General features: G+C 32.4%; 3 protein-coding genes, 1 long non-coding RNA gene and 1 other non-coding gene across 7 annotated transcripts in view; 3 read left to right on the top strand and 2 right to left on the bottom strand.

The window, feature by feature from the left end:
• Nucleotides 1-25,610: 25,610 nt before the first annotated feature.
• Nucleotides 25,611-25,717, top strand: LOC128283367 (small nucleolar RNA R71). The gene has a single exon (XR_008273709.1). It is a non-coding gene; the product is annotated as a small nucleolar RNA R71 (small nucleolar RNA).
• Nucleotides 25,718-29,263: 3,546 nt separating this feature from the next.
• On the top strand, nucleotides 29,264-38,314 carry LOC108489423 (SAL1 phosphatase-like). 2 transcript variants are annotated; one of them, XM_053019952.1, is made up of 8 exons: nucleotides 29,264-29,615; nucleotides 29,733-29,814; nucleotides 33,111-33,181; nucleotides 33,637-33,839; nucleotides 36,888-37,098; nucleotides 37,347-37,445; nucleotides 37,531-37,720; nucleotides 37,986-38,106. In XM_053019952.1, the coding sequence occupies exons 1-7, from the start codon at nucleotides 29,550-29,552 to the stop codon at nucleotides 37,702-37,704; spliced, it is 906 nt and encodes a 301-aa protein (XP_052875912.1). In that variant the 5' UTR covers nucleotides 29,264-29,549; the 3' UTR covers nucleotides 37,705-37,720; nucleotides 37,986-38,106. The 2 variants fall into 2 exon arrangements, with proteins under 2 accessions (XP_052875912.1, XP_017649457.1); XM_017793968.2 differs by having other exon boundaries at nucleotides 29,276-29,615; nucleotides 37,531-37,684; nucleotides 37,986-38,314.
• Nucleotides 38,315-38,818: 504 nt separating this feature from the next.
• LOC108489424 (uncharacterized) lies at nucleotides 38,819-45,326 on the bottom strand. Its single transcript, XM_017793970.2, has 7 exons — nucleotides 44,911-45,326; nucleotides 44,721-44,832; nucleotides 43,862-44,023; nucleotides 42,201-42,247; nucleotides 40,697-40,811; nucleotides 39,268-39,334; nucleotides 38,819-39,187 (listed from the first exon to the last, which is right to left on the bottom strand). The coding sequence occupies exons 1-7, from the start codon at nucleotides 45,112-45,114 to the stop codon at nucleotides 39,133-39,135; spliced, it is 762 nt and encodes a 253-aa protein (XP_017649459.1). The 5' UTR covers nucleotides 45,115-45,326; the 3' UTR covers nucleotides 38,819-39,132.
• A 1,415-nt stretch (nucleotides 45,327-46,741) lies between these two features.
• LOC108487802 (uncharacterized) lies at nucleotides 46,742-49,537 on the bottom strand. Of its 2 annotated transcripts, none has more exons than XR_008271842.1 (6): nucleotides 49,403-49,537; nucleotides 49,271-49,284; nucleotides 48,921-49,025; nucleotides 47,924-48,147; nucleotides 47,558-47,590; nucleotides 46,742-47,014 (listed from the first exon to the last, which is right to left on the bottom strand). It is a non-coding gene; the product is annotated as an uncharacterized LOC108487802 (long non-coding RNA). The 2 variants fall into 2 exon arrangements; XR_008271843.1 differs by having other exon boundaries at nucleotides 49,271-49,323; nucleotides 49,403-49,532.
• Nucleotides 49,538-68,323: 18,786 nt separating this feature from the next.
• Nucleotides 68,324-72,089, top strand: part of LOC108488768 (probable methyltransferase PMT24) — a 5,844-nt gene continuing 2,078 nt past the window's right edge. Inside the window, exons 1-7 of the mRNA XM_053019830.1 lie at nucleotides 68,324-68,399; nucleotides 68,545-68,617; nucleotides 68,986-70,677; nucleotides 70,766-70,915; nucleotides 71,292-71,562; nucleotides 71,689-71,799; nucleotides 71,880-72,057. Of these exons, the coding sequence (XP_052875790.1) occupies nucleotides 69,034-70,677; nucleotides 70,766-70,915; nucleotides 71,292-71,562; nucleotides 71,689-71,799; nucleotides 71,880-72,057 (2,354 nt within the window). The 5' untranslated portion in view covers nucleotides 68,324-68,399; nucleotides 68,545-68,617; nucleotides 68,986-69,033. The remainder of the gene's footprint in view (nucleotides 68,400-68,544; nucleotides 68,618-68,985; nucleotides 70,678-70,765; nucleotides 70,916-71,291; nucleotides 71,563-71,688; nucleotides 71,800-71,879; nucleotides 72,058-72,089) is intronic.

Genomic DNA, 72,089 nt, shown 5'->3' with positions numbered 1-72,089 from the left:
TATTTGTAGTCTTACAATGGAACACTTGAGTATTCCAAGGATTGAACTAAGAGAGTTCGGGGACAAAGTGATCCCTAAGCAATAAGCATGTAAATAGGAAGTCTAGTAAACTACTCGCTAAATACTATATTGCATCAATTTATAATCACGGGTAATAACACTAAATTAACTAACTAGCACTAAGAAGGACCAAATTGCAAAGCATACAAAATAACGCAATTAACAATTCAAGGCATACTAGCAGTTGGTTGACTTCCATGTTGTTGATTAGTCTTTGGATTAGGAATCAAAAAGCCTTAAACTACTAATTGGTTCAATTTTACCTATCGGTTGCCATTTTACCAAATTAGACGATTTAGTTTGATTTATCTCTCAACCTCACCAAACTAAATTGGTGCTCAATAGGATCTCTTATCGGTCTCACCTATCTAAATATTCACCTAGAGGCATCAATTCTAAGTTTTGAAGTCTATTCAATTTAGTTCAATTTTTACATTTTAGTCTCTGTAAAAAAACTAACCAAACAACATTCCCATCAACCAACCACCATAGATTTAGTTGCCAAACATCATTTTCATACAAACAACAACCCAATGCATATTAAAATCATTCATTAAAATAAACACAAGAATGAGGATAAGAGAAAGCTTATTGATTTCTTTGATGGTTGCTTAGGGAATATGATAACAACAATAGAGGTGAAAATACCAATAAAGTTCATATTTTTATGCTTTGTAGAGTAAATAAAACTGAGATGTATTGAAGGCTTTCAAATAAAATCAAATGCAAAATGAGTTTGAAGACTAGATTGCTAAGAAAATAAAAAAAGCTATAGTAAAAACTAGTTAAGCTAACAACCTAACTAACTTAAGTTCAAAAAAGTAAATACCTTAAACCTAAAAATGGAGAAGAAGATAATTACTTAACTAAAAAGATGATAGAAAGTAAAATAAAGTTGGCTCTTTTAAGTGTTCAGCCAAAAGGAGTTTTTAATAGTTGAATATAATCCCAAAATTTGGACAAAAGTGCCCATAGAAGCTGTGTTTTGATTGGAGGTGGTGTTGGATAAAAGACAACCCTGAAGCAATTGTACCCTCATTAGACAATAGTGTTGCGACACCCTAAACAGTGGTGCACTCTTGGTTGTGGGGGGTCTAGATGTCGTGACATCCTAATTTGGGTCTCAACATCGGCAAAACTACTAAAAAATGTTTATTCATGGCAAAATCTAAAATTCAACCAACGCATAGAAAAGACACTTAATTTACTTGAGAATAAACTCCTTTAGTGTATTGGATAGCCTAATTTGACTTATCAAATTACAGCAGATTAAGACACTATACAATAACACTAGGCAGAACTATCTTACTTTCAAGTGTGAAACTAGGAAGTTAGTGAAAATGATCTTAGTGAAAATGATCAGTTCAGATATGAGAGAAGATTATGTTAGGACCATTATCCTTCAGGAACACCCTCATACAAAGATATATGATATGTTCCTCAAACTGAATGTGCCAATAGAAGGACCCAATGTTGCAATTGGGGATAAGGTGAGAGTAACTGTTGTGGGAGGAAATGACGTGTCTAGTAGGATGTCTTGACGTGCCGCACTGAGAAAACTTATTGTGATTTTATCTGATGATTTTGAAAAATCTAAGTCCAAATTAGTTGAAATATCATTGATCTTGTTGAGTTCCTTGATGGTGCTTTTTGTTTCAATGTCCATTTCCCAATTCTTCTTGCTACAATGCTAAAAAAATATATATTATTAATGAAATAATTTACATTATTACCTATTTTATTTGAGTGTTCCATTAATATCTTTGTTTGAATATGTATTAAAAGTTTCTTCTTTCCTCTGTTTTATCAAACTACTCTTCTGCTAGAGCGACAAATAAAGTACAAATAATAGATTCAATAATATGGATTATGACATTTAACTGAGTAAATTTTCCAAAAATGTCTTTTTTTGAAAAAAAAAATACTAGATTAGGCTATTTTTAAAAAAATTACGGGACTAGGCCGAAATAACGCTGGAAGTGTTTTCAACAGATTTGTTGTTTGAGATTGTTCAAATTATAATTTGAGGAGGTTGGTCATTAGACAACTAATTATTATCTTTAAATTATTTTTTGGGATAATTCAGGTAAATAATTCATGTTATTTTTTTATAAATTTTTATTTTCTTTCATTTTTATCATGAAAATTTTATACATTCGTATCGTATTTGTGTTGTTTTTATTTTATAATCATGTATTGATTTATATTTAAAATATTATTTAAACTTGCAATTTTTATTTTTTACAAATAAGAAAAAATAAAAATATTTTTTTTGTAATGTAAAATCATTTAAGTAATTTTCTTGATTGATTTAGTCTCAACTCAACATTAAATTTTACATTATTCTTTTATTTTATTTTTATAGGAAGAGAGGTAGAGTTATTTTTTGAATCTAAAATTATGTGTTAATAGACGACTAAATAATAATACAAATTCTTTGTCACCGAATTATTTGTTGACTAACATACTTTTTACTTTTAGAAATATAAAGAAATGTAAAAATAAACTTTTCGGGTTAATATAATAATATATATAACTATTGACAAAATAATATCTATATTTAACATATTCAAAAATAAAAACTAAAATATGGGTCACTATATTATCTCTATTACTATTTTTCACTTTAATATATATATATATATAAAATATTATGTGTTACTATATGTGTAAGTTTGTATTTCTTTTTATATTGGACTATTTTTACAATGATAATATTTGTATAAGAATTTATAATGTTATATTTTGTTTGAGCTTAATATTGTACAAAGTTTTGTCTTTAAACTTTAAAAATTAAGTGTATTCTTTAATATTATGTTGTTAGTTAAAAGAGTAAGTAATCTCATATTATCTAGGAACAAATTACAAATGTAGTATGAGTCTATATAAACCCATATCTCATATCGCTTAAGAAAATAAGGAAAATGAGAACTTGATGTTTATATAAATACTTGTTTTTAAGTGTTATTCTCACAAGAAGTGGGACCAAAAAAAAAATATTGGTGTGAAAGTATTTTTCTGTTAATACATTGAAAAGGCTTCCAGCTAGAAGCGTTTTTCTGCAAATCTACTAAAAACACTTCCTATTAGAAGCGTTTTCATTATTTCAATTTAATCTTGTAACTTTTAAAAAGTACAATATAATTTAGTAATTTTATTTGAAAACAATATTTTTAAGAAATTTACACCATTTAACCAATGACTCATTTACAAATACCAAATAATATCATTTAAACTACAATGATGATCTATTCTTCATTCAGAGGTGCATGGTTTTCTTTTTCAAGCTATCTTAAGACACTTCTGGCAAACTCAAGCTATCATATATGCTTAACAAAATGACTTTTAAAAATAAAAAATAAAGCCTTTGCAAAAGTTACCTCTGACCTACTTATTTTGTATGATTGATTACTTTGTTCTTTTCTAAATGAATATCGATATATCCTTTTTCTCCTTCACCTATATAAATATAGGTCTTTAATTTCTAATAAATTTTTAAATTTTGCATAACATCATAAAATAACAAAATAATTCCAATATATGACAACCAATAATTCAAACCACAGAAATTGGAGAACAACTCTCTTTTTTTTTTTTTGCATTATTTAATGTCCAATAATATAACCAGCAATAAATATGTACATCATGAGCATGAACTATTCCTTCATTAGAATGTTTCATATTGTTTACCAGACTCTCAATGCAAACTTCAGATTTTTTAAAATTTTGCTTAAAGGGTGAAGAAACTATACATCTTGACCTCTCATTCTCCTCCTTGGAACCAAATCTTAGAAACACTTTGAGGGCTTCCACAATATTCATTTTCATTTTAACATCAGTTTGGTATTATTTCTAAAAAATAATTTTAGAAGAAAAAGTATTTTAAAATAAAAATATATACCTTTAAACTTTTCAAAAGTACTATAAGTAAAAAAATGCTTCTTAAAATAATTTTTTACCGAAAATAAAAATAAAAAATTTAGTTATTATTCAAAAGTGTTTTTTACTCAAAACACAGTTTCAAATGACTTGTAAAATTTTTTTTTTTACTCAATAATGTTATCATGCCATAAACTATAAATGTTCGGTTTCTTCCACGAAAAACAACATAAAACTTCTCCATATTCTTTTGTTAGTTCATTCTTCGAAAACCCCTAAGCCTTGATAAACTTCAGCTTAAACAAGTAGAAGTTTAAGGAAATAAGATCTAGCAATAATGAAGCAACCGACTCTCGGAAACAAAACTTTGAAAAAAAATTCTCAAGTAAAACAAAAAGATGAAGATGAGGGATCTAAAAAGAAGCTTTGAAATCTTTTTGCCAATAAAAATAGAGAGATGGAGATGATGGATCTACAAAGAACCTTTAAAAAAAACTTCCAAGCAAAACACATAAGTGTAGATGAGGGATCTGCAAATAATATTTGAATTTTTTTCCAATAAAAATAGAGGAAGATAAGGGGACGAGGGGCTAACTGATGGGACTTGGGAAGGAAAATTTTTGTCCTCCTCAGTTTGGCATTGGGAAGGAAGTGAAGCCGTACAAATCGACTTTTACACATTAAAAGAGAAGAAACATTTACTATCGCAATTTTGTTTCACATTAAACTAGAAATAATTATTACATTTTTTATGAGAGAGCTTATTTTAATTTTAAATTTCAATCCACATTACAAGTATATGTTAGAAAAAATATAAAATCAAATATTTATATATATATATATAAAATAAGAATAATTGTATGAAATTATTTATTATCATAAAATATTAGTCTAAATTAAAATGACCTAATTTGATTAAGATTAATTAATAAATTTATTAGAAATTCAGGTTAATGTGTAAAAGTTATTTATTAGAATTATAATTCTAAAATTACAAATACATAAACTTTCTTGATATCTCATCTTTAAAAAAGAGAATCATCATTCTCTAAAATATTTTTTGTTAATTTGGAAGATCAAAACTAAAAGATCTCAAGATATCAATGGATTCAGATATATTTTTGCATCTTTTTTTTGTTCTTGATGATTTCATATGACAAATCTTTATTTATTAAATTTCATCTTAGAGTTTTACGGTTCTAACAAGTGTCATACAGTCTTCTCATATTAAATCATCGGGAATTGATTAAATTTTCTTTTTTTAGAATTGATATATGAAACTATGGGTTAGATTTTTTTTTTCTGAGTGACGTTTGATAATTATATATATATATATATATATATATATATATGTATGTGTGTGTTAATATTTGAGATTCACGATAATATGTTTGAGTTTCGATTATTTATAAAATGTATTAACTTCTTAATAACGAATGGTGTTTTTCTATTGTTATATATGTATGGTGAAATATTAGAATTAATGTGTTAAAAGTACTGCTTTTGGTTGTTATTATTGATTTTATGATAATCTCAAATTTTGTTTAGACATTGATAATGGTTACTTTAATGAAATATATTGGAAAAGAAATTGAGAAACTAGATTGATTTTGCAAAAAAATTTATAGAATTATGTTGTTTTTCATCTCTCTCTTGAAAACACGTTTTATAAGGCGCATTTTCATTAAAGGCAATGAAAACGCGAGTGCATTTTCCTTTCAACGATAATTTCCCTACGACTACTAGGTCTCCAGCAACCATAAAAATTCTTATATAAACCCCTCCAAATTTCAATCTTTTCAACCAAATACTCCATAGCCATTCTTCCTTCCTAAATTCTCAATCCTCAATCTTCAATCCTCAATTTCTAATTTTAGATTTTCAATCTTCAAATTTAAAATTTAAATTTTCAATCTTCAAATTTAAAATTTAAATTTTCAATTTTCAATTTTCAATTTTCAATTTCAATTTTGAATTTTCAATCCTCAATTTTTAACTTTTTTCTAAAATTTTATTCTCTTCGATTTTATTCTTTTCATTATAATTATTAAACTGCAAATCAACTTATTCGTTTGAATGACAAGTATATCATTGGGGTTCAATTACAAATGGTAAGAAAATTTATCAAATTATTTAATTTTAAATAGTTAATTATTATGTTGTTTAGATTATTATTTTTTTATATTTATATACTCAACCCGAAGATCAAATTTTGGGAGACGTGCATAAACAATTTAAGCGAAGGTGCATCGGAGGTTATTTATGGACACTTGTGAGATACAGTATGCACTACTCGCATGCTTGGGGGGACAAAATTGGATCCTTCACTTATCAATGCTTTGGTCGAGAGATGGAGACTGGAGACGCACACGTTCCATCTTTTTTGCGGTGAGTGTACAATTACACTCGAGGACGTCAGTTTACAACTCGATCTATCGATTGATGGGGATATGACGTTACGCGATCAATTATTAGTGTCGATTGGAGTGCAACATGCGAGCAACTATTGAGGAAGGTGTCGAACAAGTTTAGTGGTAGTCGAATCAAGATGAGATGGTTGGAGCACAACATCCAAACTATTGAGGCTTCAACGAGTGACGTTAAAAAGGAACAATTCGCGTGCGCATTCATCATAAAGTTGATTAGGGGTCTACTAATGCCAGATAAATCTCACAATCTAGAACATTTAATATGGCTACTACTACTAGCCGACTTGAAAGAATCGTGATGACTTAGTTGGGGACAAACGGTTCTGGCGACATTGTACCAAGAAATGTGTCGAGTGATGATACCGGATAAACCTAAAATCGACAGTTGCATGCTCCTTCTCCAATCATGGGCATGGTATCGACTACCATTTTTATGCCCCCGAGTGGAACTCCCTTACGAATTTTCACTTGTCATATAGTAAAATTTATTTGACAATATCATTATCGTTTTTATTTTTCATTTTTGTATTTTTGAAATAACATGTTATTTGAATAGGTGAAACAACCCCACAATACACAACGGTATACCAGTCGAGCTTGAGGATATCCGACTATCTCTAGATCAAGAAACCGAATAGGAGGTTAGTTTATGAATTTCAAAGTTATACAATATGTATTCTAGCACTTGAAATTAAATATTAGGTACTTTCTAAAAATTATAAATTCGTAATGTAGTTTGTATGGATGCCATATGCAGATCTGAGGATTTAAGAGTGCATCTCGACTGAATTTTTAGCCAATCGCAGCATTTGGCACATCAAAGTGTCATTGGTCATTTTTCTAATTGTAACAATCCGATACAATGGTGTCGAAAAGTACGATTTTAGGTTTCATTTTAATAAATCAAGTCTGTAGATAATTAATAAAAATATTTACGGAGTTATGCTATAAATGAATTGAATCGAGGATAAGTAATTTATTTGATTTGAGTATTTAATCTAGTCCAATGATTAAATTGTAAATTTAGATCGCTATAAATTTTAATTCAAAAATAGTTAAAGGGACTAAAATTGCTAATAGCCCAAAAATTTTGGATGACAATAAAAATGCCAAATTTGTGGCTAAAAAAATGTTGATTTTATATGTTATTATTTATTATAAAAAATTTTAAAAAAAATAAAGTTACATTAGTTTAAGTGGAAGGAGAGAGAAGATGTATTCCCCATCTTTCCACGCGAGAAGAAAAAAAAAAGGAGAAAAAGAACATAATAGATTGGGCTAGGGTTTCAAACTTTAATCCACAAATTGGTAAGTGTAATTTATTACTTTTCTTATCAATTTTATGTTTTTGAGATCGGGAATCATAATTTAATTAATTTGCATATCAATTTATAAAACCATTAAAGTTTTAAAAGTTACCATTAATTATTTTTCTATGTTTTTTTATGTTAAATTGATAGATTTTTAGTGTATACATGAAAATGACTAGATTTTTGAAGTCAGATGTTAGATTTTTCACTTGAGAAAATAAAGTGAATATCAAGTAGAATAGTTATGAGATTTTGTTAGAAATCGATAATAGAGGGTCTAAAATAGAAGGAAATGAAGTCAGATTATAAATCGACGCTTAGAATGGAAAGTTATGCTTGTTTTGATTTTAAGAAATTAAATTGAATGAAATGTAAAGTTTGTTTAATATAATAATTGACTATGAATTGGGTGAATTATTGATGGCGTTATTTGTTTATGTTAATTCGTAGCTATTGACAATCCGGTTTCTTCAAAAGCAAAGGAAAAAGCTAAAGTCACCGACGAGTAGTTTGAAATTCCCTATAAGTACCATCATAACTCAATTTATTATTTATTTTCCCTTTTAATTTCATTGTTAGGTAAGTTGACAAAACGACGAAGTTACACATGAGTGGCTGGCTAGAAATACAACATTGAGATTGATTATTGTGATAGAGAGTTAAATCATACAAAAAAATTTGAAACAATATAATTTATTAAAGTTATGCATTTGGCTTGAACATGAGACAAATCATGTCATGTTTAATATGAAATGACATTTAATGGGAGAGTTGTTGCTAAGATCAATAGAAGAAATTGAACTGAGAATGAAATTAGACTATGGGTTGTTGTATTAATTGTTGGGCAAAGTTGAGAATAATTAATGAGTTAAAGAATCAAGTAAAATAATAGTAATAATAATTCCTTCGATTATAGTCGATGAGTGCTAGGCGCATTTTCCTTCTAACGTCCTAACTGTGGCTTTCACAATTACTACTTCAACTGAACGGATAAGCACAGGGCGTGAATTGTTTGCATCGGATGTACCGATATAAAATTACTTCGACTATAGGTCGATGAGCGTAGGGCACACGTGCTGGGCATGATTATTGCTTTTGGATTAATCGATAAGTGTTGGGCACAATTTGTTTAGTTTGGGACGTATCGATGAGGCACTGGGTACTAAATTATAGTATTAATAGGATCCGTAAATTAGTTTGGATCCGAGCTATGTATTAGTGAACATCAATATTGAATAAGAAGAATGGTTAGAATCAAATTGGTAATGTAATGCAATATGACAAATTGAGACAAAATCGAATAAGGTTGCACAGGTTGTTAGCAAAAAAAAATGTTAATAAATTCGTTAAATAGATTGGTTAGTTATAATATCACTTTTGGTTGTTTGGGATACATATGTATATTAATGTTTCGTATACACTTTGATATGAAACATACTTGAATTGATCTAAGGAAGAAATAAATCAACTAAGTCCAATTATTTAAATTTCATGCTATATTGAGTAAGTTATAGTAATACCATTTGAAATTAATACTCATCGAATGGTCTTGTTGTCATATGCAGGTTAGGTGTATTTTGAGATTTTGTACTCAAAGTTGTTAGCATCCAACCGAAAAATCGTGGACTCAACCAAGTTCGTATATTTTGTTTTGTTTCAAGTTGCCATGTACTTGGTTTTTAGTAAAGTCATTTGGCTATAGATATATTTTTGTGACAAAAAAATATTAACTTTTGGTTGCTATAATAATATTATAAGTTAATTAAATGGTTTTAATGTGATATACTTAGGTTGCAGTATGTTTCGGAATATGAAAGTGTTGGGAATTGATTTGGGAGATGATTTGAATATGAATATATTGTGAAATCTAAATTTTTGCAGAGGATTTTATGTAAAATAAGCAGAAATGCTGCCAAATTTTTTTTAAAAACAAATTTACCACTACCCTTTATTTCAATAAAGTGAAATAGTAATTTAGGTTGTTTCGGCATTTAAATGTGGCATTTTATATTCGGATCCTCTAACTGAGTTGGATATAAGTTGTCACATTTAGTGGTATCAGAGTTATAGGTTTAGTCGATTCTCGGATTAAATCGAGTTAAGAATTGAGTCTAAAAGTACATGCCAAAGTTAAGTCAATTCAGAGTCGAGATTTGGATGTTGATTATAATTTTTAAATTTTTTTCTTGTTTTATAGCTAAAGATGTTTGTAGAAGCCAGAAATGAAGCTGATCATGATGTAAATAGCGGTGGTTCTTCCACTGAGAATGAAAGTAGAATTGGGTCAAAAACACCTATTATGGACTCAGCTGGTGCTCAACAGCTTAGAGATGCTAAACCAAGACCTGAGGGTCATACTGATGAAACTTGCTCCGTGTTATAGTAGAAGCTCTTCAACGAGTATCTAGAGCTACTCCTACAGCTTTTCTAGTGCCAGTAACTCGACGAACACCGATAAATGAATTGTGAAAATATGGTGCCACAGAATTAATAGGTTTAAAAGGGATCGATCCATCATCAGCTGAAGCTTGGTTGGAATCAACAAATCGAGTATTGCAACAGCTCAAGTGTACTCCATGAGAATGTGTCACATGCGTTGTCCCTCTCTTAAAAGAAGAGGCATATCTATGGTGGCAGACAGTTAACCATGTATCAGCGAATCAGATTGAATGGAAATTTTTTCAGTCTGAATTTCAAAAGAAATACGTTGGCGAATTATATTTGGAAGACTGGAAACATAAGTTCTTAACATTGAAGCAGGGTGAGATGTATGTGATGGATTACGAGCGTGAGTTTCTTTGACTCAGTAAATATGCCTCAGAGCTTATGCCAACAGAAGAAGAGAGTTGTAAACGATTCCTTCGAGGATTGCGCTTAGAGTTCAGTTGGTTTCTCATAGAATTAAGGAGTTTGTTAACTTAACTGAACGAGCTAAAATGGTAGAAAGCCTTGGGTCTTGATAAGCAATCTAAATTCTCTCGAGCTATTGGAAAACGAGTGAGGACTTCTAGTTCGTATCAGACATCTAAGAGAGCTAAAGAAACTCGTGAGTCTGGGAGAACAACCTCAAGATTTTCTAAACTTAACAGAGCTTGAGATCTTCGACCGTCGGTATCAGTGGGTAGTGTGAGAAGTCCTGCAAGAGATTCTGATATTTCAACATGTGTTCATTGTGGGAAAAAGCACCAATGTGAATGTTGGAAGTTGACAAAAGCTTTTCGCTGTGGATCTTTGAAACATTTTGTTCGGGATTGTCTGAAGAACGAAAATACTTCTCCAGTTATAGCTCAAATGTTCACTCCTTCTGCTAAGGGCGGGGGAAATCCCGGGAGAGGGTTTGTTTCACGAAGGATTCAGAGGAAAGATACAGGCTCTGCTACTCAACAATTAGAGGCCAGAGCTTCAGCATGAGCCTATGTTGTGCAAACCCATGAAGAGGGTGATGATACAGATGTCATAGCAGGTATATTTCTTTTATGTTCAGTACCTGTATATACCCTAATTGATTCTAGTTTATCTCACTCCTATATAAATGCTAGTTTTGTGAAAAGGAACAATTTAAAGTCGAAAATGTCAAGTATTATAATGGTGGTAACGAGTCCTTTAGGACAAACCATATTAGTTGATCAAGTTTGTAAGCGATGTCCATTGAAAATCCAAAACATATTCTTCCCTATTGATTTATTAATCATGCCATTTGGTGATTTCGATATGATTCTGGGTATGGACTGGTTGACAGAATATAGTGTAATTCTGGATTATCATTGGAAGAAATTTTTAATCCAAGGTACAGATGGAGAGATAATAGAAGTAAATGGTATTAGATCGAACGGTTCGACTCGCATCCTTTCTTCAGTTCAAGCTAATAAGCTCATAAATCAAGGTTATGAAGTTTTCCTAACCTATGTCATTAATTAAAATTTGGAGTAAGGGGAGATAAGCAAAATTCGAACAGTATGCGAGTTTTTTGATGTGTTTTCAAAGATGATTTGAATATGAACATATTGTGAAATCTAAATTTTTGCAGGGGGTTTTATGTAAAATAAGCAAAAATTGTGCCAAATATTTTTAAAAAATAAATTTACCACTACACTACCATTTCAATAAAGTTAAATAGTAATTTAGATTGTTTCAGCATTTCAATGTGGCATTTTATATTTAGATCCTCTAACTGGGTTGGGTTAAAGTTGTTACAGTAATAGTCGAGATGCACGAAGCCGACCGAGTCATGCGGCAGTTCGATGTAGGCAATGTATTTTGTCGCCACCTCAGGAGCTCGAAGACGTGTACAAGATCAACTTGTGGTGGAGACTCAAGAAAGATTCGCCAACATTTCACAAAAAGCATATCAAGATGTGGGAGCGTAAGTACGATTTCTTGCCAACGCGTTAACCATTTCTCACACCGGATTTGGCGACGTCTCCAGATTACATGGATTGGTTCAGGCATAATGACAAGCCATATCTCCTATTGGCTTCAGAGAGGAATAGACAACATCGTCGTAGGAGGCCAAGACAATGGCCCATCAATCCTAGGTCGGGAGATAGAGACGCAGTGGGATCGACATTTGCTCCATCTGCACCGGAGGACTCGATTGTCGTGTAACCTCCCATTTAATGTGGTTCATTTATTTTTGCTTCTAACCCAGTTTTTTTGTCACAAGCATCACAGCATGTATACTCAGTCCCCACATCATCACCTTCAGTTCCGGTTTATTTTACATAACCACCACAACACACACAATCGTTCTCTGTATCAGCACTTTCAACACCAGTTTATTTTACATAAGCACCATAGCACGCCCATCATTCCATGCATCAACACCTTCTTCAGGGACACATTATGCATGACCGCCACCCATCGTGCCATATTACATATTGATCCCACCAAAAACACCAACGCATTCGGTATCGCCTTCAATTCCCACCTTCTATCCGTAATTGGGCTATGCGACACCATATAGTGGCTCGTCGATTGTGTCGCAAACACCCTCAACATTCTTGTTCTAACGGGTGGGTCATCCTCACAATTGCCGACTCAACTTGGGGGATTTAATATGGGAGATTAGGACACGATTGTAGTCAACCATAAAGCAAGGAAATGAAGTCAATGATCAATCTTGATGTGCACGTGAATATGAAGCCAAAGTCGACGGGAAGCCACCAAACCAACTAATGTGACAGAACCCTAGACGTGCCTAACGCCCAACCGGTTGTGTCACACATTCAGGACACCGATGATTATGTTATTTTGTAATCTTGTAATTTTTTAATTTTTTGTATATTTTGTTTTACATCCCAAATGTACACTTATTTATAATATACAAAACAAATTTATTAAATTGGTTTGATTTGTACACAGTCAAGTTGTGTGTTTAAAATTAACAATTATTTATGTTACTTTTTCATTTAAGTTTTTCTTCTTCCATTTGTTAAGTACAATATTTTTAGAAAGAAAAGAATTACTCTGAAGGTTCAGAAAAAGATTAAAATTTTGGCTTGCGAATTGTATTATATCTTACTTCAATAGTTAATATTAACTTACACTTTACAAAAAAAAAATTAATGAATAATCGAATAAGTTAGTGTACTCACTACATAAGTCAGTGTTTTAATTAGCTCTTCTACACTTTAATAATTAATATTAAATTTGGCGCGCGAGTTCTACATATGTGATTTCTACATTTTTCTCGTTTAATTTTTTATTCGAGAATCTCAGGTTGCAGGGCTCAGAAGCAACCAAGCTGTGGTGATTGAAATGGCCAAAAGAGAAAATGCTCTCTGTAGTTAGCATTTTCATCTAGCATGCTAGTGAAAACGCTCTCTGCAAGACGCATTTTCAAGCTACATGTCTGACATGCCAATGGAAAACACCCACTGTAGGAAGCGTTTGCAGTGCCATGTTAAATGAAAATGCCTTCTACAGAGAGTGTTTTCTCTCTGCCTATTGCAGCCACTGCCACTTGGTTCTTCTAAGCCCTACAACCTGGGATTCTCGAGATAAATTTATTTTTCCCTTTATACCCCGCTCTATCCCTTATATAAACGTTCATTCTTCATCCCCTACTCACCACATCTCAATCTTCTTTAAATTATTTTTTTTCTTTTTCTTAAGTGTTGAAATTTTGAGTTTAAATATTTATTTCTCTCTCACTTTTAGAGAGATATAGTCATAGTTTTAAGTTGTGTTTTGGTTCACTGTAATGTCATGGTGCTCAGTAACCTACAAATTTCACCTACCGTATGAGTATAGAGCCATCACCTGAGAAGTCGAGATTGCTTTACAACTCGAGATCCAAGTTGGTGATGATTATACCGTCTCGAGTTGAAGTATAACTAAGGCTTCAAGTTTACAAAGGTTATGTTGTTAAGGGATGAAGCATAAATGGGGCCTTAATTTACGGTGTTAATGCGGGCACGACAACGAGTCTTCTCATCAGAGAAGCATGCTTTATAAAACTCAAACATATGTGTAAGGAAGGAAAACACAATGATCCTTCCAGTATGATCAAGTAATTCATGCTGTCCACCACCACTGAAGACGGTGACCTTATTAACTTATTACACCCCAATGTTGTCACAAGTTATAATAACGGGGCCACCGCCTTCAGTGGTGGTGGATAAGACGCATTACTTGATTATACTAAAACGCCACTGTGTTTTTCTTCCTCGTATTTATGTTTGAGTTTTATAAAGCATCCTTTTTTGATGAGAAACTCGTTGTCGGGCTCAAATAACCAGTGTCAACTACGGCCCCATTTATGCTCCATCCCTTGATAGCATAACCTTTGTAAACTTGAAGCCCTGGTTACATTTCAACCCTAGACCGTATAACCATCGTCAACCATGACTTTGAGTTGCAATGCGATCCAACTTCCCAAGTGATGACTCCATACTCACATGGCAGATGAAATTTGTAGGTTACCCAACTTCACGGCACCACCGTAAATTCAAACATTCCTTAAAACTATAATCATGTCTATCTCAAATACAGACAAAAATAAATCTACAATTTTTAATTTGCAACCGCAATAAAAAAAAATTTACCAAAGTGAAAACGCACCCAATAGGACACCTTTTTCTTCTCTTTCCTGAAAACACGCCCTGTGGCAGTGAAAACGTGCACTTTAAAACGCGCTTTCAGGAGAGAAAAACACAACGTAGATCGATAAACTTTATTTTAAAATCAACCTCATTTCTCAAAAAAAGTTCAGCATATTTCATTAAATTAACCCATTGATGATGCATAAAATATTTTTAAAAATTTCTAATAGAAAAATAAATTTCAACCTAAGGTTTTGATTAGGATTTCATTATGAAAGCCACGGCCAAGGACTAAAATTAAAGTTTTGGATTTTGTTCAGCTCATACAATTTCAATGAATATATATATATATATATATATATATATATATATATATATATTAATTTTATTATATTTAAAATTGAGTATAGGATACAGAGACAGCACAATTGAAATTCAAGTCTCATAATTCTTCTTTTATTTGGCTTGGTCTCCCGTTCGACAGTGAAACCAAAAGCATTGTGCTTTGGATTATTTTTTCAATCTTTTTATTTGGTTTGGTTTATATGATTTTGAATTTGGTATTTGGTTAAATTAAGTGAAGTATGTGATCGTTAAGTTTTTTTTAATGGTATGGTTTATAGATTTATGTTATTAGTATACGTGAATTGATTTGATATGGACATTTGTTAAAGTTGTTATCTTTCTTATATAAATATATATCTATATATATATATATATTCAATTTGTTGGCCTACTTTGATGTAAACTCATGCCAACCGTGATACATGTTTAAAAATTTTGTTTTAAGTTTAGTTTTATAAAATTTGATTTTAAATTTTAATTGTAAGATTTTGATGGTTTTTGTTTAAGTATTAAAAAAGTCAAAGATTAATATTTTCGGTTTCTAATTGCATCATGTAGATAATCTTATTTTGAGTTATTTCAGAATTATAGTGCAATTAAAATTTTAGTTTTGACCTTTCACCGTTATAGAAATTTTAATTTTGAATACCGGTATGTTTATATATTTTTTAAAATAACTTAACTAAAACAATAAGTTGCCAAAGTGACATTTGTTGTAAAATTTATTTTATTTTAAAATATAAAAGGTTGTGTACATTTAACTTTAAGTTATGTTAATCAGTCCAAAGGAAAGTTAATATTTAACAAAATTACATGTGTAATTGTGGTGCTAAACATGTGACAATTATTCAATTTTACATATAAGTAATAAATCAGCCCAAAGGAAAATTTATTGTTCGCCATGTTTTTATTTCATTGTTTGATTACTACACCAAGATATCACTCACAATATCTTGAGATGGTATTTACATTTATTCAGATTATTTTGGTTTAAATTTGAAATCTTATGTGAGCTTATTTTGAATTAATATAACTACTATTATACTTGCCGACATCACTGCATTCACTAGAACATTCAGGGGCATTATATCAAGTAAGATTACTGCGGCTAAGAAATTTATGGTCGGCATTGAAAAGAGGTTTTTCAAGAACGAAAATGCTAAAACTAATAAGTTCTTGACAAATCTAACTTCAAAATGGTATACAAAGAAAAATAGAGAAGTTGCAGATACGACACTACAAAAGAAACAACAAAAGGAATCAACTGAGGGTTGTTGTTTCTCTTGTAGTGTGACAGGTGCACTTCTTAATTTTGTTTGTTCTAAGGTTAATTTGACTTCAGTATCTAGGTACACTTGGTGGATAGATTTTGGTGCAACAACTCACATTAGTATGTCTATGCAAGGTTGTCGGAACTAATGAAAGCCTAATGATGGTGAAAGATATATCTATATTGTCACATCTCGAAATTGGGTCTAAAAGTTTCAAAAGTAATTTAGAGATTTTGGCTTGGAATGAGTTCAAAAATTTTGAAGTATGTTAGATCGGAATTATCTTTTACTATAGCTTTTCTCAAAATCAAATCAATTTTTCAAACTAAGGTAGGAAAGATCTTCAATTTTGAAAAGAGGACAATTTTTTAAAAAGGGTTTAAATTAGGAGTGGTTTTAAAGCAATTACACCAAAGTTTTAAAAATCCCTATTTTCCCCTCCATCTACATTAAATTCACGATAGTTTCTTCCCTCACCCTTTTTATTATCGTCCCTTGATTTTCCCAAGTACCCTTCACTTATTTTATTTTTCAAACATCAATTCATTTGATTTCTATCATCTCCCAAGCATTGAACGTCCCTAAAATTCCATAAAAAGCTTCAAAAACACCATTGATTTCACCATTGGTCAACTTGTGAGTTTTCTGGATTTTCAATTAAATGTTCGTTTCTCCTTAAACTAAGGTAACGTTTCATTTTCTTATTAGTTTTTAATGATATCTCACCTTATAAATTGAGTTTTTATCTATTGAATCAAAAGTTTTGAATAAATGCCAAACTTTGGGTCGTTAATGGTGAAATTCGAGATTTTGTATAAAGTCGATGTGTCAAAGTATTTTTCAACTTGTTTTGATGAGATTAGAAGGTTTCTAAACTTTCTCTAAAGTTTCGTTAAATAATTCTAAGGTTTAATTGAGTTTTCGAGAAAATTATCATTGTATGTCAAAATTTCGGAACCATGAATCTATGTAATTTTGTGTAGTTTGAGGATTGAGAATTATTTTAGATGTATAAATAGATGATTAGAATTGATTATAGGCAATGGAAACGAGTAAAGATTAAGATATTTGAGTTTCAAGTTTGGTAGTCGAAAATTTTAGTTTCGAGAGGAACTAGCCTTAGGGCTTGTTTAGTAGTGCTTAAAAAAAACCACTTTCAGCTTGAAAATCACTTTTAAAAGAAAAGCTATGTTGAACAAACTGCTTTTGGATGAAATTTTTGGCTTGTCAAAAATACTTTTGAAAATGAGAAGCTAAAATTTTTAGATTTTCCTCTACCAAAAACACTTTTGGTGCTTAATTACTTTTTCACCCCTCCAACAACATAGTACTTTCTCTTCTTTTTTCTTTCTTGGTGCTTTATTACAAATGTGTTAAAATCATTAATTAAAAATAAAAATTACTTTTTAAAAGAATACATATGTGTTAATATCTAATTACAAATATTCAATGGTTATATTTAAATATTTAGAATATAGTTTATATATTCTAATTAAATTTTATCAATAATTCATATTTATTGCTTAAAAATTTAAAATTTATATTTCATATATTAAAATATTAACAACAAGTTATAATAATTTTTTTACATTTTACTAAAATATAATAATATTAAATAATTTGAACATTATTTAAATGCATATTTGTTACTTGATAATACCATGTCTAAAATGGGCATTTATTTCTCAAAAGTACTTTTGACAACAATGTTAAACACTCAAATCTTAAACCAAATTTTTTAAAAGTACTTCTTAAAAGCACTTTTGCACAAGACTTTTTAAAAGCATTTTTCAAAAGCATTGCTAAACTAGTCCTTAAACTTGTGGTTTTTTTTTTTTTTTGTTTGAGGTGTGTTATGGCTGCTAACTGATTGTGCATATTGTTTGGTTAATATGTGTGAAGCTTCGGAGTCGTTATGACCTTATTCGAGTAAGGCAAAAGCAAAGGAAAAGCTAGTTTAAGCTTTCGACAACTAGGCGAAAGCGCGAACAATGTATGTTTGGAATCACTACTCGTAGACACGATTCATAGTGTTTATCAGGAGCTTAGGAATAGCCTAAACCCCTATCCTAAGTTCCGAGTGTAAGCTTTCTTATACCCCTCATTTAATTCGCAAACTATGTGATTGTGTGATGTAGATTAAGTATTAAGTTGTGACAATGTGACATGTGATATGTGTTTGTAATGGCAATTGTGAATGTGTTAAATGTGGATATGTTAAACATGAAGAATGACAATTATGATGTTGTGTTAGCAATATAAATGTGCAGTGAAAGTGTGCAAAAAATGGTAGGTACATATGTGTTGAATTGTGGAATGTGATGCTGATGAGATAGGTAAAGTAAGTGAATATTGGTATGTGGTATGTGATAATCTAATTTTTAATACATTCATATGTGAACGGATATGTGATGGCTTAATGAGCACAGTTGTAGTGCTTAAAGTGCAATTAAATGTGAACTCGATAAGTGTGCATTTTGTATAAGATTGTGATGTGAATTGATGAATATGGACAGAGATCGTGTGCATTAAAACAGTAATTAAATATGTGTATTTATGGATATTTTGGCCTTGTGATCTCTTGAAACCGTTGGATATAGTTGGCATGCCACAGGATTTTGAGTATTCACCCTTGTGTTTTGTGATTTAGGCATTGAGGCCCTGGGATAGATTGGAGGGATAAGGGAATATCGATCTAAGCTCAATTTATTGGGATATGTTGGTGTGCTGAAGAGTACTTAGCTTTATCCTACATTTATGGGATATGTTAGACTCTTTGAGTCATTCGTGTGATGGAGATCTGTGTATCCAATGTGTGGTGATAGAGTCCACTTTTATGTTTCATAGCCTCAAGTTCCAAATTATCGTTAATTGTGATTTTATAAATTATGATATTACTATATGTGATGTGTGTATGAATATGTGAATAATAAGCTAAATGAGCTGATATTACATGAATATGTTAGTATGTTCTCATAGTAAATTGTGTATGTACTTGTGTTTTGGTCTTTTTTGTTTAACGTGTGAATGCACGTCTATTTGGTGGTTATTCCGACCATTCACTAACCTTGTTTAAGCTCACCCACTCTTTTTAAAACTTTGCAGACAGTTAACATTATAGTTTGAGAGGTGCAAAAATTTCCAAGGGAGTGATCCAAGTAGATTTAGCGTTTGAGTAGGTGATTTATAACTATTATTTTGAACTATGGGAATAAGGCAATGTGGTAGAGTTGTCGCATGAATATTGCCATGATGTTTTGGATGATTACTTGGATTTGTTACTTATAGAAATTTTTTTAGACGTTGATATTAGTTCATCGGTTTGTTTAGCTTAAATTATTGATGATGCAAGGAACTGCAAAATTCGAATATTTTTTATGCTAAACTTTGACTTTTAAATGCAAGATGAGTTGGTATATGAATGGTTGTGTCAAAAGCCTTGTTTTAGTGTTATTTTTGCTGTTTTGTGCAAATGTATCTATAATCAGTTATTTAGTATCAATACCTCATGATATTTCAAATGTACAGGAAGTTAGTAACTCAATTTGGTATCGATACCATTTCTTGAGTATCGGTGCTCGGGGTAATAATACTAATACTTTTTATTGGTATCGATAGTTTGTTGGTTTTAATTTTTTGCAGGAAAATAGAATGCTAAATTGGTACCAATTTTCTAAATGGTATCAATACCATCGAATGAGTATCGATACATATGTGATCTTTTGGAGATTTATGTTAAGTGGTCTTTGAGCATGCTTCTAACACGTGACATGATTGTTTAATGTTTGTTTAGTTAATTTTAACATTGTCTAAGATAAATTAGACTTAAACCTCATATAGTTATTTGATTATGATCGTAATTGCATGACAATGAGACATATTATGCTATGTGGATGATGAGACGATGGTGTAGCATCCTATTACTTGGGCTAGGCAACCGGGCTAGGTATAGGGTGTTACATATATAAATGATAGTGATTCGATAGAAGTTGAAGCAATAGAAACTGTTAGATTATTATTATTATTATTATTATTATTATTATTATTATTATTATTATTATTATTATTATTATTATTATTATTAAGCAATAGATACTGTTAGATTATTATTATTATTATTATTATTATTATTATTATTATTATTATTATTATTATTATTATTATTATTATTATTATTATTAAGGACTTAATTTTATTTGGATTTAAATGAGACTTTTGTTGTACCGTTTTTTAGGTGGAACTTGATTTCCATTTCAGCATTGGACAAATTCGATTTTTCTTGTTCATTTGGAAATGGAAAATTTAATCTTTTTCATAATTCAAAATTGGTTGGTTCCAGTTCTTTATTAGGTTATGATAATATATATTTACTTGATACTATTGCTTTATTTAATGAATCCTTGCATACTATCGTAATATGTAACAAACGCAAATTAACCATCAATAATTTAACTTCGTTGTGGCACAAGAGATTAGGTTATATCTCTAAAAAGAGAATTGAGACCTTGTGTCCAATAGTCCCTTTGATTTTTCGAATATTTTGAAATATTGAAGGGTTACAAATTTTATAATCTCACTACTAAGGTTATTTTTAATATGGATAATACCCATTCTTTGAAGATGATGAGTTTGTAGATGAGAGAAAGAATTAATGAAGTTGTCTTTGAAGAAGAATATGTTGATATTCATCAACAGATTTTTTCAATTATTATTGATAAAGATCAGGAACAATCTATTATACATGATATTGTTCAAATAACAACTTTGGATCAAGACAATATCGTTAAATCTCTCGATCAAGTAACAAACTTTACAACCTCAAGAACTAATGCCATTAAGAAAGTCCAATAGAGAAGGGGTTATAATGACTTTATTGGCATATATTGACCTTGAGCTACATTAGATGGATGTCAAGATTACATTTCTTAGGTAACATTGATGAAATAATTTATATGGTGCAACTAAAAAACTTTGTGTTCAGTGATGCAAAGTCAATGGTTTACAAATTAAAGAAGCCCATCTATGGGCTTAAGCATGCCTCTTGTTAGTGGTATTACAATATTTACCAAGTGATTATCTTATTCGCTTTCGAGATGGCTTTGGTTACTAATTGTATATATTTCAATTTTATTGGGATTAAGTATAGTTTCAATCAATGCCCCAAGAATGATTTTGAGATTATGGAAATGTAGATGATTCCTTACATTTTAGTAGTGGAAAGTCTAAAGTATTTTCAGATTTGTACGTGTTCAAATATTGCGTACATTGTTGGGATGTTGTCCAAATATGAAAATATAGGTGTCTCCCCTCATCTAACTGATTACCTTGATCAAAATATCACAGAGTTTAACATCCTCACTAAAGATTCACTCAACTCACTCAAGGTGTTTAAGGACATCAATTAAAGCACTCATTAGTCAATATGAGAAGTTATTATCATAGGCTTACTTGAAAATCAAATCTCCACCACTATATATTGAGATGATACCTCAATCAAAAAGGTCTTTAGAGGGTTGTAACGTGGCTTTGATTAGGAGGTGTAGTCACAAGCTGAAAGAAAAGGTTAGCATTGAGATTGAATTGAAAAATTACCTAGCTAGAAAAATGACTAGTCATTAGTTGAATACAAGTGAGCTTCTTCTGAAAATATGGAATTAACACTCAAGCTCAAAAAATGGCGAATTACTACTAATATGTATGTAAGTATTGTTGTTGTTATTGTTGTTGTTGTTGTTTTTTTTTTAAGAACAAGTCAAATACATAGAAGAACAAAACATAGCTAAGCAATTAGTTCAAATCAAATCTCGACAAAAATAGGGATCAAATTAGGGGATTTCAACAATAATGGGTTATGGGTTAATATTGAGGGTAAATCAATTAATGGTTTGTTAGGCTCAAAAGGGTTCACTAAGGGTTAATTATGAAGGTAGACTTTTGTGGAGTGAGTGAGTTAAACCTAAGTGCCTTTATCATCTTGACATATCAAATCAAATGGTGAGGTCTTGACATGCATAATCAAGCAAGTTCTAGAATAACAATTCAATACTGACGCACTCAAAGCAACAATAAAAGTGAGCATGAAAGAAATAATAGATGCTCTAAAGGCTCAAAATCTCACAAAAATTATGCTTTTTATGTTTAAACCTGTGAATTTCAACTCAAGATAATACCTAAACTTGGGAAAAACAACCTAAAAGTTTTTAATTCTTCAAAAATCAACTTATCATGTTTGATTCCTTAATGTCTTAAAGTTTAAACACTCAATGCATAAATGCCTATATTTTAATTCAAGACATATCAATAAAAATCATAAATTAATTAAAATTCATTTTAATAGTGATATGAGTGATTCGTGAAAGAATAAAACACAATTCAGGGATTTCTAATGATGATATAAAAGACCCCTCCAAGCTTAAGATGTACATTGCCCTCAATGTACAAAGATAGATATATTGAAAAAGATAGATTTATAATCATAAGATAAGGAGAGAAGTGAAACTTCCTGAATGATGAATGAATTCCTTGAACCGGAGTTTTGAAGAATAATCGGCATGAGAGTGGAGGAGGATACTCCGGTGGTGGTAGAGGTTCATTAGTCCATAAGTCCTGCGCCATTGGAGTTTTTAGTTCCTGTTTGATGATGAGCTTTGAAGCTCTTTATGACTGTGATAAAATCAGGAACTCTTTGGGAAATATAATGAAGCATAATTACTCGTAATGAAATAGTCGAAAATAAAAATTGTAAAAACTCAAGATAAAATAGTATTAACAGGAAATAAAAAGTAATTTCAAAATATAAAGATAAAGCTAAGATAGATAATAGGTGTTTATAGAGAAATTAGGGCACACGACCGTGGGGCACGCCCATGTGCCTTCGTTTCAGCCCTTGCGTTTCGTGGTTTTCGAAATTGGGTGCATCGGTGTACTCAGCCATGTTGCACGACCGTGTCAATCTCGTTCGCTTCTCTCACACCCGTGTATACAGGCACACGTCCGTGTTAAATTGACAGGTTTGCCCATGGTTTCAAAACACGGGCGTGTCGCATGCCCGTGTTATTTTGCCAGTTTCGCCCACGGCCATGTCATACGGTCGTGGCAACTTATCGTATCCCGTGTTAGGAAAAAATCTTGCCCTGTTTTCACACGGCCTAATGCACGCCCGTGTGCCTGGCCGTATGGTCTTTAGAAAGTCTGCGTTCCATGATTCGATTAGTATGTTAGGTGTTAAAAACTAAAATTTTAAAGAAATTAACACTGTTAATGCTCGGGTTGCCGCTCGAGAAGCGCTTATTTATAGTCTAAGCTCGACTTACCTCACTTTTGCATAGTCTAGGTGGAACGAGGAGTTTACACTCCTCATCCCTGCTATAAATTTTATCAACATAAGGTTTAAGAAGAGTATTGTTTACCTTAAATGTGCCGAATTTGGGATGTTTACCTCGACTGTACCATATGGAAAAATACTTAGTACCGTAAGAGGAATTTCTTCATTAGTTTCAGAAGTCTAGTAGTACTTTGTCTCCAACCTTAAGTTGATTTGTTGAGGTATTGAGCTCGTCCTAGCTCAGTTTTGGCCTATCAGGTGTTCTCGATTTTTGTGTCCGCCATTCATCTAGCTCCTCAATTTGTAGCCTCTGTTCTTCATAGATAGGTCCCTTGTTGTTGTTTGAACACGACTCATATACGTTCTTTGTAACTATTTCCTGCACAGAAGGTTTCACCACGTGATCAGTACTAGTAGAATGATTTATACAACCACCTTAATTTTTTATGTGTTACTCGAATTACGAGCTTGAAGGGTGATTGTTTCGTCTCCCACACGAAGTGTGAGTTCACCTGTACCAACATCAATAATGGTTCTAATAGTCGCTAAAAAGGGTCGTCCTAAAATTAAATGTACGTTACTATCCTCTTCCATGTCTAGAACAACAAAGTCTACTGGATATATAAATTTATCGATCTTAACAAGAACATCTTCAATGATACCCTTAGGAAATCTAATGGTTTTATCAGCCAATTGAATGTTCATCCTAGTTTGTTTGGGTTTCCCAAGACCTAGCTGTTTAAACATTTTATAAGGCATAACATTAATGCTTGCCCCTAAGTCAGCCAATGCATGATGAACATCTAAACTACCAATTAAACAAGGAATCGTAAAACTCCCTGGATCTTTCAATTTGTTGGGTAACTTATTCTGTAATATGGCTGAGCAAACTGCATTCAATTCCACATGCGGCACCTCATCGAACTTTCGTTTATTTGTTAAAAGCTCCTTTAAGAATTTGATTGCATTTGGCATCTACGAAAGGACTTCAATAAACGGTAAGTTTATATGTAGTTTCTTTAAAAGTTTAAGAAATTTACCAAATTGTTTATCTAATCGGTCTTTTCTTATCGCATTGGGGTATGGCACACGAGGTTTATATTCTGTACTCACCAGCTTTGGGTCATTTTGGCCTACCTCATTCTTACATTTACTTACCATCGTTTCTGGCCTTGGTTTTGCAACAAACCCTTCCTCATCTTGAATGGCAATTGTGTTGAGTTGCTTCCTTGGGTTAGATTCAGTGTTGCTTGGCAGGCTACCTTGTGGTCGTTCAGAAATTAACTTAGCAAGCTGTCTAATCTGAGTTTCGAGCCCTTGGATTGATGCTTGTTGATTTTTTTAGTGTTGTCTCAGTATTCTGAAAACGAGTTTCTGACACAGAGATGAATTTGGTTAGCATCTTCTCAAGGTTCGGCTTTTTTTCTTGCTGGTAAAGTGGTTATCAAAAACCCGGAGGATGTTGTGGCCTTTGATTTCCTTGACCGCCCCACGAGAAATTGGGATGGTTTCTCCAACCTGCATTATAAGTGTTACTGTATGGGTTATTTTGGGGTCAAGAGTTATTATTACCCATATATTGAACTTGTTCCTCCTTGATACTAGGGTTGAAAGGTTGATATTCTGTGCATGCTCCTCTTCCATTCGAATCACACCTCATCACTGGATGTACTTGAGTAGAACCACACAAACCGTCAATCTTTTTATTTAAGAGTTCTAATTGGTTAGATAGCATAGTAACTACGTCGAGGTTGAAAACATCGGCTGCTTTCGTCGGCTTTGTTCTCATAACTTGCCATTGATAGTTATTCAATAACATCTCCTCAATAAATTCGTAATTCGCCTCAGGTGTCTTATTATTGATAGTTCCTCCAGCGGCTGCATCAATCATTTTCCGAGTCAAAGGATTCAGGCCATTATGAAATGTTTGAACCTATAGCCAAAGCGGTAACCCATGGTGAGGGCACCTTCTGAAAAGGTCTTTGTGTCTCTCCCATGCATCGTAGAGTGTTTCTAAATCCATCTGCACAAAAGAAGATATATCATTACGTAATTTGGTTGTTTTAGCTGGCGAAAAATATTTTAATAAAAAATTTTCGGTCATTTGTTCCCAAGTAGTGATTGACCCTCGTGGTAACGAGTTCAACCATTGTTTAGCCTTATTCCTTAACGAAAAGGGAAATAATCGAAGGCGAATGGCGTCATCAGAAATGCCATTAATTTTAAATGTATCGTAAAATTCTAGGAAATTTTCCAAGTGAGCGTTGGGATCCTCGTCCTGCAAACCATCAAACTGAACAAACTGTTATATCATTTGAATTGTGTTAGGTTTTAATTCATAATTATTTGCAGCAATAGCAGGTCTAACTATATTTGACTCAGTTCCTGTTAAATTAGTTTTAGCATAATCATACATAGTGCGTGGAGCAGGATTCTGATTTACTGGATCAGCAGCAATCGCAAGAGGTAGCGGATTTTCTTGGTTTTCAACCATCTCCTCGGTTGTGGTTGAAGTATCATCCTCTTGCTCGTCCTTTGTGTATCTTACGCTTCGCCTTATTTCTCTCTGGTTTCTGCGAACTGTGCGGTCGATCTCACCGTCAAAAAGGAGTGGTCCTGACAGTTTTCTTCTAGTCATAAACTAGAAAAACCTATCAGAAGAAAATAAATGAAGAATTAGAAAAGAAAATAAAAACTTAAATTGCAATAAAAGTAAAATGGCTAAAGTAATAAAAATCGAGTGTTCCTAATATCCTAGTTCCCCGGCAACGATGTCAAAAACTTGATTGTGTGATATTCGTAACAGGTTTTAAAGATTTATAAATGAATCATTCTTGAGACTAACTTATTATCACGATTAAGGCAAGTGTACCTATCGAACAGTAGTATAGCTCAACAAGATCGGATTGTCAAACCCAAAGGAACTATGAGTACTAGTATTTACTTCCTTTTTATTATCTAGCCTAAAAATTAAGAGGTTCGGTTATCTAAACTAATTACTAACTAAGAATTCATAGAAAGAAAACTCGGGAAAATACTTTTGGGAAAATTCGATTGATTGAGACAATACCTAAGGAAAAATCCGCCTAGACTTCACTTGTTATTTGACTCTGAATCAGACGATTTATTCATTTGACTTGATCCGTAGAAATCCCTAAGTTATATTATTATCTCTCTCGAGACTAATAACGTCTAACCCTAGGTTGAATAATTGAAATCTCTTTCTAATTAACACCCTAGAATTGCATTAACTCGATCTATGGATTCCCTTATTACGTTCACCCTAATCCGAAAAAATCTTGTCACCCTATCTCTAGGCGCGCAATCAACTCCGCTTAATTATGACAATTTTACTCTTAAACAGGGTCTATTCCTCCTCTAAATAAGAGCGTTAACTTGAATCAATATCCTGGAATATTAAAACAAGAATTAAGAACACATAATTAAGAACAAGTCAAATATTTATCATACAATTCAGATAATAATAACAAAGCTTGCCTTAGGTTTCATTCCCCTTAGGTATTTAGGGGGTTTAGTTCATATTTATGAAAGAAAACATCTCAAAAGCATAAAGATAACAAAACATAAGAAAATCCAAAACTTCTGAAGGAACTTGAAGGGAGATCTCCAGTCTTGATGATGAATCCGACTCTTAAGATGGATCAATCAGCTTTCCTTGAGTAATTCCTTGATTCCTACTCTACGTCCCCCTCCTAAGTGCCTCCTCCAGTGTTTAAATATGCTTTTGAACGCCTAAGAGCCCTAAAAATTGGCCTTTCCTAATAGGACTAAACTTGGGCTCAGCAGGGACACGCCCGTGTGCGATTATTCCAGCCCATGGTCAAAGCTGTTAAATAGGCACGGGCGTGTGGTCTACCCATGTAAGTCGTGCTTCGATCCTGCCAAATTGACACGGCCGTGTGACACACCCGTGTGAGGAAGTCTAGGCCGTATTGTTTTCCTATATTGGTCCATTTTCTCTATTTTCGACCCGTTTCTCGCTTTTTTTACTCTCCTATGCTCACTTAAGTATAAAACATGAAATTAAAAGGATTAGGAGCATCGAATTCACCAAATTTAAGGAGAAATCATCCGTAAATGCAGTAAGCATAGGATAAAAATATGTATAAATTACAGTTCATCAAAATATTTGAGCAAATCAAGTATGGATCATTGGAAAGCGACGAAATGATTCATACATTATCTTCATAAAACAAAACATTACATGGCAACAAAAAGGTTCATACATTATCTTCAAAAAACAAAACATTACTTGCTCAGATATCGGAAGTCTAATAAGTTAGAGACCGCCAGGTATACAGACTTCAATTTTAGTGGAATATTTTGTCACTAAGTTACAAATTGTGACAATAAATTGCGGTCATTTGTTCCAATAACAACAAGAGCACATCAAAGTCAAAGCACATAGACTTTAAATTCATGGTTTTTAAAGTAAGAGTTCAGAGTGAGTCATGTGTCTATAAATAATATTGGGACAAACTACATTATTGTAGATTCATTTACTGAGGGACTACCACCCAAGGCTTTTATGAGCACATTGCTCATATAGGTGTAATGTCTTTTTAGGATATTTAGTTTTAGTGGGAATTTTAAAAATTTTTTGTTATACACATTTTTAGTTATTTCAATTTATGCATATTAAGGTTATTTTCTATAGAAATAAGGTTTATCTGGTTTATTTACACTCTGATTTTGGTAAGACTTGATCTCACTAAGATTAAGGTGGACTAGTTAGAAATAGAAATGTTTAGGTCACAATACATAAAATTTCCATGCTACACATTTATATTTGATCTATATCATTTTTTATTAATATATGCGATCAAGGATGTATTCAATTATGATATATGTAACGAAAGTTGTCTTGATTATTTGTTAACATAATTAATAGATAAGATTGTCTGGAATACCTTTTGGATATGATACTAAAGTTTTAGCTCATAAGGTTATATAATAACGTGTGGTTATAGAGTAATTAGTATATATATGTGGTCCAAGTGGGAGATTGTTGAAAAAATATGGACATCACATATATAATAAGAATAATTACATGTTTTTATTTACTATCATAAAATGTTAGCTCAATTTAAAAGTGATCTAATTTGGTTAAGGTTTATTGGGCTTCAATTATTAAATAAATTATGTACCAAATATGTGTAGATACTCTAAAAAACTAATTTCTAATTGATGATGAGTTGATTAGAAATTTAGGTTAATATGCAAAAGTTATACATTAGTGTTATAGTCCCCAAATTACACACGTAACTTTTTTATATTCCATCTTTAAAAAAGAGAGAGTTGTCATTCTTTAAAAAACTTGTGTGTTAATTTAGATTATCAAAATCAAGAGATTTCGAGATATCAATGGATTTAAGTACATTTGCGCATCTAATTTTCTTATTCTTAATGATTTGATATTATAAAGCTTGATTTATTGAATTTTGTACCAAAATTTTGCTGTTATAACACATTAATCATATCTACATATAACATTTTTAACAATTTTTGCAAAGGCATGGTATGTTCTTAAAAGCTGAAATTTACAAAATAAAACTCATAAATTATTGACTAATGATTAAACTTAATTAAACAAAGAATTAGGTGATGATTGAGGAAGCACCATATATTAGCTGCCAATGAATTTTCAGTATTTCACAAGTAATGTCTTTGGTCGGATATATATTAATCATTACTCAAAACGAGAAAGTGAAACTGAAAGTTGCTGGAAATTTCATCACTCAATCGGCTGGTAGCGCGAAGTTTCGTACTTTAAAATTTATCTTTTAATTGGTTGAGATTTATTAGTCGCAACCCTCTCTCTTCTTCATCTCAAGTACTTGCCCCTTCCTCCTTCTGTGGCTTTTGCAATGGCTTATGATAAAGAGCTGGCTGCCGCCATCAAAGCTGCCTCTCTCGCTGCTCGTCTCTGTCGGGTAATTTCCCTTCTCACCAAAAACCAAAAACAAAAACCCCCATTTTCTCTGCATTTTCTGTTCTGGATTTTCAATATTTTTCTACGGAAACTGAATTAGGGTTTATGTGGGTTTCAGAAAGTTCAAAAGGCGTTGCTTCAATCAGATGTTCGATCAAAACATGGTAGGAATAAAAGTCCCGTAACAGTAGCTGATTATGGTACGTTTCCTTTACTTTCTTTGCGCCTCTCGTTGACTTGCTCTTTTCTTTTGCCTTAATCTTGTTGTTTCTTATTCAAATATACATTCTGGATTCAGAACGTGTTTCAATTTTTAAGCATATGATTAATGCCCACAAGTTGAAATATGAACCAATTCTGTGGCTTAATTCACAATTTTGCTTTCAAATATACTCATTTTCTTACATCTATTATTTTTCTATTTTAGTATTTAAAGTTTTTTTTTCAATATGCTACCTAAACCATACCTCGGTTTTTTTTAAAGCTTTATGTTAAATTTGGTTTTTCGTGATACCTAAATTTTTTATTTTATCCTAGATTAATATTTAAATTATCATTTTATTATTCTATTCAACTTTTTTTAGTTGACAAATTATGCCCATCAAAATGTGTCACATGACATATTCAACCAATGAAAATGTATCACATGACAATTAAGTTTATTTAAAATAAAAATATTTACTCACCATTAACGGAAATTGACAAAATTCAAATATATATATATATATATATATAAAGTTTTGAGATTTTGAAATTTAGATATATTTTTTTCGTAGTTTAAATCAGTTTCGATTAGAGTTTTGTTGGTTGAAGATGAGTCTAGATTCTTTTAATTTATGAATTGGTTATTATAATAGCCTAGTGTTGTCTCTTTTCTACCAAAAAATACTTTCATATAATATTTTTATTTTTTAAAAATTTATTTTTATATATTTTAGAATTTTATAAAAAAATATTTTTAAATTTTTTGAATTATTTAGACATTATATATATTTGTCTTTTAAACAATATTATATATAATATTAAAAATAAAAAGAAGGTTGAGTGGCATGTTACGTAATCACTCAACAGTTGGTCAATATCGATCAACAATGGTTAACGATTGATCAATATAAGTCAACTTTGACCAATAGTTAGTCAATGTCTAATCAATGATAGATCAATATTTTTATTTTAAATAAACCTAATTACCACGTGGTATATTCTGAGTAGTTGGATATGCCATGTGACACATTTTGATTAGTGCCACGTGACAATAAATTTTTAAATAACTTTATTAAAAAACTTAAAAAAGGTTTAATTCACAATTTGACCTTAAAGTATATTCATTTTCAATAAAAAATTTATTGAATATATATTTTCTTTTGTTAAAGAAATGTATTTTTTATCAAATATATATAAATTTTAAAATTATAAAATAGAAATAAATATATTAAAATTCAGAAAAAAATGTATACATATTATAAAAAATAGAAAGAAATTATAAAATTATTGTTTCCATCTAACTTATTCTTAATTTACTCTCTCAACATAACCTCATCGTGAATTACACATAACCTATTTGGGTCCCAAATATTTGATAAAAGAATATACATATTTGATAATAATAATAATAATAATAATAATAATAAGTTTAGCTTCTAAAGTGAAAAAATGGTATACTTAATGGTCGAAATTTTGAATTAAATCATATTTTTAATAAAAGAACACCATGTGACGTTATTTGATTGGTCACCAATTTTTTTTAATGGATAAAAAACATACCGGGAGCATATTTTAAATATCAAATTGGGTCAAAAAAAGATCAAATATCAAAGCAAGAAAACTAGTATATTTCAAGAATCAAATAATGAATTAAGCCTTTTATACACAACGGAAGTTATATTATTATAATAGTGTTTTTATTTTTCTATATAAAATCAATAAAACTCAATCATATAATACAATGAATTTCAAATATTTAACTAACTATACTTAGACAAAATTTAAGATTTAGTCATTATACTTAAAATGTTAAAAACTAAGTCTTATTTTTTATTTAAAATCTCAATTCAATCGTAAAGATATTTTTGTCAAAATTGTTCAAATTGAAATTTTAATTACATGACAAATGGTTAACAAAAATAAACATGTTAAATTGATTAATCTTGACAAAATTATCAATAACGATAATAATTATATTAAAATTTTATATTGAAAAATAACTTTTAAAATATCTGAACCAAATCTCAAATTTTATACTACAACTATCCACACATATTAAAATTAATTTTATTATTTCAACCAAAACTTCAATTATCTTTCATATTAATTTTTATAAATATATTTATTACATAATTCTAATTTTCACTACTTTAGTTATCAACTAATTATTTAGATAAGCTGTGGATAAAATTTTGTAAAATAAAACTTGACAACTTTTTTTAAGTGATAGGTTTTATAATTAAATTCAGTGGATTTAGTTGCACTAATATAAGTATGATTGGTTGAAAACCTTGTCAATTATTTTTATCGTTTTAAGCATAATATTTGCAGTCTAATTGTCCACTGCCTTTCCTAATTTGTTTTACTAGTATATTTAGAGTTTCCAAGCTGAAAAAAGTAGAACTTTTCATTGTTGAAAGAATATTGTGGCTCTGCTATATGTATTGTTCAACTTGGAAAAAATATTTTTTTCCAACTTTTATTCAGTTTGTTAAAGTTAATTCAAATAATTAATTTAGTTTTTCAAGTTCAAGTCGAGTTAACTTATAAAGTTAAATTTTACAATTTGAATAACTCAAATAATTCGATTAACTCAAATAATAAATTGGTATAAATATATCTTTAGTCTTTGTCAATTTTGAAAATGAATAAATTAATCTTTTCAACAAAAATCACAAAAGAATTCAAAATATTGATAAAAATTACAAAATTTCATAAAATGTTTTAAAAATTATTTTAAAATATAAAATTTAAAGAATATATAAAAGTTAAAAATTAAAAAATAATTAAAAAATAATTTTGAGGACCTAACCACTTAATTACTTATTCAAGTTTATAATACTAAACTATCTTATTTTTATTTTATTTTGCTTAGAAAGAGCTTTCAAATATATAGTGTTTCAAATTTATATTCTCTAACGTGAAATTAATTATATTGCAACCAAAATTTTAATTTGACATATTTAAAATTTTAATTTAACTGGAATAATTTCACTTGATTCGATTCAACTCGACTCAAAATTCATTTCACTCTACTCAATTTGAAAAAATTTGAAATCAAGTTAGAATCGTAAAATAAGACTCATCAACTCGATCTTTTCAATTCAATCAAAGACAAACCCTTAATTATATTAATTGAGCACATCTCGAGTGTAATTACTAGTTACATTATATTATTGACCTCAGCATAGTAGTCCTTAAGTTTTGTATATTATTGACCTTAGCATCTTCCAACCTTCATGATTGGCAAATCTTACTGAGATATGTTTTTAAATTTTAAAACTTTCATCAGGCTCACAAGCACTGGTTAGTTTTGTGCTGCAGCAGGAATTTCCCGGTGAATTCTCATTAGTTGCCGAGGAGGTAAAAATCTCTTCTTTTTCTGAAAAATGGTTGCAAGTAGGAATGATAATTGGAGGTTATCCTATCTGTCTCTACTTAAAAGTTGTTTATGGACTGGTATACACAAAAGTCTGATAATTTTCGAACCTTCATGAATGTTTGGAAACAACAGAATATATATTTTCATAACTTTGGAGAATGTTCTATCTTTTTACGTATTTTGAAAAGGGAAAGTATTAAGGTGGGATGGATTTATACATTCATGGAGGAGGTGACTGGTTTTCAAAAATACTACACCTTTATAATGGAATAGGCAAGTAGTAGAGGGAAGCATGCCAACTATAGAGTGATGGTGAATTGGTAACATTTCTGCTACTTTCCCATTCCTATCTTTAGTCGTAGGAAGATTCCTAAACCATCCTTTTTTTTTCTTTTTTTTTTACTTTCTTCTAAATGATGTTTTGGATTTTGTTTAGGATTCGAATGATCTTCGCAAGGATGGTGGTGGGGAAATAGTAGAAAGAATTACCAAACTTGTGAATGAATCTCTGACTAGTGACGGATCATACGGTGTTAGTTTATCCTCAGAAGATATTCTTAAAGCCATTGACTGTGGCAAATCTGAAGGTGGCTCCCAAGGTCGACACTGGGTTTTGGATCCTATAGATGGCACTAAAGGGTGAGCTCCAAAACTTAATGTCAATCTTTTTAGTATTGGATTGGTTAGTTCATTAGCTCATCAATTCAACTAGTTCGATTAAATGGTCATTAAAAATTTTTAAAAAAATTAAAAAAGTAAAAGATTCAGTTCAACTGTTGACCCAATCGATTTTTTAGCTAATTCAATCCGTCCGTATCGATTTCTGATCTAACCGATTAGACCGATCAATTTAGTCTGGTTCAAACATCATTACTTAATACTATCTTACATGAGTGATTTTTTTCAAGTCATACATAGGGGTGAGTGACCTAAGAATTCCCTCTATTAGAAGGACTTGATCAAGTTAGCCCCTCTACTATTAAATAGATCAATTTAGTTTATGTACTATTAAAAAGAATCAAATAAGGCCAACTTGGAACAATGTTAACATTTATTGTTTAGAAAAATATTATTTATTGTTTAACAAAGCTAATATTTTTAAAGTTTTTATGGTTTTGCAAATAAAATATTTTGTTTGAAATCGAACTCTAATTGAAAAAAATTTAAGAATTTTTAAAATAAATGTTAATTATGTTAAAATTTGAACTTATTTGATTCTTTTAATAGTATAGGGATTAAATTGATCAATTTAATAATAGGACTAATTTGATGTCATCCCTATAGTACAGAGACCTCCCATTATACTTTAACCCATAAAGAAGCTAATGTTTAATATAAAAGGCAAAATAATAAATTTAGCTTTTAACATTTATATCATTTGTTAATTTGGCCCTCATTTTTTTTTGAGCTAAAATTAATTCTCAACCTTTTAAAAAGAGTCGAATTTGACTATCAACCTTTTAAAAGCAATCAATTTATTGCTTTTTAAACAAAAATACTGACTAAAATATTAAAATTTTAAACTTGACAATTCACATAGCAATCTATATGTACTTGTTTTATTTTTATTTTATGATATTTTAATTTTTATTTCTTAAAATATTTCTTTAATTTTAAATTATTTGTTGACGTGACATATAAGTAAAAATAGTATCATATCGGCATGAAATACATGTGGAATGTCATGCATATTAACATCATTAACAAATTAATGTTTTAGTCCATATTTCCATTAAAAAAGCAATCTAAATTTTTTTCAAATGTTAATAATGAAATTTAGCTAAAAAGAAAAGACTAATAACCAAATTGAAAAATATGTATATAAACATTGAGCGTTAAATTTATTATTATATTAATATAATAATCATTTATGTTTATCGTGTTGTTCGACTTACCTAAAAAATTACTGTTATAAATATCCTGAAAAACATGTGAAAATTTAGAAAAATAAATAAATATGTTCAATTTTTAAGAGAAAAATTAAATATATTCATATTACATGCGTTCTTTTCTTTTGAATTCCTATTACGCCACAGTCAAGTTTAGGGGTGAGCGTTCGATCGAATCGGATCGAATCGAATTTATTTATTCGAGTTAAATTTTAAAAAATAATTTTGGGTCCTTGTAATCACTGTCACCCATCATAATAAAATTTATCCACATTAATCAAAATTTTATTAACTTTCATCACCTCATAATTTATTTATTAATTTTTATATACTGGGTTAGCTTATTTGCTTGTTTAGTTTTTTCAGTTATCTTTAGATTCTTGTTATTATGTATTTTGAAATTAAAAATATATTAAATGTAAAAATATGATTTTTAATAAAAGTTATTTTAAAGATAAAATGTGAATACCAATATAAAATTTTAACATGAATATTTAATGGCATAATTAATAATTTAATTTTAATATAAATATTCAATATGACTAAACAATTTAATAATATAAATAATATAAAATGTGAAATTTAATTTAATAATATAAATAGTAGATATAAATAAAATTATTACTATTTATGTTTAGTAATTTTTTGAATAATTTTGATTTTTAATTTGAGAGTAAAAGGTGAGAAGTAAAATTTAGGGGAAAATAAAAGTTTTGGGGATAAAAGTTTGAGGAAAGTAAATAGGGGAGTAAAATTTTGAAGGAAAATATTAAAAAAAAATTGGGGGGGATGGATTTGGGGAAGATGGGAGGTGGGATTGGAAGGAAGTAAAAGTTTGAGGGGGAAAGTGGGAGGGAGTAAAAATTATGGGGGAAAATAAAAAATTTTGAGAAAATGTAAATAGGAGAGTAAAATTTTGGTGGGAAATGGATTTTGGGTAGATTGGGGGGTTGAGATAGAAGTGGAGTAAAAGTTTTGGGGGGAAAGTAGGAAGGAGTAAAAATTTTGAGGGAAAAATAAAAAGGTTTGGGAGTTTGGGGTAAAAATGTAAAATACTATAGTTTAATATTCGAATTATTCAAGCTATTCGAATTCGAAAACTCAACTCGATTCGAACTCGAAATTCAAAAAAAATTCGAGTTGACTCGAATAACTCGATTAACTCGAATAACTCGATTCGTGTAACTCGAAATTCAAATTTTTTTTCGATTTTTTCGAGTCGAATCGAGTTTTACTCACCCCTAATAAAGTCCAAATAAAAAGGTTGGTTTTGTTGGCGAAGGGTCAGCCAACAACGAATTTAACCGATCAAGAAGCTGCCTTGGGTTGGCCAACCACACTATCCCTCGCCTCCTCCCTTTCCGTCCTTTCTCCTCGACCCCTTTCCTTTTTTTTTTTCTTTGAAGGTATTTTTTATTATTATTTAAAATTCTTTTGGTTTCCAAATTATCATTTTTCTTAATTTCAAAATGAAAACTTTTAAGGAAAAATTAACAAAAATATGTAACTTATGAAAATTTGCAGTTTTAGTTAAAAAAACTAAAATTTAAACAAAATTCCCAATTTTAAAGTTAAGATTATTTTAGCAAAAATAAAAAATAAAATGTCTGTGTCATTATTTTATTGGCTAATTTATGCCACTAACCATTTTAACTAACAGTGTTAGTCCATAGCATTGAAGTTTGAGTATTTGATTGTGAACTTTTATTATTTAGGTAAATTATACGTTATCCTTTTCTGAAATAGCTGATCTCTGGCACTTTGATGAATTAGTATTGCTTTTGAAATTTGAGAGTAGATTTGTAAGGGGAGATCAATATGCAGTGGCGTTGGCTTTGCTAGACAGAGGAAATGTTGTTTTGGGAGTGCTGGCTTGTCCAAATCTTCCATTAACTTCCATCAGTTTTGCTCATCCACATTCTCCAAATAATGAAGTTGGTTGTCTCTTCTTTGCTGAAGTTGGTCGAGGAACTTATATGCAACCGCTTGACGGTTCTTCCACGGTCAAGGTTGTAAATTATTTATTATAATTCGGAATTAAATTGTGACTTTTAAATAGATCTTTTATCTAATCACATTTAAAGAATACTCTCATAATCAACTTCTACTGACAAAACAAAATGATGGCAGAGAGAGCCGAAACTACAGAATAGTGACAACAAAGTCTACATAGAGTTGGAGTAGCTATTTAGATCCCTGATTATAATTTGGTTGCTGAGTAAAATAGTTGCAACTTATATATATTTATGGGATTCAGGTGCAGGTAAGTGCTGTTGAAAATCCAGAAGAAGCATCATTCTTCGAGTCATATGAAGCAGCACATTCCATGCATGATCTATCCAGTTTAATTGCCCAAGTACTCTCCTCTCTCTCTCTCTCTCTCTCTCTCTCTCTCTCTTTTTAATGTAGTGAATATAATGAAAGTACTGAGATTCAAACAGAAACTTGGGGTCAAAGCAGCACCAATTAGAATGGATAGCCAGGTAAAGTACGGCGCTCTTTCCAGAGGAGATGGAGCCATATATCTGCGTTTTCCTCGCAATGGGTATCGAGAGAAAATATGGGATCATGCTGCTGGCTCTATTGTTGTAACCGGTAACACCAATCTCTCTTAAACCTGAAGGTTTTTAGGTTAGTGACTACTTACATTGGTTTAATCTTACCCCTATTGGATTGGGCCCTACCCTTAATACTAGGGATTTGATGTGAATATTGCATATTCAAATTCGAATATTTTAATCATTATAAGTAGCCAATTCAAAGTGAATGTTGGTATCATTTACAGACGAAGTGAATGATGATACCATTTGCAGAAATAGTTAAGTGAAATCAGATGTTGCAGAAATTGCAAATATCTTATTTGACAAATTATGATGAAATCTGTTGGCGTCTGCAGAAGCTGGGGGAGTGGTGACAGATGCTGCAGGGAAGCAATTGGATTTTTCCAAGGGAAAGTATCTTGATCTAGATACTGGCATAATTGTTTCCAATCAGAAGTTGATGCCATTACTCTTCGATGCAGTTAGAGCCTCCCTGGCCCAGAAATCTAAGCCTCAGCCTTAGAATTGCTCTCTTAACTCTAAGTCTCTTATTGTTTCCCACATAATCCTTGTGCATTATCCTTATCTCCTATTTTCTCCCCAATGCATGTAGGTAAAGTACAAGTACATTTAAAACTCCAAATTTAGTTTTAAAAGGTAGCATCCAATAGATTTGAATTTGGAAGCTTGTCATTTGCATTATTTTTTGGCATTGCATTTTAAGCTGCATTTGATTGCAGCTAAGATCAAAATTAGGCATGATTGGAGATGTCCAAGAATCTGTCCTAAAAAATGTAAATGCAAATCAAAACCATGGGAAATAATCGCCATAGTTGGTCCCAAAATCTTTCCTATTTAAGATCCCAATCGGGAAATGGAGGTGATCCCAATCGGGAAATGGAAGTGCTTCAATTTTCGTCATCTCAAAGCCCCGCTAATAAAGCTGAGCTAAAGAGAATCTCATGCTATGTTACTCAAAAAGAAGACCTTTCATCTCTTTACAATTAAGGCTTTCTCAAAGCAAGGTTTTCCAAAAATTATTCTGTGAAATAAACAGACTGCTAACATGGAAAGGTGAGGTTTTCAAAAATAAGAGGACTGACCCTGCTTTGTAGCCCAAAATCACACCTGAAAGAAAAAAGGGTTCTTGACTGCTTTTGCTACTTACAAACTTCCTATGTGAGAAATCTTTATGGGTCAAACATGCATGTCTTCCAGTACAATCAATAGAAGGTTAGAAATATACTAATATGTACAATCCTGAGCGTGAAATGAGGCCAAGTATCTAGAAGTTTTTCAAGAGCACTATATTTAAAGGTAACATAACTGAGATACAGCAAGAGGAGCCTAGCAATGCGCTAAACATCCTAAAATACTAAAAGCTTCATTCTTTTGTATAAATGTGAAAAATTTACCTTCGTATAGTAAATGAAAATGCCAACGTTAGTGAAATTGTAAGATTTGCTGTATGATATGCCAAACTTGACAAGAGTGCCTTATCTTCTAGCTATCCTTTTCGTTTTCACTATCCTGCAAAATGATGCCCCTCGCTTTTGCCCTGTCAACACCAAATTTTAAGTCATTGCTATCAACTGATTCAGCAGAATTAAGTATCTTAATAAGAATGATGATAAATACCTGCGATGTGTAGGTACAGGACGTTTAGTAACTTTTGTTGGGCCAGGACTCTGAGCTGCCTGTTTGCCTGGTGTCCAGTTTGAAAAGAGAGAAAAAAGAAGGAAGGGGGCAAAAACGCTTACTTAAAAAACCAATTCCATGACAGCTCAAATTAGGGGTATAGAAAAACAGAAATAGAAAATTAAGAAAGCCAAACTATTAGTGCAGACACTGAGAAAGGACAAAAACAGATTTGCAAAGTAGAAAAGATCACTAACTGAAAGAAAGTGAGAGATGCTCACCCTCCCCTCCTCCCTTTGAACAATCAAGAAACTACAATTCCAGTTTCTCTTTCTTTCAATAAAGAAAGTACTGTCCAGATTCAGTTGGAATATAATCTCAACATTTTCAAAAACAAACTAAATCAATGGATTGAACCTTAGCTTAGTTGACACCATTACTATTGCAATAGCCAGTAGGACGTGAATTCTATCGCACTTAAGGGTGTGTTCTCCATTGCAGTGGGAAAACACTTTTAGCTTAAAAGTGCTATTCCATTGTAGAAGCAACAAAGAACACTTGGTTTTTGGAGTCCAAAGGGCTAGCCTAAGAAGCACTTTTGGGAGAAAAAGTGCTTTTGAGATAAAAGCATTCTTAAACAAGACGCTTTTGAGAGAAAAAATGCTTTTCTAAAACCAAAAATTGGCCAAACACAAAAGTAGAAAATTTGAGCTTTTGTTAAAAACGCTTTTTGTCCCAGAAGTGCTTCTTAAAAGCATTGCTAAAGTAGCCCAAAGTGTGGTCAAAAGTGCTTTTCCACTCAAACGCAAAACCTGGGATTTAGGTGTTTTTAGTTTTTGACTTTTGCTTTTGGAAATGAAAATTATCAAAATAATCTTTACTTATATTAACTATTTAAAAGGTATATAAAAATTAGATTATTTTATACATCATTATATTAAATTATTTAAATCTTATTTATAGTTAATTTTTTAATTTTATATATCATTGATTTTACAAATAATTTATATTAATTACTTAAAAGATATTTAAAATTTATATTTCATGTATCATTATATTAAATTATTTAAATATCATATAACTTAAATAATTTATTACTTTCTGCTATTATGTTTGGAAAAGGCATTTTAACCTTTAACCGCAATTTTCGATAGAAATGAAGAACACTAAAAATTAACTATTTTTTTTCACAACATTTTGAAAAGCACTTTTGAAAAGCATTTTTCAACCGTAACAGAAATGGAAACTAACGTTCGCACTTTTCTTCCAATTTACAAGTTGAGTAGAAATAGGCATTGTATAAAAAATTAAAAAAGAAGAAAATCTAAATCATATGGTAATGAATTCACTGCTAAATTGAAGATATAAGTTAACATACAAACCCTGAAAAATCACAAAAGCATCTCGCAAAAGTAAATACAAAATTTACCTGGAGGATTTTGGCCATTTGTCAAATCTACTTTTTCTAATGAATTTATCGCTTTTTGTAACTTTTGCCTCTTTGAATTTAGCTCCAATTGGCTGTGAAAGATTTCATTCTTTTCCTGGTAAATAGAAAGGCTATTTACAATAATATCATTCTTTATAGCTACTACACATGAATTTTAAAAGTATTAATAAAAACACAGATATATACCAACTAAAAGACACAACCGCTACCAGAGGGATAAGCATTCGTATATCTATATGTTAGCCCTAGTTTTTCAAATGTTTTGATATAACAAAGTCAAATTATAAATTCTCCTCGGCCAACTTTGCAATCAATTAATATAAGCTCTTGTAAATTTATTTTCAAGTGTTTGTAAACTCATCAAATGATTTAAGTTATAAAATGCCTTAGAAAAATATTGTTTCAAGTCAAATTCTACAACTTTGGGACACTTCTACCAATAGAAGTGCATAGAAGTATCAGTAGAAATTACATAAAAGTATCAGTAGAACCAAGTCAGAGACCACCCCAAGATTTCTCCCAGACTTCTACCGATACAACTCCAGTTGTATTGATACTTGGGTTGAGTTCTACTGGTAGAAGTAAGTCGGAGCCTTTCAAGCCAAGCATCAGACTTTAACCAATACTTAGGGGGATTTCTACCAATACAACCAAGTCAATGAGCAATTTTTGGTCTACCCTGCACCTTCTACCGACACAACTATTGGTACAAGTCTGAACCCTAAAAACCCTCAGGCTTCTACCGATACAAGTGGACTTCTACCTATACTCATGGCTCCAATGATCATAATTTTTAAAACTTCTGCCGCACAAGTCCACTTGTACCGATTCAAGTGGTCTGCAGTCTGCAATTAATGCACGAATTAATTGCAGCAACGACTCTAATTTGCTCCCACCATCTCCAAACGTCCCAATGGTTGTTAGAAGACATAAATACAAGTCAATAGCTCAATATTGAAGATAAGAAACAAGCTTGTAAAGTCAATTGCACAAAATTCCAATCTTTTTATTGATATTCTCCTTATTCGTCATACACACACTTGAGCAACCATTTTTTTTATTCTTTTTCAAGTGTTATATTGTTATTGAGTGAGCTTTATCATTGTAATATCTTCCTTTGAGAGGAGTCTTTAATCCCTATTCTTATTCCTCATCTTTGTAAGAGTTTGCTTAAAATTTTTGGATAGAAAATATTAAGGGAAGTGGCTCTATCTTGCCTAGTGGGAAGATGGTGTTTTGCAAAGGTTAAACATTATCTTTGCAATATAGTGAATTTAGGAAATCCTTAGTTGTGGTAAGCTAAGGTAGTGGAGGTAGGCAATTGGAGCCGAACCAAAATTATTGTCTCTCCTTTGTTTATCATATTTTTTTAAAGTTTTTAAAATACCAATTCAACCCCCCCCCCCCAAGTTGGTGATTATTGAGCCTTAAAACTATCATTGCTTAGGGATAGCAAAACCAAAATAGATTATATCAAGAATACCTTTTCAACTGATATCAATTTTGTCAACTGCAAACAGCGCTCTTGTTCTAAGAGAAATCAAGCAGGAAACAATAATTAATGAAGGTACAAAAATTTGTAACTAATCGAAAACAATAATATTTCTAATACATTTTCTAGTAATATTATTTACATAAGAAAATTTAAATAATAAACATAAAACTTGCTATAGATGTGAGAGAGTCAAAGGGTTAAAGAAAAATAAATTATAAAATAGATATTTGCAAATATTAAGAACTCCTATGGAATATGGAAGCCCTTAGGGAAGAGACATTTTTTGTTGAACATGAGATCAAAAAAAAGAAATCTCACTTTAATGAGGTATACATAATGGAGACTCCTAACTTTCAATATATTATGTAACAATTGTTAGACGCTTTTGAACTTTATGTGCAAGACAATTCCTGAAATTAATAGAAAACTTAGTCAAACAAGATAAATGTCTCAAACAAATACCACAACCCAAAATAAAACCCTGAGGCCTCTAACGAGATTGAGTTTCTACTTCCAAGCAAAGGTCAAAGGCATGATGTCCACATAATCAATGAGTGGGTAATTTAGTAAGTAATAAATATGCGTAATTAATAAATAATTTTCTTATTTACACTTAATTTTTATACATGAAAATCAGGGGAAGCCTGTAATATCCAGGAAAAATGAATTTTGCGTGGATATTAAGAGCATAAAACAGAACAAATAAGTCAGTTGCCTTCATGGCTAGTTAGTTTCTCTTTTGAAGAGATTTAAATCCCAGAAACTTCACTTTTGTTCAACTTGACAATAAACACTTAGTTGGCTTTTACAACCAAGACATGGATGTAAGTATTTCATCTAAAACAGATGCACTGTAAAGAAATATGCGGTTGCAAGTATGGAATCTGCACCTAGAGAGAAGCAATTTCAATACCAAAAATAAAAACCCTCCATTGAGAAGATACTGTATAGATAAGGTTTTCTCGTATGGAGTTAAAAGTGCCTTAATGGTCCTCTTGGGAACTTATTTAAGCAGCATATCCTACCTGGTTTTCATGATAAGGATTTTGAGGGAAAAAGATAAAATTTTCAACCACAAAGCATCTTCTTAAATTCTATAGTGGGGCAAATCTCTCCCTACAAATCTACAAAATCAGCCTGACAATTAATTCCCAAACTAATAACCCCTTAAAAACCAGACATTTCAAGAAGCATACAGATTAGATTTGGATATCAATTTGTGGCACCAAATCTGAAACTCCTCAGCAATAATATTTTGAGAAATGACAGGAGCCAAAGTCCAACATAAGAAAATAGAGAACTGTCTGTTCCAAAAATGATTTCACCGCCTAGACAAAACTTTTGGATTAACTAACAATAGAAGTATACAAATTATTAAACATTATATGTTCCTTTTTTCCCCCAACTAAACATAAGAGTCAGTTATCAAGATCACTGCAAGAATTTTTTTTTTTTTAAATTTTCCCTTCCTTCCAATGGTATTGACAAACTAGGAACATTGTAGAACTGGATGTGCCTCAAAATTACAAAGAATTAGTATAGGATAACTATGAATCAAGATAGAAAAATCAAGAAACTGCTATAAAGTTGCTTTCAAAAAAGAAGAGAAAATGACAAGTGATTCCAGGGATGAGCAAAGAGAATAGGACCTTCCATAAATAGATATTGCAAGCCTTTAAATGCTTTAAAAAGTTCCTGTGAAAGATTAGCCACAGCATCTGAAGCAGCAGCACCAGTAATTTTTGTGAGGGAAAAGGAAATGCGAGGCATTCCTTTTGATTTCTGAGCAACTAACTTTGCAGATTTAGTATCTGAACCATAGAAAGAACAAATATCAATAAAATTGAATTCGTTTGCTATTTTTTTTTCTTAAATCCAAAAGGTTTAAGATTGAAATGAATTCATATAATTCATTCCCCAAGTCTAAATTTCTTCATCCTTCCTTCCAAGCAAGTCAAAGGAGCCAACTTGGCTCATCTGGAGTTTCAGTTTATGAAAATTATTTAGAACCAGTTTACAAGGGCAAGTCTGGTGGGAATACTTTCCCAACACCATCCAAAGGGAATTTAAAGAGATAATCATCAAATTTACCATTATAGTATTGCTAGATCTTTGATTTCAACCTGTACAATTTTGTTGAATTTTGGAACCATAATTATTTTGGTTGATCGTTGGGCAAAATTTAACATCACAGTGGATATGAGATCACCGACCATTACCTTAGGTACTTCTCATGAAATTGAAAATAACAATTGGAAGCACAAAATATAACTAAGGAAAAGATGTATCAATATGCTTGGCATTGTATATTTCCTTTTTACTGTGAAATTTCATGCCATAAATTCTATTTATCTAAAATCTAAATAAATTGGAAAATTCCACAATAAAATTAGCTAATTTGGGCAACTAGAAACTCAAATTTTGCTGCTAAAACAAAAGCTAAAGATCTAGATTGCAGCCTCATAGAGGGTAAAACCGAACAAATAAAAAAAGAATATTATTGATTACCATTTGAGTCAGGAAGTGCTTCCAAGAGAAGCTTTACATCTTCAGACTTAATGGAGGCTACCAGATAGTGAATGAATTCAGACCAAGAACCGCCTATCCCAACACTGTCCCTCTGCACATTAAACCATTATTTGCACAAAAATAAATAAATAAAAAATCCAGCAAAGCAAATCAAGAAGACGAAGAAGACCATGTCCTCAAGCTGCGAAACGGAGCATACGGACTCCCAAGTGGTGTGGCGGAAATCAGAGACGCAAATCCTTAGATGAGATGAATCAGGAGAATGAACGTAGAAAACGAAGGCGCTTGATTGGCCCAAACCCGAATAAGTACCCGTCCATTCGACCTTTGGTTCGCCGAATATTGGCTCAAATTCTTCCAACACCGCTGGCATGTTGGCAACGATGAATGACTAGAGAGGGAAGAAGGGTTCGGTTTAGGGAATTCTCAAAAAGGTTTAATTTTATTTGTTTATCAAAGAAAATTGTAGTAAAACGGACTCAATGCTCATTAAGGACGGTCACCCAAACCAGCTCAAAGTTTACATTAAGTTTGCAGTTTACAATCTTGACATCCGGTCAAATGCAAGAAAACGATTTAATTTTCTTTTAGGGTAAATTACCCAATTACTCTCATTCTTATTTTGGTCACTTTTAAAGGGCACTGGAAGACTAATTATGTATTTTCACTTTAGTTACTCTAAAATTAGGGTAAATTATTCTCGTCAATATTTTAGAGTAAATTATTCTCGTCAATCACACTAAATAGGGTAGTTCTTATTTTGGTCACTTCAGATTCTTTTTCATACAAATGCACTGTTAGTCTTTCGATACCATTTAACGGTAGAGTGACAATTTGATCAATTTCTTTTTTGGTAGCTAAATTTAAAAAAATTTGGGGTGACCAAAATGAGAGTGACCCCTTTTTTAGAGTGATTAACGGTGTGGTTTACCCTTTCTTTTAAAATTTATCAAATAATGAATATAGATGGAGTGGTAATAAACTTGTATTTTAATATTATTAAATATTTGTTTCATCTTTGAATTCATAATTTTTAATTTTTATTTAAATATGATACAAAATTATGAAAGATAAAAGTGTTATCATAATAATATTATTATAATTTTAAAAGGGATATTTTTTAATTTTATAACTAAATTGGTGACTTAGTTTAAGGTGACACCAACTCAGTAAAATACTCAAACAATAGTATTAGATATGCCCCACATTTAAAAGTTAGTTTCTTTACTTTTATTCTAAGAATTTAGTTCTTCTATTTTCAGATTTAAAAGTTTTAATCTAATTATTAATATCGTTAAATTTTTTGTTAAATCTACTAGTGTGACATATTGAAATAGAAAATACATACTTGGTAATTATGTAACAAAAAAAATATTGTAATTGACTTGAATTTAATAGAAGAATTTTAATAATATTAACAATTAAACTTACATTTTAAATCTAAAAAAAGTAGAATGAACAAAATCCTTGCCAATAAAATATTTTTAGGAAAATAATTTCGGAAAATGATTTGCTTTTGAAAATGATTTACTTTTCTTGTGTCGAATGAATTTGTGTAAAATATTTTTGTTATTTGATGATTTCCTAAAATATTTCATAAAAACTGTTTTAAATTAAACAAATATATATTTAAGAATTTATTATCTTTTCATTGTTTAATTGAATTTATTATATATATATATATATATTAATAAATTTATATTTTAAATTATTTTTACATATATTACAATGATTTATTAAATGTATATAATAAGACTGTTTTTTTGTTTCACTTGAAGACACAAATACGATATAACACATTCATTTGATATAAATATGTTTGGATCATACAGGATTTGTATAGATTATCAATCAATTAATTACAACTTGTTTAGCATCCATCCATAAAATGTTTAGAAATTTCTTTTCTTGATTACATATAATAAGCTTAAACTTCTTTAAAATGGATGTGAACTCAAAAAGACAAAATTGAAGATTATGGAGGACACAAAGCACACCGATTATAAAAACCAACCAAATAGCTTTAACCATTGATTTTCTAACACACTTGGACAATGTTTTGTTACCCAATGACGTAAGGTTCAAAAAGTGTTATCCAAGGATTTGGATCATACTACATTACATCAGAAGCTCGTTCAAACTCTTCTCTTAGAACTTTAATGCTGAACTTGTCCACCACTCGACCAAGGTCATGAGATACCACAAACGGATCCTCTATGCAGATTAAATGACGATCATTGCCAATTTTTCTTGTCCAGTCTTTTTCTCCCTTACTGCACAAATGGAGTCATCAAATTAAAAACGTTTTTGTTTTGTAGAATTCATTTATTTTATCCCCACCTACAACTATTTAGTCCTCGGTTTATGCAAAACCAAATATAGCATCTATTGACCATTTGCAAATTACAAGCCATTCTAAAAGAGTGCACTCATGTTTCTCCCTGCTCAGAACTTACAACAGTAAATGGGATCTGTTAATATTTTAATTCACTCACCACAAGATGCAACTAATACCCAAAGAAAGTATTTAAAACGAAACCAGATACATGAATTTTAACTTGTACTTATAAGTTCAGAAACCATGAAAACATTTTATATTTTCACCTCAAACTTTATTAGCATTCCTGAAAGATAATAGTTTGCATCTCACCTGATCAAGCTTCCTGTGCGTACAGATATTACTGAATTTGCATAATCATGAATATATGCTAATAGTTAAAGAATGCCCACACCAACAATGTTGTAGCAAAGATAGGGCAAAATCCAAATACTAATTAAAAACAAAAATTGATATGGGAAGCAAAAAGCATACACACCTGCAAGCATGGAAGGATAGCAGGTCTACGTTGCTGTAAGAAATGAATGCACATCAAAACATACCAACAAAGAAAATACTAGTTAAAAATAATAATTAATAAAAATAAATAAATAACTAACAAGAACATGTGACTTTATAGCTGCAAGTTAAATTAAGCAATACCTGAAATGTGTCCTACCTATCTCTAGATACATGAATCCTACCTAAATTGGTATCATCACAGCTTATAAGCTTATACTTTTATCTATGTTTTTATTCATTTCAAAGCAAACCAAATAGACTAACCACAAACACCATTGAAATATGCTGCTCAGGAATGATGTTGCTAGCTATGGGAATAGCATTATAGTTGCAAACAACTCACGCGTAGCTAGATAGAGTCCTTTGGTAAGTTGCATTCACTCATCTGGTCTTGGCCCAGTGTTTCACAGTAAAAGCCAACTGCTATAATCTTACATCGATCTTTGCATAATCTCGTAGAAGCGTTGTATTTACTACAGCAAAAACATTGTTTACGCATATGTCACAGGAAATTCCAGTCACTGGATCCATAAGCTTTACTATGGGGACCCTAGCACGAGTCAGTGCCTGTACATGAGGCCAACAACAAGTTATACTCAATTTTATTATAAAGTTTAACCATGAACAGTCTAAGTTTCAATTGCAATATTCTCTATACATATTATGAGTCTGAACTTCAAGTGCAAATTCTCTATACAGATTATGAAAGCATATCAGCTGGAAGTGACAACAAAAAGTAAGAAAGTTCAATGGAAACAGAAGGAGGGGGGCTCAGAACCTGCAACTTCTCAAACTAATATAAATCAGATGATGAACCTTAAGGGTTGTAAAATAGAGACTACTTAAGGGGAATGTACTAATCAAATTTCGGCAGAAGATTTTCGCATCTTAAATTATTATCCACAAAGGCAAACAAAAAAGAATGCATTAATTGCCACTTGTAATCAACCTATCAAGATTACAAACCTGCAGAGTGCACAAATTGTAATCATGGCTCATCAATATTGGCCTATTTAAAAGTAAAAAATAAAAAACCAAATTCCTAGGAAGCAGCTATGAATAAATAGAACAAATCAGTTGAAACAAAGCGAATTCAGAAAATTGCCATCCAAAATAAAACAAAACTGAAAATCTAAGCAAACATTATATATCAATTTGAAAGGAAAAAAATTATCGCTACAGCACATATGTAGTTTATTACAATGAATTAGAACCCAATTAAACCTTCTCTCTACCCCCATTATTGATCAGCCAACTGACAACGAAAAGAATAATAGTAATCATCAATTGAATGCCGAAATAAGAGAACTTCCCAACCAAATAAAAAGAAAAGAAAATACCTGCGTAAGTGATTTGCTGTTAGAAAATTGATGGAGGTGGGAGAAGAAGAAAGTCGTGGTGAGGCTTTCACAATTGGAATAATCCTTCCAGTTGTTGCATAATTACTGTCCAAATCAAATACCCAGAATCAATACTTTATCACTCTGTCCTTAACATTAACAAAATATAAACAGATAAAAGAGTACCCAAGAAGAGAGAAAGAGGTGAAAGCAGCCATAGATTTTTGGGCTGATTCATTTTCTGCTTCTCCCAATTTAATGATGGATATTATTTTCCGGAAATCATCTAATAAAATTCTAGGAAATTGCCAAAATTATCGGTTAAAATGAACATAAAGAAGATGTCATACCTTAAGCCAAGACCCTGCGAAGAGGAAGATTTGAGCGAAATGAAACAGCAGCCCTGAGAAGAGAAATATGCGACGGACACAGCAATTGAAATAAAAGATGAAAAACAGAAGAAGTAGAAGGAGGAAACTTACCTGGATGAAGAAGAAGGAAGATGAGAAGAACTGCTAAGAGAGATTGGTGAGAGTTGGAAAATGTCTTATAGAAAAAAAAATCGGTAAGCCATTTTCCGTAAAAGCATTGATATTTTACCTGTGTTTTTGAAAACATTTTACATAAGTAAAATGTTTTCAGTCAAACAAACAGCGTAAAACTAGTAAAATATTTTCAGAAAATTGTTTTCCTGATAAATAAACAGATCCTAAGAGGACTCAATTTTAAATATATGAAAATATGTGTCAAAGTGACCTTCAATCTTTTTTTTTCCCCTCATTTCGACATCTAAACTAGTTTTCCATTGTAGATTTTAGTCCAAAAAGTGAACAATGTTAAAAAAACAAGTGGTACCCCAACTAATGAAAACGTAGCATGTGTTTGCCCTTTATTTTATTTTATATGACAATGGTGTGGTCATTGATTGTTAACATGGTCATTAATCAATAATTGATTGTTGCTTGATCTAACCTTCACCGATGTCAGTTGATATTGACTAATCAATTTTAATTTGATTTTTAATATTTTCTTAAAAATTTTTCAATTTCAAATATATATTACTTTTAAGTTTTTGAAAAAAACTATTTTTTATAAATTTTCTATAATATATATTTGTTACAAACAAAAACATATTTTTAAGTGTTATTTTTGAAATTTTTAAAATTCTAAATGATTTTAAAATTTTTAATATAAATTTTAATTTTTCCTTTTTGAATTATTTATATTTTATATAATTTTATATTTTTCTTTTTTATATCATTTATATATTATAAAAATTTTAATTTTTGAATTTAATAATTTTTATAATTTATTTATATTTTAAAATTTTCAAAATTTCAAATTCTTTATATTTTATATTACATTTTATATTTATTTTATGTAATTTATATATTATACAATTTTTATATATTTTTGAATTTTTAAATATGTTAGTTTTAATTTTCAATGTTTTAATGTAACAAATAATCCTTTAATCAAATTTGGTAAGATATGTTTTAAGAAATTATTTTCAAGTTATTTTAATATTTAGTAATAAGTCAAATACTTCAAAATTCATTTCAAATAAAAACTCTAACTAGTTTCAATCTGGGTGCAGTACCTAGGCCAAAAGGAATAAATACTCATAAAGGGTATTAGACCTTAGTAGTAAGCTTTTTGCCATGGGGATCGGATACCGGACTCCCAACTCAAGAGGTACCGAACCATTTTCATTTTTGGTCTGATATTCACTTGCTCAACGATCACATTTTTAAGGAAGGAACCAGATCCCAAAGACCAAGCTACTGGTACTTATGCTGTTGAAAAAATCTGATTCAGGAAATGGTTTTTATAGTTACAGCAAAAGATTAAAAAATTTTAATATCGAGTAGGTTTGTAATATTTATAACAATAAACTTTAATTGAATACTACATGTGCTTTGTATGAGATGGAATCGAGTTAGTACTTGCTTTCAATCAAACAACCTTCTCCGTTATCCTCGTTTCACAAATTATGTCAAATGTGGGCTTGAGCAACACGAACCAAACACAGATTGGATATAAATAATTAAGGCTCAAATAATTTATAATTAAGTTCAAGCTTTTCGCCTCTTAATTTTAAACTTATTTAGTCACCAAGTCATTTCACTTTAGTATCGTGGCTGAGTTCTCTCCAATTACATACCATTACAAAAGCTACTTAATAAATGCTTGTCCAATGACCTTGTCATAAGTGTGTTACCCTCATAGGATATCCTTAATCTTTTTAGGATAAATCTGTTCTCCCAATATGATCCTATTTTATCTCATGATAATCATTACATAATAAATTACTATCAAATAGTAATCAAATCATTTATAATAACACAAATGACTCATGGCCTCATTTACCTTAATCTATCTTGTAATGCAAATGAGAATATATCATTTACCATTTAGTTGGGCTATGAATTCCACTATTGTGGAATGATGCCACATACCGTAGAAGTTGTATAACCAACACACTAGCTTTTGATACGTATGTTACACTATGAACGTCACAAGTGAATAAATCTATAAACGAATCTAGGACATATTCTACTCAGCCTGATCAATCACTTATATGTCTCTATCTTCTAAGAGTCATCTCCTCCAATGCTCAAGACAAAGTATCTTCCAATTGGACTTGATAAACAACATATTAGTCTTTCAATCGATTTTCTTGTTTTCGGTTAGACTAAAAACATATTTAAATTATCTATTAATACAAGTTATCTTTTCATAGCGTAATTTGATATGTCAAATTAGGCTTCCCATTACACTTAAAAAGCTTATTCTCGAACAATTTAGATGTCTTTAGTATAGTTTCCTTGAGTTTAGCTTTTTGCATTAATAAGTGATTTTCTCTGTTTTATGTTATTTTTGAGACTCGAGTTGGCTAAATGCATCATAAGGAACTTAATGAGTTGATTGAATGTTGTAGGGAGTATATAATGACCCAAACGTGAAGAAAATATCACTCAAGAGGGGTATATTGCGATATCGAAGCATGGAAGTCGTGATACTCCTGGCAGTGTTGAAATGAAGAGAATTGAGTCAGCTCCAATGATATTACGATACCAAGAATGGAGTTCCAAAAACCGTATTTTTTTACACCACTGGAATTCGGGTCGTTACATAATAATTCAATATTGGGCTCATATATAATAAAAATTAAGCCTAAATGTAGCACCCCAAACCCGGCCCAGACGTTATGGCCGGATCCAACATGCCACATCGAAGCATTCAAAACATTTCCGATCCAGAAAGAAAACTTCTTGAGTGTTTTAAAAGATGATTTCATTATAGGTTAAAGTGAATGGAAGTCGTGCACCGGTAGGAAACCGAAAGAGGAGGTGAGTCCATCGGATCGCTAAGTACCAAACTCTCTTGGATCCAATCCTAGACATGCAAACCGCCATTGCCATACCTTAACGTCATGTATATTTCTAGGAAACCGATTTGATTAAGTCCTTTTAGGAAAAGTAATTAATTTTGGAAAATATCTTCATTGCGGAAGCTTTGCTTGTTTTCGTGTTATTTTGAAATCAATTCTTGTTTTTGAAAACGCGCCTAAAGCTATCTAATTTCAACATTTAAAATATAAATATTACCTATCTTAATAAAACATATAAAACCATCAAAAATAAATAAGCGGCCTTATTACATTTAAAAGCCCAAAACCTCAAACGTAATTAAAAGGATGTCCAGTTCACGGAAGAAAATCAAACTTTCGAGCGGGTGGCCACTCCAATTCCCTCACGACTCCAAGCCCACTATGGTTGGGGATTTCTGCGTGGATGAAAATAAAAGGGTGAGTTTGGGAAACACAGGTGTAAGGAAAACTCATTCAAAGCCCAAGTCGGCTCAAGCCTATTGGGCCTAAGCCCATTCAGTAATAATGGTCTTGGACCGAGCCCTTTTCAGATTACAATAAACCGGGCCTTAGCCCTTATTCAGATAACAAGATGGCCCGTAAGCCCATTTCAAAATATATGCAACATCAGTAAACATATGCAAGCCCATCCGGGAGACTACTCAACCCACCAACCACTACACTCCACCCGTACCCGACCATACACTCCATGTGGGGAATAGCTCAACCCACCCATTTAACACTCCACGAATGCCTTGCTTTGCTCGATTAACGATAAATTGAGACAAAGCCTCCAGTACGTGGACAAGCCACTTTCAGTACTTCCTCCGTCAATATCCCAATCCCATGCATCAGATAATAACAACATGCATTTAGGTCAATTTAACCCTATGGGTATTTCGGTAATTTATCTCCTAGGGATAAAACTGTAAAATTCCACTTTTAAAGGTATTTCAGTAATTTATCTATTTTAGAGTTTTTCATGCATATTCCTACTTTTCACGTACTAACAGAATCACGTACCGAGGGTTCTTACCGAATTGGGCCCGTTGGCCCATCATTCCAATTTTGGCCCATTAAACCCAAAAATATCGAGGGCACAGAAATCATGCACTTTGCAGTCCAAATTTTGCAGCTTACCAAAAATATTAATCGATTTACCTCACGAGCATTCGCACACTCGCAAATCTACAAAATACCGGTTTTCGGCATTTCGGCTTTTCAACTTTTGTCGATCCAGACTAAGAAAGAGGGTGTTAGTTACACACTGCTTTTGCGACGATATCTTGACGAGATCCACACACGAACGCCTACAATTGGATTACTAACACATTAATCTAACTATTCAAATACGAACTACGTATTAACCCCTTACAATATTCGGCCAACCACACCTACAGATAATAGTAAGCTTATAAGAAAACAATAAGCAACTTATTAACAAATTTTTGTCAATGTTTACCACATAATCATAATTTCACTGCAAGCTGTCTTCCTGAGCAACAGTCACTAAATTATTTATAACTGGAGCTACGAAACTCCAAATCAAGTGCCGTTAATTTTCCTTGAAAATAGACTCATATATCTTCTATCCATAAAATTTTAAGAATTTTTGGTATGGCCAATCAATACCAGATTTTTCTTAAAGTTTCCCATGTTTCACTGTTTGACTAATCTGACAACTCTTCATTACGAATCAAATTTCTCATTGTATAGAATTCAAAATATTTTCTCGTTTATTCCATTTGAAACTAGACTCATTAAGCTTTAATTACATAATTTATGCAGCTTCTAACTCATCTCCCACAATTTATGGTGATTTTCCAAAGTCACGTTACTGCTGCTATCCCAAGCAGATTTATTACCAAATCACTCTTTCACACCTAACTTGCATGCTTGTTATTTAAACATGTATATCACCAATCAATCATCACATATCTATGATTTTACTTAAGTATAATCTCCATTTCATCATTTTAAAGCATAACATGCTAGCTGATTTTTCCCTTTAACATCTAAGGCATATGCATGCTCATTTGTTTGGCTCAACTTCACCTATCTTCCATTTTTCATCAAAAGAACATGAAACAACAACCATTTCCTTCATTTTAATTCTTGACTAAATGCTCACAACACAACTAAAAACCAAAATATGCTTCAAGAGTTAAGGTATAATCAAGAAGAACTCATGAACATCAAGATAAAAGCAAACTACCATGAACTTACCTTCAATTTTCTTCCCCAAGTGACCGAACATTCAAGAGCTTTCTCCTCTCCTTTCTCTTCTCTAACTTTAGGATATGATGAACAAAGATGGACAAAACTTTGTTCTTTTCACCCCTTTTTCTTTTAATAAAATTTCATATTTCATCCATTTAATTCTTTAATACAAAAGACATGAAATGCCCATCATGGAACATTTACCTAAACCATTATCATGGAACATTTACCTAACCCATTATCATGGAATATTTACCTAATCTATTATCATGGAACATTTACCTAACCCATTATCAATTTGTACCATGAATTATGGATATCAAGTGCTCATATTGTCTACAACAACATGATGGCTGGCCACTTCATGTAAAATGGGAGGTTTGTCATGCAAATCCTCTTATTTTGCACTCCTATTTATTTGGCCACTTCAATTTAGCCTATAGCATTTTCAAACATTTTCACATAGGTTCTATTTCATAATTTCACTCACAAATAACAAAATCAAAGCATGAAATTTTGCCAACACTCACAGAATTCCCGAAAATTGAGGCGTTACAACTCTACCCTCCTTAAAGAAATTTCGTCCTCGAAATTTACCTGATCCAACTAGTTGAGGTATTGTTGACGATAGTCTCTTCGATTTCGGTAGCTTCTTCCTTCCATGATTACGCCTAAAGTACTTTCACTAACGGGATGATTTCCTTCGAGAACCTTAACATCTCGAGCCAATATTTGCACGGGCTCCTCCTCAAAGGTCAAATCGATCGAACTTCAATTTCGCAATCGGCACGGCATGAGCGAGGTCGAACGATAACGCCTTAACATGGAGACGTGAAAACATCGTGAATCCTGTCTAACTCTGGAGGCAATTCCAATTGATAAGCCACTGGGCCTACTCGCTTCAAAACCCGATAAGGCCCAATGAACTGCGGACTCAACTTGCCATTCTTACCGAACCTTAATATCTTCTTCCAAGGAGAAACCTTTAAGAAGACCATATTACCTACTGAGTACTCAATCTCCTTACACTTCAAATTTGCATACGACTTTTGCCTATCAGATGCTTCTTTTAACCGGTCCCTAATTATTCTGACCTTATCCTCAGTATCAGCTACCAACTCTGGTCCAAGAATTTGTCGCTTTCCTAGTTCAGTCCAACAACTAGGTGTACGACACCTTCGTCCATATAGTGCTTCATACGGTGCCATTCGAATACTCGCCTGGTAACTGTTATTGTACACAAATTCTGCCAACGGCAAGTAATCCTCCTAACTACCTCGAAAGTCAATCATGCATCCCCTCAACATGTCCTCTAGAATCTGAATAACCCTTTCCGATTGACCATCAGTCTGAGGATGGAAAGCCGTACTAAAATTCAATCGCGTCCCCAACGCCTCATGCAACCTTTGCCAAAACCGAGATGTAAATTTGGGATCCCGATCAGAAATAATTGAAACTGAGACTCCATGAAGTCGCACAATCTCCGCCACATACAACTTGGCTAACTTTTGAAGTGAAAAGTCAGTACAAACAGGTATGAAATGGGCCGATTTGGTCAACCTATCCACAATCACCCACACCGAGTCTTTCTTTGATGGTGTCAAGGGTAACCCATTCACAAAGTCCATGGTTACCCTCTCCCACTGACTGTAACAGTCCAGAGGGTAATTGATGCTCAACTTTCACTTGCTAGCATGTCAGACATTTCCCTACAAACTCTGTTACTTCTCGTTTAAGTCCAGGCCACCAGTACAATTCTTGTAAGTCGTGATACAACTTGTTCCCTCCAGGGTGCATGGCACAAAGTCCTCCATGAGCTTCCTTCAATATTGTCTGCCTCAAATCAGAGTCCTTCGGAACACAAATTCTTCCTCGGAAACACAGAACTCCTTCGCCATTTAACCCAAACTCAGAAGTTCCCCTTCCTTAACTTGTTGAAAACGAGCAACCAAAGACTCATCTTCCAACTGCTTTTCCTTAATCTGGTCCACCCAGGTTGGCCTCACTTGCAACTTAGCCAGCAAACTTCTATCATCATACAGACTCAGACGAGCAAACATTACTCTCAGATCAGATACAGTTCTACAACTTAGAGCATCGGCTACCACATTAGCCTTGCCTGGGTGATACTCGATCGAGCAGTCATAATCCTTAAGCAACTCAATCCATCTCCTTTGCCTAAGGTTTAGCTCCTTCTGAGTCAACAAATACTTAAGACCCTTGTGGTCTGTGTATATAATACACCTCTCCCCGTACAAGTAATGTCTCTAAATCTTAAGTGCAAATATCACTGCCGCCAATTCCAAATCATAAGTAAGATAGTTCCCTTTGTGAGGTTTAAGTTGTCGTGATGCATATGCAACCACCTTACCCTCCTGCATTAACACACAGCCCAAGCCTACATGTGATGCGTCACTGTACACAGTAAAATCCTTCCGGACTCTGGTGAATTAACACAGTGCTTGATCGAACTTTCTTCAACTTCTCGAAAGCTTCCTGCTACTTATGAGTCTATACAAACGGTACTCCTTTCCTTATGAGTTTTGTCAAAGGTGCTGCCATCACAGGAAAACCTTCCACAAACCTTCTGTAGTATCCTGCCAGTCCTAAGAAACTCCGTATTTCTGATACTGACCTAGGCGGCTTCCATTCCAATATCGCTTCAATTTTTCGAGGGTCCACCTTAATCCCCTCAGCAGAGACCACATGTCTTAAGAAGGTTACCTCCTTTAACCAAAATTCACACTTGCTGAACTTCGCAAAGAGTTCCTTCTCCCTTAACACTTGCAGCACTATACGGAGATACTCATCATGTTTCGCTTCAGTTTCAGAATTTACCAGGATATCATCAATGAAGACGACTACGAATCGATCCAAGAATGGTTGGAACACTCGATTCATCAGATCCATAAATACTGCAGGAGCGTTCGTCAGTCCAAATGGCATAACCAAAAACTCGTAATGACCATACCGAGTCCTGAATGTCGTCTTATAGATATCTGCCTCCTTGACTCTTAACTGATGATATCCAGATCGGAGGTCGATCTTGGAAAATACAAAAGCTCCTCTAAGCTGGTTGAACAGATCGCCAATCCTTGGCAGTGGATACTTATTTTTAATCGTCAGTTTGTTCAACTGGCGATAATCAATGCACATTCGCATCGTACGATCCTTCTTTTTCACGAATAGTACTAGTGCTCCCCATGGAGACACGCTTGGCCTAATGAAGCCCTTATCCAACAACTCTTGAATTTGAGTCTTTAACTCCACTAACTCCTTCGGTGCCATCCTATACGGTGCGATGGACACGGGTGCCGTTCCAGGTAATAAATCTATTCTAAACTCAACTTCTCGGTTCGGAGGCAATCCTGGAAGCTCCTCCGGAAAAACATCTTGAAACTCATTTACGGTCCTAACCTTATCCACTGTCAGTCCCTCCTCTTCTGACTGACTTACAAATGCCAAATAGGCTTCACAACCTTTCCGAATCCACTTTTCGGCTCTTAAGGCCGACACCACATTGGACAAATAATCTCTTCGCTCACCTATCACTATAACCTCCTCATCCTTTGTGGTCCTTAACACCATTCGTTTAGAAGTACAATCCAGGGTCGTCTTATGCTTAACAAGCCAGTCCATTCCCAAAATGAGATCAAACTCTCCGAACGATAACTCCATCAGATCTCTAGGGAAAATCCTACCTTGAGTTTCTAAGGGTACATTCCTATACAGTTTGTCTACCCTAACCGAGTGACCCAAAGGACTTAGTACAGATACCCCACTCACAATCTCCGCAGAACAGTCCAAGTCGTCCATAATCCGTTTTGTGGCCTCAAACCAATATTCTGCCATATTCGAGGCTATACCAGACACGCCCCTAAAGATCTCCGCTCTGTTGGCCCGAAGTCGTTCAGAAATAGATCCCCGAACTCCATTGCCTGCACTTGCCCCAGTAACCCTTTCCAGAACACGAAGCATTGCCTGTGACAAGGCATCATCCCCGACACCGCGGTCATGAGACTCTACCTCTATTGTCAGTGGTACCGGTGCATCCACCGCCGGAATATGTCTCGAAGACGAAGATCTCGCTCGAGCACTACCTCGGCTCCGTCCACGGCCTCTTGTACTCATATCGTATTATCTTGATTACGAATTTTTATGCATTAATTAATATTCCAGTGTTTATTACAGATGTTTTATGAATCAGACAGTAGTTCAGAGTTTTTTTTCGCAGAATCGAAGTCTAGCTACAGTTTCAGTATCATCCTATCTAGAGTATCCTAACAGGATTTCAGTATAGACAGATAATTCAGGAAAATATTCAGAAAAGTTCAGAGTAATACTTACAGGCTTGGGCCGGAGATTCGGAATGCCACCTTCTAATGATCTAAATTTTGAAAATCGCATTTTTCGCAATCTTTATAATTTTTTTTATTTTTGAAAATCTTTGTTTTTTTTTGTAAACCCATTCCACAGCCGAGTTGTTGCAACCTAGGCTCTGATACCACTAAATGTAGCACCCCAAACCCGGCCCAGATGTTATGGCTGGATCCGACAAGCCACATCGAAGCATTCAAAACATTTCCGATCCAGAAAGAAAACTTACTGAGTGTTTTAAAAGATGATTTCATTATAGGTTAAAGTGAATGGAAGCTGTGCACCAGGTAGGAAACCGAGAAAGAGGAGGTAAGTCCATCGGACTGCTTAAGTACCAAACTCCCTTCGGATCCAATCCTAGACATGCAAACCGCCATTGCCATACCTTAACGTCATGTATATTTCTAGGAAACCGATTTGATTAAGTCCTTTTAGGAAAAGTGATTATTTTGGAAAATATCTTCATTCGGAAGCTTTGCTTGTTTTGTGTTATTTTGAAATCAATTCTTGTTTTTGAAAACGCGCCCTAAAGCTATCTAATTTCAACATTTAAAATATAAATATTACCTATCTTAATAAAACATATAAAAACCATCAAAAATAAATAAGCGGCATTATTACATTTAAAAGCCCAAAACCTCAAACGTAATTAAAAGGATGTCCAGTTCACGGAAGAAAATCAAACTTTCGAGCGGGTGGCCACTCCGAATTCCCTCATAGCTCCAAGCCCACTATGGTTGGGGATTTCCTGCGTGGATGAAAATAAAAGGGGTGAGTTTGGGGAAACGCAGTGTGTAAGGAAAACTCATTCAAAGCCCAAGTCAGCTCAAGCCTATTGGGCCTAAGCCCATTCAGTAATGATGGTACTGGACGAGCCCTTTTCAGATTACAATAAACCGGGCCTTAGCCCTTATTCAGATAACAGTATGGCCCGTAGGCCCATTTCAAAATACATGCAACATCAGTAAACATATGCAAGCCCATCTGCGGAGACTACTCAACCCACCAACCACTACACTCCACCCGTACCAGCCATACACTCCATGTGGGAATAGCTCAACCCACCCAAATTTAACACTCCTGATTCTTGACCTTCTTTGCTCGATTAACGAAAGAATTGAGACAAAGCCTCCAGTACGTGGACAAGCCACTTTCAGTACTTCCTCCGTCAATATCCCAATCCCATGCATCAGATAATAACAACATGACATACAGTAAATAACAACAGTCAAACATGCATTTAGGTCAATTTAACCCTATGGGTATTTCGGTAATTTATCTCCTAGGGGTAAAACTATAAATTTCCACTTTTAAAGGTATTTCATAATTTATCTATTTTAGGGTTTTTCATGCATATTCCTACTTTTCACGTACTAATGAATCACATCGAGGGTTCTTACTAAATTGGGCCGTTGGCCCATCATTCCAATTTTGGCCCATTAAGCCTAAAAATATCGAGGCACGTAAATCATGCACTTTGTAGTCCAAATTTTGCAGCTTACCAAAAACATTAATCGATTTACCTCACGAGCATTCGCACACTCGCAAATCTACAAAATACCAGTTTTCGGCATTTCGACTTTTCGACTTTTGTTGATCCAGACTAAGAAAGAGGGTGTTAGTTACACACATTTCTGACGATATCTTGTGAGATCCACACGAAACGCCTACAATTGGATTACTAACACATTAATCTAACTATTCAAATACGAACTACGTATTAACCCATTACAATATTCGGCCAACCACACCTACAGATCATAGTAAGCTTATAAGAAAACAATAAGTAACTCATTAACAAATTTTTGTCAATGTTTACCACATAATCATAATTTCACTACAAGCTGTCTTCCTGAGCAACAGTCACTAAATTATTTATAACTGGAGCTACGAAACTCCAAATCAAGTGCCGTTAATTTTACCTGAAAATAGACTCATATATCTTCTATCTATAAAATTTTAAGAATTTTTTGTATGGCCAATCAATACCAGATTTTTCTTAAAGTTTCCCATGTTTCACTGTTTGACTAATCTGACAACTCTTCATTACGAATCAAATTTCTCATTGTACAGAATTCAAAATATGTTCTCATTTATTCCATTTGAAACTAGACTCATTAAGCTTTAATTACATAATTTATGCAGCTTCTAACTCATCTCCCACAATTTATGGTGATTTTCCAAAGTCACGTTACTGCTGCTGTCCCAAGCAGATTTATTACCAAATCACTCTTTCACACCTAACTTCCATGCTTGTTATTTAAACATGTATATCACCAATCAGTCATCACATATCTATGATTTTACTTAAGTATAATCTCCATTTCATCATTTTAAAGCACAACATGCTAGCTGATTTTTCCCTTTAACATCTAAGGCACATGCATGCTCATTTGTTTGGCTCAACTTCACCTATCTTCCATTTTTCATCAAAAGAACATGAAACAACAACCATTTCCTTCATTTTAATTCATGACTAAATGCTCACAACACAACTAAAAACCAAAATATGCTTCAAGAGTTAAGGTAGAATCAAGAAGAACTCATGAACATCAAGATAGAAGCAAACTACCATGAACTTACCTTCAATTTTCTTCCCCAAGTGACCGAACATTAAAGAGCTTTCTCCTCTCCTTTCTCTTCTCTAACTTTAGGCTATGATGAACAAAGATGGACAAAACTTTGTTCTTTTCACCCCTTTTTCTTTTAATAAAATTTCATATTTCATCCATTTAATTCTTTAATACAAAAGACATGAAATGCCCATCATGGAACATTTACCTAAACCATTATCATGGAACATTTACCTAACCCATTATCATGGAATATTTACCTAATCTATTATCATGGAACATTTACCTAACCCATTATCAATTTGTACCATGAATTATGGATATCAAGTGCTCATATTGTCTACAACAACATGATGGCTGGCCACTTCATGTAAAATGGGAGGTTTGTCATGCAAATCCTCCTATTTTGCACTCCTATTTATTTGGCCACTTCAATTTAGCCTATAGCATTTTCAAACATTTTCACATAGGTTCTATTTCATAATTTCACTCACAAATGACAAAATCAAAGCATGAAATTTTGCCAACATTCACAGAATTCCCGAAAATTGGGGCGTTACACTAAAAATCTAACCCAATATGATTTAAACTCGAATTAAAACCCAAACTCATAATTTCTTATAATAATCCCATCCTGAAATTCTACTCACGCAGTCTTCACTAAAACGATCATAACTTGAGTTCTTGAACTCGAAATCAAGTTATTCAATGTGCATTTTAAAGCTAAGAGATAAATCTTTGAACTTTATAAAGGTATATCAACCCAAAGATGTCTAGATCCCATTCGTCGTAAATTGATTGATCTTTTGAGCCAAAAAAGAGCAACTTCGATGAATTTAAGTTAATAAAACTCATGTTTTAGGGCTGAATTTTAGGGCCCATACTTGTACAAGTATTTATTACAATTTTGTCTAAATTAGATTGACAATTTTATTTACTTTATACATATTAATATAACATATATAAATATTATTATAAACTTTTAATTATGACAAGGTTATAACAGACCCACGATTTAAGTGAAAAGATTATGTATTTATTATATGTAGTAAAAGTTTATATAAAATAACAAATGAAGCTTTGGTTGAAATGGTATAATTAAAGATTTAAAATTTATTGTGTTTTAGGTTCAAATCTCACAATACCTAAGTTTTTTTAATTATATATAATACAAATACCCCATCATTATATTTATTTCTAACGCCTAGAATTTTAGAAATATGAATTAAGGTATTAAGGATAAATGATAAGTTTATTAAAGAAATAAGGATTTTAAGTCATATAAAAGTAGAATAAATAAAATAGGCATTAAGAAATAAGTATGAGATGTGAATTATCGATAAGTATTGAAATAGGAATTATTAGTGTTAGTATAGAAGATAGTTGGATATTGGAGAAAATTGAAAAGATTCATGTGTTGCAAGAAATAAATTCGGGGTGTTGACTAAATCGTAAGAATATGAAAAGTGTAGGGGCAAAAGCATGGAAATTAAAAATATGAAAGGATTAATTGAATTATAAGAAAAAGTGGAAGGACTTAAATAAAATTTTCACTAAAAATGTATCATGAAATATGGATGGAATTTATCAAAGATTCAAGACCAAAATGGCCATTACTCAATTAGATAATTATGATAAATATCTCATGATTGTTGACAAAATATGGACCATTAGATTAAATTGAAAAGTAAGAAAAAGATCTTGATCATTGAATTGAAATTATACTAATAGATTTTTATATTATATTTTAATATTTTATTAATTCATTTAATAAAGATACTTTTATGGAAACATTATCTTCATGCTTCATCATTCTAACGCTATCACCATTATAAATAGAAAGAAAATTTTCCAATTTTTACAATTTGGTCACTTCTCACCAAATTCCATTTATTCATCCTAGAACTTTGAAAATTTCCTTAGCCACCAAAGAGTAAAGAGGAAGTAGAGGTCTTGAAGAGCTTCTATAGCATATTAGAGGCGAGAGATAAGAAATTAGAAGTAAATAAAGTTGAAAGGAAAGTGAAAGATTGTGAAGAGAGTGAGAAAGGAAGAGATGAGAATAGAAATAAAGAAAGTGAGGTTCTAGCTAAAAGAGAGGTAAGTACTTATTGAACTCTTTTTTCACCTAAGAATTTAATTATGTTAATCATATTAAACATTGATGATTATATTAAGGGCTTGAAAAGTTAAATTATGTGGAAGAATATGATTCATTTAAAATGTTAGAAATTATGCTAAATCAACTTTTTGGACAGCATCCTTAATTCAAATTTTAGAATTCACTGAAAATTTTAAAAATTGAGTTAAATGTTGAACCAGCCATGAAATTGAAGCCCAATAAGTCTAGCTTTTCATGGAAGAAACTGTGTAAGCATTATGATTGTATTAAATGATATATATTAATTTTTGTGAAATAAGGTCAGAATGATTTTGGGTTCCCTTATTCTGACTTTGAAAAATCATTAACAATTGTACAAAAATAATTAGGAAATGAGTTTTATATGTATAAAACACTTTTTTTTGCCAGAATATGTATAAAACACTTAATGAGTCTATTTTCAAGAGAAACAAATAACAACATCATATGAGCTTTGTATTAAATGATAAATAATTTTTAATGGAAAAAAGGTCAAAACTACCACACATCATGTCAAGGAATGATTTGAAGAAATTACTATATTAATTGGCTTATTTAAAAATTTCGATAAATTTTTTATATCAGTAATGGGATGTCTTGTTTCAGAAATTTTAAACGAAACTTGATTATGAATTTCAATGAATGAGATATCAATAGAAACATGAATGTTGAGTAGTGGATTGGTCTGTTATAAAAGTTTAGTATTAAGGGTTACGTGAGTTTAAGTGAAAGGCCATACATTTTGTAAGTAGTTCAAATTATTATGTTATATTTATTTTAGTTTTTAATTTGATGAGATATTATAAAATTAATTTTGTATAATTATTTTATATACTCTAAATTAAGAAAATATTATGTTTATGTATGAGGTAGATGCTGAAAGAATTTATGAATAATTTGGCGGATGATTTTAAGTGAATAATTTAAAGTAAGAAAGCGTAAGTGTTTTTACTAAGAATATTTTAATTTGAAATTAATTATTTTGAATGACATAATTCTGTATTTATTATGTTGAAAGTGGTAAATATTTATTTTGAATATGATTTGGATGGGTAAGTTGAAAACGATTTGTTAAGTGATTAATTTGATAAAATTGATGTAAGGACCAAATTGTAAAATTTTAAATTCTAAGGGTTGAGTAGTAAATTTGAAAAGTAAATATAAATTATATGATTATGAAATGTGAAAATTTTGGAATTGTTATAGGATATATCACGACCCAACCCGAGATCTAATTTACCCTCACCAAGAGTTCGACCCAATATATTGCCACTCGCTAGCTCATCAATTTTCTGACCTTTCAACTCACCACTCTTCAGCTTGCTAGTTCACTGGCTTGCCATGTAGCCAACTTTCCACCCTACAATAGCTCGCCACCCTCCAACTCACCAGTTCACCAGCTCTTCAGTTCGCTAGCTCGCTAGGTTACTGGTTCGCTATCTCTTGACAACAGTTCGACACTTCGCGACACTGCCTTGCACACTTCAGTATCTCAACAAGGATATCTATAAGGATACGTGTCAAGCCTAAGGGGGTAACGTGTCATTATGTATTTCATCTAGTTACCCTTATCACGTCACATTAGGGACTATGCCTTACAAATATGAAAAAAAGCCTCCATGAGAGAAGACCTAAAAAAAAGACCATCAACAATTGGTGCGGTGAACGTGGACACACTTCTAGCTTTTAGACTGAACACAGACTGATATGGCTCACTCAAACAAGAGATCCCCCAACACACCTTTTTCAAACTAGAAAGTGAGAGGAAAGGCTAGTAACCGTCCCGATGAACTTGACCCATTCATGGATTGGTTCGTGAACCGGCCTGAAAACTTGGACAACTTAGATCAGCAAAAAACCCACCATGCTTTCAACCTTAATGTTTCGTCAGATTGAGAGATTTCCAACCTATCTAACCAGGAGACTCTCTAATAATAGCTCGTCAGCATATAAAGCATATACACATTTTAAATGAGCAAATGTCCTAGCAAAACACCAACTATAAGCAATAATAATTTTTTTTTTATCAAGAGTAACTAAGGTAAAATGAAGAGATGGTCTAGAAGATGCAATCAGTTCATTTAGGTCATCATGATAACACCATGCCCCTACAAGAGGAGGGCTATGGAGCGCATGCAAGGCCATGGAAACAAGAGCTGGACGCTTTGCGTTGGGACATTTAGGCATTACAGCTGTACGTCCATGATATGGATTGGGTTTTTTGTTCCAACAATCCTTTAACTTCAAAAATTGTAACTATAGGTTTACCCCTGGAGTTTAAGGTGCCAAAAGAAGTCTTTGAGGGAAGAAGGGACCCAGAAGCATATTTAATGCAATACAATGACTATATGAATATCCTAGGAGATTTGGATGCTGCGAAGTGTAAGGCTTTCTCTACGACTTTGAGGGGAAGTTCCAAAGATTGATATCTGTCTTTGCCATAGGGATCTATTAGGAGCTTCACGTAGCTAGGTTAGATGTTTCTAGGAAGATTCTGTGCTCACAAGACAATCATGAGTAGGCCAGTGGGCTTAATGTTAGTCAAACAGAAGAACAAAGAATCTTTACATGAGTACATAAAACATTTCCATGCAGCGACCTTGAATACACAAAATCTGGAAGATCGGTGGCCCATTGATGCTTTCATCATGGGTGTGTTGAATGAGCTTGTTCAATATTTCACAGATAACAAGCCACAAAATCTTGTTAACCTTTATAAAAAGGTTCACAAATTTATAGAAGCGGAAGAAATAAAAAGATCAACTCCCAACCCCTTTCATTGGGGAGATAGGTAACTTTGAGGGTAGCGGAGTGCTCGTGGGCAGTTAGGATATGCCCCACAAGGTTCGCGGGTACAAAGTGGGGGACAAAACAATTTTTTTTGCAGGGCTATAGTTCGTGAAGCTTTCAAAGATTACAGTACGAGTCCACAGGAAAGGTCAGGATCGTAGAGTGCAGATAGAGGCAAGCAACATGTTAGAGGTATTATCCAAGTTATCATGGGCATAGATTAAAAGTAGGAAGGTTCCAATTCTAAGAGGAAGGTTTATCTTCGGAACGTCATGTTAGTTAGTAAAGCTAAGAGATCTCGCTGAGCTCTACATGGAGAGAATGGAGAAATGAGCAAAAAAGAGTTAGACAAAGCTCAACACAAAGCAACCAGGTATTTCGCAATTTCAATATGTGATGTTCAGTCTATCTTTGTATTTAATATATCTTAGTTTCAGTTAGTTAAGTTTCCTGAATTTATTTCCTTTAGATTCATCCTCACACTTGGAACGTCTACCATCTAAAGAAATACTGTGTAAGCACACTAAATTAATTGACTGAATCAGGCTTGTTCCCATTGTTTATTATAGTTTCAAGTTAGCTGACAAGCACTAGCATCCTACGGTTCACGGATTTACGACTGCAACCTCCCATACACAAGATTTTCAGAATCTTACAATTCACCAATTTACGATCTTAATATTTTCAAAATCTCTTGGTTTGTCAATTTTTTATCGCAACCTCCTACTTATGAGATTTTTAGAATCTTACGGTTTGTCGATTTATGATCACAACCTTTTACTTATGAGATTTTTAAAATTTTATGGTTTGCCGGTTTACAATCACAACCAATCACTTAAAAGATTTTCAGAATTTTGTAGTTGCCGATTTAAGATTACAACTTTCTCGTACGATTTGTTGATTTAAGATCACAATCTAAAATTTTCAGGATTTTCAGAATCTTTTAGTTACCGATTCAAGATTGCAACTTACTCATACGTTTTGTTAAATTAATATCGCAACATGCTTATGTGACTTGTCAATTCATTGATTTCAATTTTAAAGTTACAAAACTTTCAGAAAAGCACTGTATTTTTGGCAGCATAGTTCATGTAATTTCCTGCGTAGCTTGTAACTCTTTACATAGCTTGCGTATTTTTATTTGGCAACTCACCAGTTCACATAATTCTCTATTGTAGAGTTCACATGATTTATTGTTGCACAACCACCATAATTTTCTACTATACAGTTCACATAATTTTCTACTTTACAACTAGCATAATTTTATATTTTAGGGGGGTGCGGTCCCTGCCAGTTCCCTAGATTCGTCCTTGGTCTTTTTAGTGCATTTTGGTAGTTTAAATACCCAATTAAGTGAAAAAAAAAAGAGGCTTACTTGCTTTTTTTGAAAAAAATTGAGGGCCTTTTTTGATGTATTTTGAAAGTTCAAGTACCCAATTGAGTTAAAAAAAAAGCATGGGCTTAATTGATTTTTTTTTTAAATTTGAGGACTTTTTAAACCCTTAAGTTAAAATTTTAATATGATATTATTTAATTGTATTTATTAATAGATTGAGTAAGGGATGTTATATCTAATACTTTGTAAATGAAAGGATTGAAGTAATTCAGATTTGTTTTATTAGTAGAGATAATATGATTATGCAAAAAGAAGTAACTTAAATTTAATTTAATTTGGAAAAAAGTATTTAATTAGTGTAAATATTTTTAGAAGATTAATATATCAAGTTACTAAGACAATTAAGTTGTAATTTTTAAAATTATGGTACCAATTTATTTAATTTAGGTGGAACAATGGGAGAAACGAAAGAAGAACTACCCCCACTGATTTCGCGGCCTTTTGCTTTTCCCGTGGTTCTCTCCGTATTGTCTTCCACACGAGTCCGTGCATTCCTTTTTCCCTCTCATTTTTCGGTTTTCGTTATTATTTTTAGGACCCTTGTATTAAACAAACAAACAATAAAAACTTATTGAATTTCCGGTGACAGCTAAAAGCTGGAATCTTCTACGTATCAATCTTTCCTTTCCCTGCCTTTCTTGTTTTTTTTTTCCTTACTGCAACACTTATGAACCGATAGCGATTGTTTAAGCTCTCTTTTTTTTTTTCCCAAATCTGTTCATTTGCTTCTTTTTTTTTTGTTTTTTTGTTTCCAGGTATCTTCTTCTTTTTTGTTTTCGATACGATTTTCTTCGCCTTTTTGATCTAATGCACTGACGAATGACGACGGTGTTTTCTATTTCCTTCTTTTTTATTTTCTTTTTCTTTCATTGGCATCGTTTCACAATAATAGGTAAAAATGGATTAATCAACGTGATGATAAAGAATAGAAAATGTGGTTGAAAAACTTATTTTATTCAATTATGAATTAATGAGTGTAAACATAAGCATAAAATAGTAATAAAAAAATAATAATGTTGTTGCGACTAAAGTTTTAGTTTGTCGGTGAAAGTGGAGTTTTATTCAGATTCAAATTTTGTTATTTGTAATTGGGTTATGTAGATTTTAGTCTCATTATATATGAATTTTGTCTTATTTTTTCAGTGATTTGATTGTTCATATATATATATATATAGTTTTTGTTTTTGTTGTTCCAGGAGTGAAAATTTTGAAGAATTGATTGGTAAAAGAAGGGAATAGTGATAATGGCATTAGGAAAATATGGTAGAGTAGATTACAATAATAATGCTAATGGTAGGAGGTCATCATCTTCGAGTTATGGTTCCACCGTCACCATTGTAGTTTTCGTGGGATTATGTTTAGTTGGGATTTGGATGATGACTTCATCCTCAGTTATCCCCGACCAAAACGTGGACGATGTGGCCCACGAAAAGAAAACCGATCTCGACGATCAGGTTACACCAATAATCAGCAATAGCAATGACAGCAATAACACTGTGCAATTCGAAGATAACTCCGGGGTTTTACCAGAGGATGCTAGGAAAGGTGACTCCAATAGTCTAGCGAAAGATGATGGCAATGCCACTGGAAACTTAAATACGCAAGAAAACAAGGAGAACAGTGAAGAGATTAAGTTGGATGAGTCTACGAAGCAGTTGGATTCTGAAGGTGGACGGATAGACAACATTAGCGGTGAGAATTTACCCGAGAATGTGAGTAAAGAGGGCTCGAATGCGAGTCTGGCTAAAGCTAACGGAACTGCCAGCTTAAATACACAAGAAAACAAAGAGAATAGTGAAGAGAGTAAGTTGGATGAGTCTAAGGAGGATAAGAAGCAGTTGGTTTCTGAAGGTGGACAGACAAACAGTAGTAGTGAGAATTTACCCGAGCGTGCCACGAAAGGGGACTCGAATTTGAGTCCGGATAAAGATGATGGCAATTTAAATACGCAAGAAAACAAGAACACTGAAGAGAGCAAGTTGAATGAGTCTAAAAAGGATACGAAGCAGTTGGATTCTGAAAGTAGAGAGAGAAACTACAATGGTGAGAATTTGGGTGGATTAGGGGGTTCTGAAGAGAACTCTGATGACAAGAGGTCTAATTTGGGAGAGAGCAATAAGAAAGTTGTCTCCAATAAGAATGACGAGAAATCTGATTCTGGTGGTGGTAAAAGGAGACCGGATAAAAATTCCTCTGAAACTAATGGTGATCAAATAAATGGGAAGGTTCATGAAAATCACAATAAGGAGTCCAAAAAAATCTATCGTGACAAAAAGGATCTTGAAGGTGGTAAGAATTTGGGTGGACTAGGGAGTTCTGAAGAGAATCTTGATGACAAAACGTCCGATCCAAGAGAAAGCAACAAGAAAGCTGTCTCTATTGACAAGAATGGCGAGAAATATGATTCTGGTGTTGGTGAAAAGAGATCAGATGAAAAATCCTCTGAAACTTACGGAGGTAAGGTGGATGGTCAGGTAGAGGGGAAGTTTGATCAAAATGATAAAAAAAAGTCGAATAAAAGCTCTGGTGAGGCAAAAGATAATCCTCAAGTGGAAAGCCAAAACGTAAATGAAGCTTTCCCCTCTGCTTCTGAACTTTTGAGTGAGAGAATTACTAGGAATGGATCATTCTCTACTCAGGCGGCGGTATCAAAGAATGAAAAGAAGGATCGGTTACCATCCAATAAATACAATTGGAAGCTTTGCAATTCTACTGCTGGGCCTGATTTTATCCCTTGCCTTGACAATTGGGAAGCAATTAAGCATCTCCGTACTAATAAACATTATGAGCATCGAGAGAGGCACTGTCCGAAAGAACCACCTACCTGCCTTGTTCCTCTTCCTGAAGGATATAAACGCCCTATTAAGTGGCCGAAAAGCAGAGAGAGGGTACTTCACATATGCTGGTTCATTTTTTTTTTCACTGCAATTTCATGTTTAATGAGATGAACTAACGAAGGTTTTCCTGCTGCTATAGATTTGGTACTCTAATGTTCCCCATGCTCAGCTGGCACAAATTAAAGGTCATCAGAATTGGGTGAAAGTTACTGGAGAATACCTCACATTTCCTGGTGGTGGAACCCAGTTCAAGCACGGTGCTCTTCACTATATTGACTTCATAGAAGAGGTTTAATCTATTGTCTTCAAACTTCATTATATCATTGATTACCGTGTCTCATCCCCTTCCGTGTGGCCTCTACTTGTTGAGCAAGTTTTTAATTGTTTGTCGAAGTTTTAGATTTGATGTTCATAAACCTGTTAATTTAATTTTCATGAATGATCACGAAAAAAGCCATGTATGTTTGTTTAGGCTTGGCTCATTTACAACTCATAGTCTTTTGATTACATGAATCTATCTATAGATATTTTATATGATTTTAAAAAGAATGCTTGTTTGCCATCCATGGTGTTCCATTTCACATTAAAACAATGATGGCATTAAGGTTCCTCTTCTCCAATGAGTTCTTTCAACTTGCCCTTAATGTTGGATTATTATTCTGTAGTCTATGCCTGATATAGCATGGGGAAAACGCTCTCGTGTGATATTGGATGTTGGATGTGGGGTTGCTAGCTTTGGAGGTTTTCTTTTTGACAGAAATGTGCTTGCCATGTCATTGGCACCTAAAGATGAACATGAAGCTCAAGTACAGTTTGCATTAGAAAGGGGAATTCCTGCGGTGTCCGCTGTGATGGGTACTAAGAAACTTCCTTACCCTGGCAGAGTATTTGATATTGTTCATTGTGCACGATGTAGAGTTCCATGGCACATAGAAGGTATATAAATAGCCTCAATTTATAAAATTTTAGTTACGAACCATCTTGGACTCATAATAATGTCACTAGAAGTGCATTTTATGAAATTTCTATGCTTGAATATTAATCTATTTTAGCAATATGTAGGTGGTAAACTCCTCTTGGAGCTTAACCGTTTACTACGACCTGGCGGTTTCTTTGTGTGGTCCGCCTTTCCAGTTTATCAGAAGATTCCTGAAGATGTTGAAATTTGGAAAGGTATAATCCTATTATCTATGGGTATTGTGTTAGACGTCTAGTGTTTAACAGCTGCTGCAATTTGTTTGGATTTTCTGCAGCAATGGTTGAACTAACAAGAGCTATGTGCTGGGAACTTGTTAATAAAACTAGTAAGGATGCAATAAATAGGGTAGCTGTGGCAATATTTAAGAAGCCTACTTCTAATGACTGCTACAATGGAAGGTTAAAACAAGAGCCTCCACTCTGCCCCGAGAATGATGATCCGAATGCAGCCTGGTAAAATTTACTGTTAGCTCTACTGTAGAACT

Source organism: Gossypium arboreum, chromosome 10, assembly GCF_025698485.1.
Source record: "Gossypium arboreum isolate Shixiya-1 chromosome 10, ASM2569848v2, whole genome shotgun sequence".
NCBI lineage: Eukaryota > Viridiplantae > Streptophyta > Magnoliopsida > Malvales > Malvaceae > Gossypium > Gossypium arboreum.
This window is presented reverse-complemented; position numbering and strand designations above follow the sequence as displayed.

Bases quoted from the DNA above. Each gene is read 5' to 3' on its own strand.
- LOC108489423 (XM_017793968.2), top strand. From the start codon at position 29,550: ATGGCTTATGATAAAGAGCTGGCTGCCGCCATCAAAGCTGCCTCTCTC. The intron at 29,616-29,732 runs GTAATTTCCCTT...TGTGGGTTTCAG, and splicing joins TCGCTGCTCGTCTCTGTCGG to AAAGTTCAAAAGGCGTTGCT. The intron at 33,182-33,636 runs GTAAAAATCTCT...GATTTTGTTTAG, and splicing joins TCTCATTAGTTGCCGAGGAG to GATTCGAATGATCTTCGCAA.
- LOC108489424 (XM_017793970.2), bottom strand. From the start codon at position 45,114: ATGCCAGCGGTGTTGGAAGAATTTGAGCCAATATTCGGCGAACCAAAG. The intron at 44,833-44,910 runs GTCTTCTTCGTC...TTTAATGTGCAG, and splicing joins TTTCGCAGCTTGAGGACATG to AGGGACAGTGTTGGGATAGG. The intron at 42,248-43,861 runs GTCCTATTCTCT...GATTTCTCTTAG, and splicing joins GCAATATCTATTTATGGAAG to AACAAGAGCGCTGTTTGCAG.